The 70,017-nt window shown below is 40.5% G+C and overlaps 6 protein-coding genes and 2 pseudogenes across 12 annotated transcripts in view; 6 read left to right on the top strand and 2 right to left on the bottom strand.

Moving 5' to 3' along the window:
* LOC103720972 (uncharacterized) overlaps positions 1-3,874 on the top strand; it is a 12,926-nt gene extending 9,052 nt beyond the window's left edge. The window contains exon 6 of one of the 2 annotated variants that reach the window (XM_039128799.3): positions 3,074-3,874. In XM_039128799.3, the coding sequence (XP_038984727.3) occupies positions 3,074-3,318 (245 nt within the window). In that variant the 3' untranslated portion in view covers positions 3,319-3,874. Of the gene's footprint in view, positions 1-2,731 lie in introns of both variants that reach the window. The other variant, XM_088721994.2, reaches the window with a different exon arrangement.
* Positions 3,875-6,505: 2,631 nt separating this feature from the next.
* LOC103720955 (uncharacterized) lies at positions 6,506-15,526 on the bottom strand. The gene is made up of 3 exons (XM_008810936.6): positions 15,312-15,526; positions 15,018-15,223; positions 6,506-7,090 (listed from the first exon to the last, which is right to left on the bottom strand). Exons 1-3 carry the CDS (start codon positions 15,402-15,404, stop codon positions 6,793-6,795), a joined length of 597 nt encoding a protein of 198 aa, XP_008809158.1. The 5' UTR covers positions 15,405-15,526; the 3' UTR covers positions 6,506-6,792.
* Positions 15,527-25,675: 10,149 nt separating this feature from the next.
* Positions 25,676-26,269, top strand: LOC113463635 (non-specific lipid-transfer protein 2 pseudogene; annotated as a pseudogene).
* A 1,958-nt stretch (positions 26,270-28,227) lies between these two features.
* On the top strand, positions 28,228-28,841 carry LOC148703495 (non-specific lipid-transfer protein 2 pseudogene; annotated as a pseudogene). Its single transcript, XR_015987204.2, has one exon. The product of XR_015987204.2 is annotated as a non-specific lipid-transfer protein 2 pseudogene (transcript).
* A 6,818-nt stretch (positions 28,842-35,659) lies between these two features.
* Positions 35,660-44,072, bottom strand: CYP77A5P (cytochrome P450, family 77, subfamily A, polypeptide 5). Of its 4 annotated transcripts, none has more exons than XM_026809971.4 (9): positions 43,112-43,768; positions 42,913-43,023; positions 42,603-42,819; positions 42,007-42,340; positions 41,844-41,905; positions 41,594-41,666; positions 39,754-39,813; positions 39,563-39,608; positions 35,660-36,049 (listed from the first exon to the last, which is right to left on the bottom strand). In XM_026809971.4, the coding sequence occupies exons 1-7, from the start codon at positions 43,610-43,612 to the stop codon at positions 39,810-39,812; spliced, it is 1,302 nt and encodes a 433-aa protein (XP_026665772.3). In that variant the 5' UTR covers positions 43,613-43,768; the 3' UTR covers positions 35,660-36,049; positions 39,563-39,608; positions 39,754-39,809. The 4 variants fall into 4 exon arrangements, with proteins under 4 accessions (XP_026665772.3, XP_008809163.3, XP_017701628.3 ...); XM_017846139.5 differs by lacking the exon at positions 35,660-36,049 and adding an exon at positions 38,747-38,886; XM_008810941.6 differs by lacking the exons at positions 39,563-39,608; positions 39,754-39,813 and having other exon boundaries at positions 43,112-43,777.
* Positions 44,073-51,956: 7,884 nt separating this feature from the next.
* LOC103720960 (reticulon-like protein B4) lies at positions 51,957-54,441 on the top strand. The gene is made up of 5 exons (XM_008810942.6): positions 51,957-52,214; positions 52,940-53,120; positions 53,650-53,833; positions 53,936-54,005; positions 54,099-54,441. The coding sequence occupies exons 1-5, from the start codon at positions 52,112-52,114 to the stop codon at positions 54,266-54,268; spliced, it is 708 nt and encodes a 235-aa protein (XP_008809164.4). The 5' UTR covers positions 51,957-52,111; the 3' UTR covers positions 54,269-54,441.
* Positions 54,442-55,291: 850 nt separating this feature from the next.
* On the top strand, positions 55,292-58,676 carry LOC103720973 (transcription factor PHYTOCHROME INTERACTING FACTOR-LIKE 15-like). 2 transcript variants are annotated; one of them, XM_088721992.2, is made up of 6 exons: positions 55,292-55,949; positions 56,046-56,123; positions 56,212-56,277; positions 56,663-56,728; positions 56,824-57,258; positions 57,341-57,528. In XM_088721992.2, exons 1-6 carry the CDS (start codon positions 55,650-55,652, stop codon positions 57,389-57,391), a joined length of 996 nt encoding a protein of 331 aa, XP_088578118.2. In that variant the 5' UTR covers positions 55,292-55,649; the 3' UTR covers positions 57,392-57,528. The 2 variants fall into 2 exon arrangements, with proteins under 2 accessions (XP_088578118.2, XP_038984730.3); XM_039128802.3 differs by lacking the exon at positions 57,341-57,528 and adding an exon at positions 57,748-58,676 and having other exon boundaries at positions 55,294-55,949.
* A 6,417-nt stretch (positions 58,677-65,093) lies between these two features.
* Positions 65,094-68,017, top strand: LOC103720961 (receptor protein kinase-like protein ZAR1). The gene is made up of 2 exons (XM_008810943.6): positions 65,094-66,585; positions 67,009-68,017. The coding sequence occupies exons 1-2, from the start codon at positions 65,094-65,096 to the stop codon at positions 67,644-67,646; spliced, it is 2,130 nt and encodes a 709-aa protein (XP_008809165.4). The 3' UTR covers positions 67,647-68,017.
* Positions 68,018-70,017: the final 2,000 nt, after the last annotated feature.

Genomic DNA, 70,017 nt, shown 5'->3' with positions numbered 1-70,017 from the left:
TTTCTATCATGTGTGAATAATTTGTTGCATAGTTTGTGGATGGATTGTCTTGATTTATCTAGGTCTCAAATGAATGATTTTCTAATCGTCCTTTTGTGGAAATTTCAAATCCTATGACTTACCGATGGTCCTCGTTGGATCTTAAATGGTTAAATCCTAAACACTCTGATCCTATTTGATGTCTAAATGTAAACATAAATGCATCAATGTTGAGGAATCTTTATATCTTCTCGTCATCTCTATGGATTGCCCGTCCTGGTGCTCCAATCTTTGCAGTGTTGCTCAGATTCATTCTCTCTTATACCTCCTTTCATGCTAAAAAAGAATTCATCCACATATAGAAACAGATATCCTGAGCATCAAGGCTCGTCGAACCGATACCATAGGGGGGTACTGATTGGAGACCGATTCGACATGGTATAGTTCCATACTATGCCATTCCAGGGTGAATCGATAGGGAGAGCCAGAGAGGGAGGAGGAGAGGGAGAGGGAGGGGAGGAGGGGGAAAAGGAGAGGGAGGGAGGGTGAGGGAAATCCTAACCCGACCTCGAGAGAAAGAGAGAGAGTGCGAGAGAGAGTGAGAGAGGCATTTAGGGGGGGGGGGGGGGGGGGTGTCGTGTTGCTTGTGAGCGAGGGGCGTGGGGGGCACTCTCAAGAGAGTTCTAGGCTGAAGGAGACGCACTCGCTCAATTTTTCCGAGCCGGGAAGGGCGCTCTCTCATTTTATTTGAGCACGGAAGCCAAAACGAAATAAATGGCTGAACCATGCCGGTCCCCGACCGGTTCAGTTCAATACACCTTGAATCGGCCAATGCGGCACGGTTCGGCGAACTTTGCTGAGCATGCTCCCCTGATCAATTCGCTGGTCCACCATAGGATGGTTCAAATCTGACCCCGGATTCGGTTCAGTACACCCTGAATCGGCCAATGCAGCACAGTTCAGCGAACTTTGCTGAGCATGCTCCCCCAATCAATTTGCTGGTCCACCATAGGATGGTTCAAATCTGACCCCGGATCATATTTTTAAAAGAAGGAAAGAATATCATTTCACTAGATCAGAGAGGTTCACTCTTTCAAAAGATGGTGCATCCAAGGCATGAACATAATGTGTATATGAGAGAAAATATTAAAAAATCAGCAAATTTTTGTTATCAAATGGATTACCTTGCCTGTTTTTAAACTTCCATGGCTTTCCTTTGCTGTCCAAACTATTCTAGTCTTGGAAAAGATACTGTCATATCTAGGTTTTATGGGGCCTTTAACTTAAAATGAAAAAGGATAGTAAAGAATCTTCTCATATGGGTGGCCACTTAAAATTGATCTCTGCAGTAGAAAGCCAGTGTTACTGAAAGCTGAAAGCCATTCAATTTTCTTTTTTCTTTTCCAAACATACCTTCTTACCCAAAATTTATCCAGGAATTTTTGTCCTTTTAAGAGGAAAGAACTAGGTAAATTACAAGAACTTGATGCCATAACTAGAATCACATCTCTCAATATGGTAACTTGGGGATATACTTAATCTCTCACCTGCTGTTTAATTTTCTCTACTGTTTTTGGATGTTACACCTTTTTTATTAGTAAGACCATTTTGGTCATCACATCTTCAAAGGTTCCTTCATGGAAGACCTGAATTTTAAGGTGGTTTATGTAATTTCAATTTATGGTTCATGGAAGCACACTCTTTATGCTTTTAATATGTAGTGTTGGGAAGCACAAGTTAATCTAACTCCAAGCACTGGATTGATCTCTTGCATGGCAGTAAATTATTTTGACACCACCCTGGTTGTTAGGTCTACATAACCAGGGAACAAAGAATTCTAAAGCTGTTATTATCTGGAATCCACATTATCTTGACAACCATGTACAGAAATGTCGTTGCAAATAATAAATAGTGGTTATTAGAAATTTAAAAGTGAATGGATGAGCACAAATTTGGGTAACGTGTTGGATCTTGTATTCATTTTTTCTCATAATCTGTTAACCAGAAACAGGGTCTTAATCCAGCCTATTCAAATTTATAAGTTTCACCATGAATTTGGATCTTTTATTGTGAAAGTTAAATGCTTTACGTTCAGAATAATTTATCCGAGAATTTATTGTGGCTCCCTGTATCTGGGATTTTGAGTTTATGCTTAGGTTCAGTATAGTTCCCTGTGTTCTCTTTGCTCTTCTGACACAGACAGGTTGAGTAGATCCCTTTTTTTTGTCCATGAATCCCAAATCTTTCTGCATATTTTCTTTTTGTTCCAACATATTATATATGCAGACAGGATTCACTTCTTGCATCATAGAAAGTTTGACACATGCGTGCACACGCACGTACACAGATAGATAGATAGAGAGAGAGAGAGAGAGAGAGCTGACATGACAAGTTGATTCTCCAACACTAGAAAAGTTACAAAAGGTGTATATAGAAAATTATATAGCCATTGCATGGTCTAATGCCATTAATGCAGTAGAGCCATACATATAATTCTTTCTTGTTATTTTTAGGAAATGGGAGGTTATAAGAGAACCCTTCCAGATTTCACTTAGAGTACATGCATATCATAAAGTATCCTATATAATTTGTGGGAAATAAGATGCAGACACATCAATATCTCTATAAATGACTTCTGCAGAAGATCCTCATTTTCTTTCACTCTAAAGAATTTTCATCAAGTGGAACTTATTTCTTTGGTGGTTTATTAGTAGCTTTTTTTATCAGTTAATATGACAAGTTACTTTTTCAGGAAAAGACGTGGATAAGGGTGCCTTTGAATGTATTATCATATTTGCACCATCCTTTGAAATTTCACAAAAAAAAAATGGTGGTTGGGGGACCTGCATCATCCAGTTATTTCTAATCGTGAACTTCTGTTTCTTCCTTGAGTAGCCACACAACCACAGGCTTGGCAATAATTAAAAGGACGAAAGAAAAGAAAATTGGAAACTAACTAGCTCTTTTCAAGGGGAGGCACATTGATTAGACTTGTTAGCTGAGCTTTGGTCATCTTTCTGAGTTTAAATGCATCTTATTTTTCTGTTAATTTGTATGCTTGTATTATTTGTTCATTTGTCCTCTACCTTTGCAGGTGCTGGTAGTGCCCCTGGTCCTGTAATTACCTATCCTCGGGGGGTTGAGGGTGTTCCGAAGATCTCTCTTCCTATTTTTGGTCTAGCCTCTTACAAGTTCAAAAGTACCATATGGACTCCTAGTGGAGGTGAGAGGCAACTTGTAAACTCCCTGCTGCAAGCAGCTGATGACTGGCTGCGTCAATACCATGTTGATCACCCGGATTACCGGTTCTTTGCTTCACATGGTGTATGCCGGAGATAAAACTTACGGAGTACTTCTAATTTCCCTTTAAATTTCATTAGGAACCAGCTAATCGTGGAAGGTAGGATGGTTACTCATCTTGCAGGCCCATCATTATTTTAGTAGGCCTTTGCATTTGTGTCTCGTTCGGTCATTACAGAAGTAGAATGGAAGGACATCTGATATAAAATAGAGGGGAAAAAAAGCAAAATAAAAGGAAGGAAATGGGAATTAAGATCTCATATGATGGAAAAGTTTCCCCCAAAAAAAAGGACTTTTTACGTGAGACGGATTGAAACCTGAAGAAAAATTGGTGGAAGGAAGGTGCGTCATTTACAGAATCTGATGGGATATGATGGATGATGGCAGAAAAGGGGTGGAAGTTTGTGTGGTTCTTTTGCACAGATACCCAAATAAATGGACGCGAGTTTTTTTGTATGTCCTGATAAGTCAGCAACCTGTGCCTAAATTAGCATTGTTGGCATATCTAATGATGCCCCTCTGTTGTCCATCTCAATTTGACTTTGTTTGTAGTATGATGATAACTTTTAAATGCATTAAAAACTAGATTTAGATATCTGTTTTTGTAAACTTAAGTTGCTTTTTCTTTATCATCTGTGGCATGCCTGCCATGTGGAGTAATGATAATAGTGGTGTGAGAACGCTGCTCTCGAGCATTGTTTCTTCCAGGTTTACAGTATTGGCTGGTGTCAAATTTCGATTGGGTGTCAAATTCCCCGAGTAAACTGCATTTGGACATAAGCGTCATTGCTCGGAAGTTCTTGCATGTCCTTACCCAGCAAGAAAGTTCCAAGTCCTGTTGGGATCTGGTTCTTGAACCCGTACAGGCAAATTGTTGCGTTAACTTGTAAGTCCTTTTGCGGTCTGATCTCTAAACAGGTACAGGCAAGTTGTTACATGCATTTGCTAGTGCTGAATCGACCCCATCCCCAAATAGAGAAACGTGATTACATGAGAGTTATGTGCTGTCGTGACATTGCTTGTATTTCTTTTTACTCTTTTTTGTTTTTATTATTTATGGTTTTTGATGTCATCGTTTCACATTGTTTGCGGAAGGCCATGGAAAGTAGCGCCGTTGACAGATCTATCTGGTTATGTCGAGCGTTACCAGATAAGAAGACCTCAATATAGGTTCACATTGGTGAGCTTTACGCGTGTACCCGAAACGTGAACCCCAATTGTGTGAGAACCCATGCGCAACAAGCACCGTTGCGGCGAGTTCGCATCCTGTTTCGCCTCTAAAAAATGGGCCTATATGAGGTGCACGACGCCGTTCGTTAGAAGTGTGAGAGGAATCATGTTCAACCCTCGTGAAACTTGTTGGTGTTCCTTATGAAGGCATGAGAATGGATGCGAGTCCATGATTCCCATCGGTTATCAGATGCAGTCAAAGCCATGCGGTAAAATATTGCCCACGTTAGTCGTCAGGAGCCAAGGTCGCCCATCAGGTGAGTCAAGGGGACTCTCGCACTGATGCCATCGATTTCAACGGATAAGCTTGAAGGGGAGATGAGTTATTATTAAACGAGAAGTCAGAGTTCTTCTGGACAGCGCAGGCACTGACGGCCATCAAAATACCCCGGTGGTATTGCTGAGACTTGCTAGTAAGATACTGAACGCGCCGTTACATGTGGACCAGCAGGACCATGGGGACAAGAACAAATATATTGTTCGGAGAGCATCTCCTACCAACCTGGACTGAGGCACTAGTCTCGAAAAAAATTCAGTTTTCTTGCATTTGGAGAAGGGATGGACTGTGATTCAATTCGTAATTATCATCTTTACCATGAGATGCTTGCTCCCATTTCAGCGACTGTCAGATTCTATCGTTTTCTTATGGTACAATAGTTTCTATCATTAGCAATAGTTTCTATTGGTTTTTACCGGACTCATCATGCATGATAGTTGATTCGTTACTGCTCTACAAAAGAAACAAGTTTTCTCGCAGATAGGAGGAATTCTCAGCTTTGCCTGATTTCATCTCTCTTTTATATATATATATATATATATATATATATATATATATATATATATATATATATATATAAGAAATGCCTGATGTGGCCGTTGAATGCTGACATCTGAAGCCATCTCACTTTCCATGATATAGAGCATTTTATGAGCAGCTTATGCTTGGTTCAAATTCATCGCTCGATTAATAAACATGGAATTTATTTTGATGACATGACCCTATTGGAGGAAGATTCTTACATTTTTTTTTTTTTTTGCTAAAGCAAAAGGGGTAGGGGGGAGGAAGGGACAAGCCCAACCCCGCGTAGCAGCCCCCACTGGGCCCCTGCCCCGCCAGGAGAATGTTCGATGCGGGCAGAAATGGCCGTGTGTTGGGCACCCCGACCGGTTTTACTCATACCCTCCCCACCCATGGGCCCGGCTCAGTTACCCCTCTGGGCTCTGGCTCGAGTCCCAAGTGTGAGTACGTCACACCCGGCACCACCCCGGCTACTAGCGGTTCAAGAGCGGTCCTATACCTCAAATCCAAGCAGTGGCCAAAGTAGTGAGCTCCAGTCCACAATTTAATTGTCGCTGCAGCGATTCGAACTTGGGACCTTAAGGTTAGAATTTCTGCCCAGTACCACTAGGCTACCACCTTGGTGGCAAGATTCTTACATTCTCTTGGCGGATATTACTCAACGAAGGGAATCTGGAGATTTGGGCATTCATATGTTGATTTTAGAGCTCAGGCCTTAGCCATGATACTGATGTATTCAGTGACCCTAACTCTTTGTCGGTTTAAATGATTTGTCTGACGGTGTATGCCGGCTAGGACAGGTTCTACAGAATTGGAGGATTATTTTTAGGACATTCTGCTGAAGCTGCAAGATAGACTCAACTGGGAAGTCAAAAATAGCATGAGCACTTATATTTTTGTGGGAGGTACAAATTTCCCAAGTTCCCCCTACTTAATTAGCTAATGCCCCGTAAAGATATTTGGATCAAATGCTGTTGGCTGAAAAGGGGTTCCAACCTGGGGATTTAAACCATTTTATGATGTGGATTGCCTACAGCAGTATTGACGATGACAGACGCTCATCATCCCAATTACAATAATCTTAAAACCAGTGCCAGTATTCATGCTTGTTTCCACCCACATGTAAGAAGTGCGGATGACCTGAAGGTCGAGTCAAAAAATGACACTGAATTATGTCAAGAGTCACAAGCAGCAAACTTGATCGCATGACACAACCTTTAATTATGATGCTAATCCACTCATTAAGATGGATGGAATTCACATAAAACTGGCAAGACAGGACCCCAGATGAAATTAGTAGTGGCCAACCGCTATCGTTCTTTCATAAGAACAACATGATCCTCAGAAAGATATATTACTGTATGAGACTTTTTCCAGGGTTGTCCCCCTGGTTGATGTTTTACCAGCATTAACTTCATAATCTTAACAGCAAAAGAAACTCTCATATCGTTATAAGAAAACAGAATTATACAACCAGAACCTCTTTAAGTCTTGGGCACTCCAGCCTCACCTTTATCTGGACCATACTCTGCCATTCCCACGCCACCCTCATTTTGGTGCCTCACCCATCCTCCAGTGTCAGCCTTGGAGTAGCTCCAATAAAATAAGAGCGACGCCACCATGGAAACCAGAATCAATGCAGCTGCCGCTGCAAAGACCCCTTTCCGCAATGCTGCACATGATGACAAGTCTCGCTTCGCGTAGTAGCCCAGATACTTCGTGTGGTATGCATTCCTAGCTGACCCTGCCAACAGGCATGCTTCCGCCACCGCAAAACTCAACCTGGAGATCGGAACAAACATAATAAATTGATCTATTTTGGGTGTCACGGGTCACATCACTGAATGGAATTTTCATGTTGCAGTTCCTACTGTTTATAACAGTCATTACAGATATTTCCCCTATGCAAGGTCTCTCAGTCAGTTTTCAGCATTTGTGTTCATTTTATTTTTGATCATCGTGCATCTTTCTCGGCAACATGCCAAGGTCCCCTATAGGATTTGAATCAAAACTACCACGAGTAGGGCAGGGTGCCATCCGCCATACTAGTTTGGGATCACTGTCACACAAATGGTATTTCTAGGACAAGAACTAATTCATAAAATGCCCCTTCAGCAGTGTCTACCGAACCATCTCAAACGGGCATATCGAACCGAACCAGTTAGAAACCAGAGCCACCCAAAACGAAAAAGGGTAAGAGTTGGTTAGATCTAGTCCAAACTAAGCTAAACCGACCAATTCCACTTGGTTTCAGATGATTCTAACCGGGCTCGTCCGGGCCGAATTGGGCCTTTTTACAAAACTCCAGACTCCCCACATTCAATCTCTCTCTCTCTCTCTCTCCTCTCCTCTTCAAAAGCCTAGCTATGGCCCTCTCCCCCCTTAGCCTCACCCTCCAAATCCCCTCATCTTTTGATGACGATGCCATGGGAGACCTAGCTTATGGCGCCAACCCCGATTGATGATCTCTAGTCTCAATCGACAACCTCCGACCTTGATCCATAACCTTCGAGTCCTAATCGACAAGCTTTGAACCGATTGATGAGTTTCAACCCCCAATTAACAAGCTCTGACCCCAATTTAACAAGCTCCAACCCTAAATTAACAAGCTCCGACCTTTAATTGACGACCTCGACCTCAATTGACAACCACCAGTCCCGATCGACAACCTCCAGCACCCGATGGATGACCTCCGGCACCCAATCGACGACCTCCAACCCTTGATCGACAATCTTCAAGCCTGATAGATGATCTTTGGCCCTCAATCCACCTCCCCTTCTCTCTCCACCTTTTCTTCTCTCTCACTTGCTCGTCTCCGCTCACCGGCACCTAATTAGCACCGGCATGTATACTATGTTGGCAGGATACAATACTATATCGTACCAGCCCGGTATCTAATCGGTACAAGTCATGGTACCGGTTTTGTAAACCTTGCATTTTAGAATCTCATTACTAATTTGATATGGCATATGTATAACAAAAAAGAGAAACCTCAATCATTTGGAAAATGCTAGGCCAATTTCAGTATTCATAGATTAGCATCTGACTACCAAGGCTACCTGCTAGCACAAAAAAGAGATAATATGAGAATATACATCCTAAGAACAGATACATTACACAGTTAACTACCATACTAATAGGTATACACTCTTGTGAATGGCTTGTCAGATGAAAATATATCAAAATTCATTAATTTAATCAGAAATCAAAATGTCCTTATACTATTCTTCTGATAAATTTTTCAATACACTAATAGATATCGCAATCTTCTTTCTAAAAGTTGGTTCTGGTTAGTTAGCAAAATGATCAGAGAACAGGTTAAAAATACATATATCCCTGAAGATATGGTTAATGCATGCATTTTGTAAATTTTAATCAACGTCATCAAGTTTGTCTGATGTTGCAAGACTTATTTTGTTATTTTTACATCATAAACAGATATAGAATAGACTGAAAAAGCTAATGATGCTGCAGGCAAGCAACAATACAGCATGCATATCCCATTCAGAGTTGAAAGAGCTCTTAATCCTCAAAGTCATCAAGACCTAGTAGGCTAGTAGGCTTAACCGCTTAAGTAATAAAGATAACGTACAGCTTCAACAGCTGGGGATTTAATGTGGGAAACACTAAAATATGCTCACCACAAAATAAGCAAATTAAAACAACAGAAAGAAATAAATGTGGTTGCATCCGACCCATAAAATGAATTCTAGAAATTTTGAATAGAATATTATTTGGTAAGCCGACTAAACATATAGATGGCAAAATAAACTTAGCCAAATCTTCAAAGTGTTACTTATTGCATATCTGTCATTCAGTTTGGCGTTTTCTTTTATCTCAAGAAAACTAATTTTATTGGAAAAAGGAGACATTTACAGGGTAACCATGATCTGGAAAAGTATCGCATTAAGAAGCAAGAAGTAGAAGTTTGTACCAAAACCATAGGATCTAAGAACTTATTACTACAAAGATCAGCTCAACACAAGGTCCATGGCACGAGATGCTTCGTTGCAGGAACATTTTACTTTCAGCAATGCACCCTCAACCATCTCTTGGAATTTGTCACCAATTCAATCCCCAAAAATGGATAATTCAAGCAATCCTACTGCTTATGCCAATAGCTAGTGCTAAACAACTATAACTAAATCAATTTTTTAAAACTTCCTAAATTCACATCAACATTACCCCATAAATGGATCTATATAAAAATAAATATATTTAATGAGTATGACTAAATTATGATTTATCAAGTATACCCAGTGTGTTTTATCAAGTATACTAAAACTTTGTTCAGATGACTCTTAAAAGATCTCATTATGTGCCAGAAAAATAAGATCTCATTATCTTTTTAGGAGCTCTGCCTCCTTGATCTTTTGTGAGAATCAACATTTACTCCATCGTTAAGATAGTTTTATATGCAAGTTCAAACATAAACAAGACCAATCATGAATCTTGTATGTCTAAAGCATGACCTTGTATAAATTTCAGATCTCAGTACACTATGTAGACTTGTTTTAGTTGTATTAAATTTTAGAGAATCCATGAACTATGAGTCTTCCATTAGTTTGTCACAAACATGAAAAAGGATCACAAGGATCTCCTTATAAATAGCACCTTTGGCATGCACACCAGCAGACCAAGCTGGCCTATCATATCATGGAGGTGAACCAGCTAGAACTTGCGCACTATTAAGATGAACATATGTCCTTATGAAAGTGCAGCCAGCTAGCCTGCCTGGTACTTCTCAAGGAATCTTAAACCACTTCAACTATAAATAGATTATGTCTTTGTCTCTTTAAGCAACTGATTCATACTCAAAGACAGATGACCATAATCTCAAGTTAAAGGACAAGACTATGGAAAATCAAAATCATCAAGATGCATTACCAATCCAGTTTACTACTAGAGTGCCTCTTAGCCATGAAAAAGCCAAGACTAACATTCCGAGGCTCTTTTAGTCTTGAACATAAAAGATGTGAATACTATTCTATGCACGAGGGCTTCACAAAGGAAAGGCAAAGACAACAATAAAAGAGGAAACAAAAGAAGCAATTCAACAGAAAATGACCTTGTTATTACATATACACGTCACCATTTTATAGATTGTTGGAATAAGTGCAACCATAAGTAGGGGAAAAAACACCTTGTATCAATTCAAGTTGATGGAAAATCAACATAATGTTTTGCAAGATCTATTAGATGATTAAGCATAAAGCTCAATACCAAACAATTGTTATTGTCATATTTAGACAATGCATCATTCCAGATCAGTCATGTTGTATAAATGCAAACTTTTTGAGACTTGTCGCACTTCATGCTTCAGTGAGAGGCATTTTTGACATGCCTTTATTCTCATACATTTACATTAAGCGAGACACAAAGCAAACCAAGGTCCGGCGAACCGGTACTAGGACCCATACCAGTCGGCAAGTGGGTCAGTACAGTACCGATTCGGTATCATACCGACACAGTACACTTGGGCATGCCAATTCATTTTTTTAAGTTTTTCAAGTTTAATTAATTGATAATCAATCTTTTCAACTTTTTCAATAATTTTAAGTATAATTTAATTTTTTATATTTTTTTATGTTTCTATGATTTCGATTTAATCTAAATGATGTATCTTATTGTTTTAAAGTGATACAAAACATAAAATGATTAGTGAAATGTTGGATGCTACAAAAAGCAAAATGAAATATCCTAAAATCAACTAGTGAGATGAAAAATATAAAATAAAACAATCAATTATATATATTTAAAGTACAACGTGCATACCGATATCTAAAATTCTATCAAGTGGCGATGCCTCTCGTAAATATTCGGATCATTAACATAGTCCGGAGGCACATCTACCCACCCCTGTAACCAAACGGCTTTGTAGTCTTGTATGTTAATTACATAAAAAATGTGCTTTGGATTATAAGCACTCTCGGACCTCTCGCTGAAGCTCTGGCTCTGAGATATACTATGGCTCATAATACATCTATGAAGAGGCCTATCCGAATAAGTCGGCAACAAAATTCAACCCGTAAGATGCTCTAGGCCGCGTAAGATGGTAGCCATCGGAAGACGATGTCTTAGAGGCACCATATTCATATCTGTATCGGCATGACTCATAGGTTGTCTATGGCTACAAATAATAGGATACAATATACGACTCAAAATCTGATACATCTATGAATTCTACTCCACGTGCAAGGTCATCTACAGCTGCATTATGTCCTTTTGAATAGCCTCGAGAAGCTCGTTTTCTATATACAATCGTATCCTCGAGGTATCTACCGGATCGTGCACTGTGGTCTCTATCTTGTGTAGTATGCATAAATTGAAACTCAGGTAAATTGAAGACTACTCTGCAGCTGTCTCATAAACAGTAGTCTCATGTCCTCCACTTTCTCTCTAGTCAGCAGATCTATGACCACCAGAATTGCTGCTCCTGATCTCTAAATCTGAGTGAACTAGCTCCTCCCCCACACTCTCCATGGGGGTTGCAAGTGCCTTTTATTTTTTTTTTTGTTTACTAAATAGCTGCATGCTTATCTTTCGTGCCACTCTCTACCTGCTTACCCTTTGTGCTCCTCTCTGTCTGCTTACCCTTCATGCTCCTCTCTGCCTACTTACTCTTCGTGCCCTCTGCTTGCTGTGAATAAGAGCGAAGGAGGACCAGTGGCGCTCGCAGCCACTCGAGGAGGCCATCTAGGAGAGGATCGAATAGCTAGTCACTTAAGATTTTTCACAGACAAACCAAAATAAATCCACCATTTAACTGCACAAATATTGAAGAAAACTACATATAAGATAGTATCATATTAATAACCACTAACGCCAAGTAAATGTCCTTTTAATATGTAATATACCTAGATTCATACTTTTCTTACGACAGTTGCTGAGACTCTAAAGCCCTTAGTGCCCTCTCTAAATATTCTGGTCTATAAAAAAAAAAAGTATTGTAATATATTAATAATTGAAGATATCAATTAACTTACACATGTCACTTAAGTTAACTTACCTTTTCTAAACATAGGATCACAACTTTTGGCTCAGACTCCATGTCATAAATCACATTACACAAAACGACCAAAAGAACTGAAACCTCGAGTTCAAATAATATGTTGTAGATAGAGTTCCTTATTATCTTAGTAAAATTATACAAGTATAGGAGCAGTCTAATTTTCAATATTCTGCTTACTTTACAGATGCAAGTCCCTACCCATCGGGTAGTCCCATAGCTGCTCAATGATGTCGATGTACTCTTAGGCATCGTTGAATCTGCCTACTTGATCTGAATCTTTACCCTCTCTATCATACAATACAACAAGCCCATCTAAGGGTATCTTTCGTTGTCTATGGCTTGAAGCACTTCGTACAATGATTTGATAGCATTCACTCATCACCAAGTCCTCGACAGTGCTCTCTTTAGTGCCAACCCTCGCAAATATACATTGCTGCCACTCGGAGCTGACAAATATCAGATGTAGGGTTGCTTTCCTCTCAAGAAAGCTATCAAATACAACATAATTGGTAGCAAACCATGTCACTCCTAGTCTCTAGATCTCTCTCCCTGCATACCTCCTCATTAATGATAGGGCACATGCATGGTTATAAATATATCTGGTGATGGTTTAGGCTGTCTCAACTGTCTGTTGCATCCTATAAATATCCACTATCTGATATAATGTGCAACACATTGGGTTCAAAAAATATATAGTCGCTGCTCCATCAAGATCTCCCCAGCAGCCTTTTATTGTGGCCCATTATCAATGATGACCTGCACGAGCGATATGATTTTCGCCGTGGTGGGGGGGAGGGGGGAGAGGAGAAGTTCAAAACACAATGAACGTTGGGAAGACCTGAGAAACTTTCTGGCCTTCCCAAAACTTCTCGGGCCTTCCCAGCACCTCATTTTGACAAAAAAAAAAAGGAACATGAAGGGGGGCCGGTTTCGAACCAACCTGAATTGGTGCCAACCATCTGGTTCACACTGATTTCAATTGGAACCGGCCAGTTCCAAACGATTTTGGCCAATTCGCGACCAGTTCCGACCGGTTCCAGTCCTTTCCGACCAGTTTGAAACCGGCCCCAAATTCAATAGGCAAACCGACCCGATCCCCCCCCCCACCCGGATCGGCTTAGTACGGGCCAAACCGGACGGTTTGGTCTGGTTCAGCTAGCCTTGAAGCAAACTTAAATCAGAAACCATATTTATTCCTTTTACGGGAGCCATGCACATAAGTGGATTTCGATAAGTGAGTTAACAAAACAATTTAGCAATATCTACCTCCAAAGGTTGTCAATATTTGAGAGAGAGAGAGAGAGCATATAGGTAAGATAAGGTTCATCCATTCATGTCAGTTAACCTTTAGTGTTGCATCCCAATTTTTAATTTTCTTGAAGCCTAGTTAAGTTGTCATTCTTCCTTTCTAGAGAAGTACTAGAAAAGAATCCCACCCTCTGGAGAAAGTATGAGGATTCTTTCAGGATGTTATGCATAAATTTTGAGAAATGTATTCTTCAGATTATTAACTTTTTCATTAAATAAAAATCTTCCACCTTCATTATTTCTAGTACGATTTTCCTTTCAATTAGGTTGAGGATTCACTTCTTACACTTTGTGAAAGCTGATATTTCATAATATCTGATAATTATCTTCAGAAATGGGCTTATTTTGACACCAAATTAAAAAATCTGTCCGAAATTTCATGGAAGCTTCTCAACTCAGCTCCCATAGTTGACAAGGAAAAAGCTTGAATGATGATTGGATTTTTTCCATTTCAAAGTTCCTATGTAGTCAGAATATTTAAATAAGATGTAGACCTCAAATTTAAAAATACATGCATGAAACCAGCCAAGCCATAATTATAACTACAACCATCAGACCTTTGTCCAACTATTTGGATCAGCTTCATGAATGCTCTCTCACTAAGCATTCCTATATAGGGCTCTCTCAAATATTATATCAAGCTTTTCCATAATTATTGTTGCAACTTTGATTTATCTTACCTAAGGTCTTGAACTCCAACTCCGTAAATATGGATCTTGTATAAATTGATTTATACAAGAGAAGAAGGATCCGACTCTTAGACTGTGACTGCCGCGAGAAGCGATTAAGAGATACTGCTAAGTCCTAAAAGTCAAGTCCTTTTTCCTGTCATGTCATTGATCTTGCCATATTTTATTCATCTATGAAAGGAACAAACGTTTGTGATCTGGAATCATAATAATCAAATGCAACCAAGTCGCCTTTGTCCAGAGCATCCTAATAACGTGCTAGAACAGTTATATACCCAGCTTTCCCCAACTCATATTGTAGAGATATTCCGAGTGAAATAGTTTGTGTCAATTGATTTTGAAAATCATGCACAATTCACGAAGATAACAATCTTGAAAACTACGTTATTTCCCCTTTTTTCGTTAAAATAAATTAAACGACTACGAGGCAAAGAATCCACTGGCAAGATCTACGACGAAGACACCTTTTTGTTAAGCATTTCCAAGTGTGCTTGTGAGTAGACTCGGAGTCTTCTTCAATTAGAAAAATCAATCAAAAGTAGATTAATGGAGGAAGAGAAGGTATAGAATAATTAGCCACCGTCCGATGTCTCCAATGCTTGTCTCCATCTCCCGGTGACAGCAAGTAATCAAGAAAGGCGATGGAAAATTTAAACGGTAATGTGATCACTTAGCAATAAATCGAAGTGACCGAACTTACCAGGAGAGCGCGAAGGAAGCAACGGCGCAGGCCCTGGGCCCACCGGCAGTGAGCCCCCGGCCGAAGAAGAGGCAGCGGGTGACGGCGCTCACCACCGCCTGGCTCACCAGCAGCATCCCGAACGCCCCCATCCCGTACGCCGTCGACGCGTCCGAGTCGTACTGGCAGTACGTCCGCTCATCATACTCGTCTGGCACCACCCTCCCCTTTATAATAAGAGAATTAAGGAAGAAAAAGTTGGAAACAAAGGGCAAGGGAGATAGAAGAAGGGGAAAAGGGAGTGAGAGAACTCACCGTGCTCCTTCTCATCTCTGCTCCCACGGCGAGGACAAAGGCGAAGAGGTCGAGGAACAAGATCACGACCACCACCGGAATGGAGATCCCCATCACCACTACTGTTCCCCGCTGAGATTATGAGATCCCCTTATACCTTACTCGCTTCTTGGAAATCTTATATTCCAGTCTACCTCTCTACTCTCCAGCGAGCCCTACTTTCCCTTTGTTTCGTTCATCTAACGTCTCTGCCGCTGCTCTTGCTTTTTTTACTCTTTTCTCGTTTACTGCCACCTTTTTGACCGGCGCTGACGATTTTGACATGTATTGGGAATTTGGGAGCTAACTATTGTCCGTTTGAATGATTGAGTAATTAAAAAACAAAGCGGCCGAAACAAAAAACAATTAGGCTGACATTATAGAATATTTATATTAAATAATTTTTTTTATTTTATTATATTTTTTCTGATGCCTATTTAAAAAAATAAAAATAAAATAAGAAGAGTGCTACTTTTATTAATGGAGCCCATCAATCTAATAACTAAAAAAAAACTGCATGCGTCAAAAAAAAAAAAAATTGTATATAAAAAAAGTCCATCCATATCCTTTTTCCTCCTCATCAAATATTTTCATCTACTCTCTTTCCTATCAAACCATCTATCCTATTCCTATCATGAAATCTTTTTTTTTCCTTCCAAATTTCTTTCTCCTCCTCCAAATTTCCCTCTCTTTTCTAATATTTGTACATAAAAATTCACAAAATCTAAGAAATGGTATGTATATAATTTATTATATAAGACAAAGCTAGAAAATTCTGTACTAGTACTGATGAACACTATGTTCTAAAAACTTATATATTAATTTATCTAAAGGTATATATTAGCTTGCTAAATGACTAATTTGTTGGTGTGTATCATCTAATTATGTAGTATGTATTGATAAAAAGTATATTCTAAAAGCTGTGTATCGATTTACCTGAATGTATGTATTAAATCATTACTGAGTATATCAAATAAGCTTGTAATACGTATCAAAAAGTCGATGAATGTGTATCACCAGCCATAGAGTATGTTTTGGTGAAAATGATATTCTGCAAACTATGCATTAATTTGCTTGTAAGTGTGTATTGGGTTCCAAATGACTAATTTACTAAATATGTATCATCTAACCATATAATGTATACTGGTGGCACTATATTTTAGAAACTATATATCGATCGATCTAAATATATGTATTGACTTGTTAGATAATTAATTTGTTTGGTGTGTACTACTTAACTATGTAGAATATAGCGGTAAAAAATATATTTTAGAAATAAAAAATACCACATACAATTTTATTTTATTTTATTTTTTTTTAATCATGAAATTGAAGACTCCATTGATAGAAAGAGTTTTTGATTTTTAGTTTTTTTTTTAACTAGATATTAGTGGAAATATGGGCAAAATTAAAAGTTTTCTTTTTCTACCCATATGATACCGGAGTCTGGAGTCTGGAAGCGGAGGGGACCGAGTGGGTCGGACGGTGAAGAAGGGAAGATTTCCGTGTTTTATTGGGTTTTCTAGTATTATCATCGGGTGTATGGTAAAGCACAGCGGACAGAGGTGTACACAAATCAAAAGCCTTGCAGGGCTCCGTTTTTTATGTTTCGCCCCTTAATCGCTTCCATATCTCTTTCCATGGGTGCCACGCTGTGCTGGTAGGACAGTTTCTTTCTTTAAGTGGCTCAAGGACTATTACACCAGGATTTGAGTGCCATAGCCAAAACGAAATGAAATTAAGATCTATTCTTTTTTCAAAAGAATGATTTTAACGATTAACAACTAAAATAAATTTCTAAAAAGATAGGATTAACAAGTTGGTTGATCAGCCATGATAAGTACAAAAAGCCATGCTTGTACAAAAAAAAAAGTTGGCTTATAGTTAGCGGCAACCTATATTCCAGAAGTCATAAGACCTTGAAGTTTTAATTTTGTAGATCTTTGGATGTAACTTGTTGATGTGAGGATCTGGATTAAGATCGGTCACCATCAGAGGTGTGTTGAAGTTAGCCGAGAACGAGATACGCCAAAGTCGGTTGACACTAAGGTATGATGAGGTCGGCCGAAACTGGAAAAAAAGGCAGGAGATCAACCAGCACAAAAGTCCATTTATCGAAAGGTTTCCAGCAAGGAACCTCTGTGTGAGGACTTATGCGGACATGTATTTAGTCTCATATTAGTTATTCGCTGGATAGATTTTGGGTACTTATACAGTACCAAAAAACTCAAATAATACCTTTTGGCTAACTATTTTGGATAATATCCTGAGTTGTGACAAATGGTATCCGAGCGAATCCAGCCCATAACCTATATAGACTAAAAGATACAACAACACAGATCCATTGGGGCTGACTATGGACCGATCATAGTGTTTGTGATTAGATTTAAATGGATTTAAACCTTTAGCCTGACGAGAACGTCAAAGCTTAAACGGAGAAAATATGTGAGGACTCGTGCAGGGCGTATATTTAGTCCCACATCGGTTATTCGTTTGGTAGATTTTAGGTACTTATACCGGATCAAGGAATCCAAATAATATCTTTCGGCTAACCATTTTGGGTGAGATCCTAAATTGTGACAAAGTCTAAGCAAAATGGCTGCCACCTATGTTTTCTTTTATGTTGTTCCTATCTTGCAAGCCGACCATCGTCGTCGATTACTGTCGTGAACTCTCACCACCATGGGATGTCGTTATCCGGCTATCGCCGCTATGGGACACCACCCTTGCATCCATCTCTCCTGTTCCTATCTTGCAAGCCGACCATCGTCGTCGATTACTGTCGTGAACTCTCACCACCATGGGATGTCGTTATCCGGCTATCGCCGCTATGGGACACCACCCTTGCATCCATCTCTCCTCTCTACCCGCTCTTCTCTCTCTCTCTCTCTCTCTCTCTCTCTCTCTCTCTCTCTCTCTCTCTCTCTAACTAGCCAAGGGGACCTGGTGGATGGTCCCAAGTTTCCACTCAATGAACCCTTTGGTGACCCAGAAGAGGATACCGGGCTATCATTTTTCCATTTTAGGATTTTGATGTTTGGATTTAATTGCATAGGGGAGCAACCATCTGTGCAAGAAGGCCTTGGGCTGGGGATCATGCACTCTTGTTCTTAAATCGAGTTAAAGGTTGGTACATGCTAAGTTGAGTCTATCACCAATAAAGATAAGAATTTTCAAACATTAATCACCAATATCCATAAGCTAATTTTTTGCATTAGTCATTTTGCTTTGCGTGGTATATGATAATTGCTCATTGTACACTTATATGTTAACTATATATGGTTCTTTGTGAATTTATGTATCATTTATTACTGATTTTGGTTTGCGTCGACTATGGTACTTGCGTACATCAAATTTTGAAAAAAAAAATATGGCCTTAAATTATATTTACTTAACAAGCATGCAAATGAATTTTACATCTAAATGGTGGGTAGTGGTACTCTGAACTAGCTACATTATTGATGCCCTATCATGGGCTAGAAACCTAGTAGTTGTTGATGCCCCACCACAGATTGAAAATGTGATACTGTTGATGTCCCGCCAAAGATCGGAATCATGGTTGTGGTTGTCCAAAGTTAAGAATCTAAATGTTATCGGATCCAATATATACTAATCTAAGATATTTATTAGATGTGATTTATTGCACAAAAGATCTGTTTTTTCTATGCACGTTTTATAATTCTGGTATTTTATGGCATGCAATTTATATAAATAATAGTTATTTGATAATTTTTTATTTATTATTATACTAATAGTGTTGGTGTGTGGAAATTTTTATTGGGCTATAAAGCTCAATCGCTTTTTTTTTCCATGTCTCAAGATGCTTAGTCTCGATTGGATTGGATGCAAAGTTCGAGCAATGAAATCGTTAATTAGCTAGTTTATTTTCTAGTGCCAAAATGAACATTTGAAAGTTTTTAAATTAATTAAGTTTGATTATTTGATCATGGTGAATTTACATAGTTGGATATATTAAGACAATTATATATTAATTTAGATTTTTGGTGCTATGAATTTTGTTCATTTTATGGATCTTGCATGATCTCTAATGACCTTTAAGGCACTGCCTTAGGAGTTATGCAGCCATGTCATATGATCTACCTCTGGAGATGGGTTTGGAGTATGATAGATGATGGATTAACATGCCTTGCATGTTCTCTTGAGGCTTACTCTAGATTTCCTTCAATAATCAAAGTTTCATTTAGAAATTTTGAAATAATTCCCTTAAACTCGCTACCAGAGATTCTTGTAGTGAAAATAGATTCATTATTTGGTCATTAGAAACAATTTTTAATTTGATTTCAGCTGGTTGAGAATCCACAAAGTCCTCACTCCCTTCCTCACCGTCCTCCACGAGGCCGGCGTCCAGAGCTGCGAACTCTGCCAGGTCATCCACCGCCGTCCGGGGCTCATCATCTCATCTCCAACGTCATCGGACAAGCCGTTAAAAAGGCAGAATCGACGTGGTTCGCTTGGGCCCGGCCGCGCGCTCCCCCGCCGCCACCGTCCGCGGGCAGATCCCGCGCGAGCTCGCGCAACCCCACGATCGGCAGGGTCGCCACCATCAGTCGGAGTATCTTCCCGTCGTCCGTGAACGTCCGCCCCGTCGAGAACCTCCTCGCCGCGAAGCCCATCACGGCCGAGAGCACCAAGGGCACGGCGGCCGAGGCACGGGCGCAGTCTGAGCGGTTGGCTCCGAGCTCGTTGCCCACCTGGGAGGAGATGCCAAAGCCGAGCAAACAGGGGAACCCGTACGTAGACAAGGGAAAGAAGTTGGCCCACGTGGACCAGACAATTGGGAAACACGTCTCCTTTGCCCCGCATTCCCTTCGAATCAAATGAATCCACGGCGACCGCTTCTCACCTCGACTTCAAATCCGTCTCTAGTGGCTTCTCGCCGAAATCCTAAACCCTCCTCCCCTCCGTTCGCTCTTTCAAACGCTTTCGTCTTATTAAAACCCTAACTCCTCCGGGTGGGGGAGCTTTTAAATGTTTCTGGTAGTAATCTATCCGGCTGATGGCTTTTGAATCCTGTAGCGCCGACGATGGTTCTCCTATTTGCGTTCTGTTGTATATTAATCTGTTCGTGTCGTTGATACCATGAAAAAAAGTATCATTGTTATTGATATTTTACTCTTAAGTGCATCTTCTCTATTTTGTATTGCTTCTGTAGTCATAGATGATTAAAACTGAGTCCTGTAGAAAATATCATTGTTCTTACTAGAATTTTGTCGAAGTTATTGGTCAAGCATGCGAGATTAGACTATTATCCATGCTCTCTTCCTATTGGGACATAAGAATTGCAATTACGTCTCTTGAATGGAGAGTTTTTGGCTGTTATTATGGGACATCGAAGTTGATAGATTCCAGATGTCATCGAGGTTAGGTTTTTTGTTTCTGGAAAGCTACTTTATTTCAGATTAAAGCAAAAAAAAGACTAACATGCCTGAGTTTTAGGTGTATCAGTAAATTTAAGTTTAGAAAGATTATCATTTTGGGTCTCTTTAGATCAGTCATTTAGTTTGAGAATTCTGGACGGTAGTATTTGGAGAACGCAGAGATACGGCTTTCTTATCCTAATTAAATTTATATTAAAAATCTTGATTTTTGCTTAATTAAACTTTTTCTTTTTTTGTGAGGATCCGTGCGTATGTATATTTATTTTCACATTGGCTATGCAATGGTTAGATTTTGAATATTTAAATAAGACTAATGAACCTAAATAACATTTACTAGTTAGTTTTTTTCAATTTTAAGTGAGATTCTAAGTTGTGATAAATGGTATTAGAACGGATCCAATCTCGGTTATGTAACGGATAGATTCTAGAAATTTATATAGGACCAAGGATTCTAAGTAATATTTCGGACTAATTTTTTTGAGTGAGGTTCTGAGTTGTTATACTTTTGTTATAAATATAATAATTTGTTAGGTTTGGTTTGAGTATTTTTGGAAGGATCTTTTTGTCAGATGACCAATAACCTCATTGGGTGTAGTGGAGATGAATTTGATTATACATATTAAAACATGTGTACATTATTGACTTTAATTAATGTACTAGGTAGATTTATAGTGAATTTTCTGTTTTTCTTTTTCTTGAATTTGCACTATAAATTTCAAGAGAAAGTTATGCAAGTGTAACGAGCATCGCTAGCTAGGCCCTCACTTTCCCTTACCTTAGCAAATAGCTGACCATCATGTTGGTTTTGATTTTTGAGATGAAATATCCTCCATATATATTTCCTGAAGGTTACAGATCACAGTTTGAATGGAATATTTATCTAGCTGCTAGACCATTATCATCTGGCAATTACACTTATTCTAATGCTACTTGTTAACCTGCCATTGATGTGTTTAAGTTACTTTTGTTGGCGGAGGCCGGTGTGGGCCAAGTCAGCAAATCTCGCCCACGGCGGAGGCCGGTGTGGGCCAAGTCGCAATTGAACGCCGGAGGGGCGCTTTGGATGGTCGGTTTAAAGACCAAGGTTAAGCCTTCACTATCACCTGCGGGTTTTAGTGAGATGGCAGCGCCTACGGTCCTAACAGTGGTATCAGAGCCAGCGGCACCGGTTCGATTCTCAGGATAAGCGATTAAAAAAACAAAAAAAAAAACTTCCTTGCTGGATGGGGAAATTGTTGGCGGAGGCCGGTGTGGGCCAAGTCAGCAAGGCTCGCCCGCGGTGGAGGTCGGTGTGGGCCAAGTCGCAATCGAACGTCGGAGGGGCGCTTGGGATGGTCGGTTTAAAGACCATGGTTAAGCCTTCACTATCACCTGCAGGTTTTAGTGAGATGGCGGCGCCTACGGTCCTAACAGTGGTATCAGAACCAGCGGCACGGGTTCGATTCCCAGGATAAGCGATTAAAAAAAAAAACTCCCTTGCTGGAGAGGGGCAATTGTTGGCGGAGGCCGGTGTGGGCCAAGTCAGAGCTCGCTTACTGGGGGGAATTGTTGGCGGAGGCCGGTGTGGGCCAAGTCAGCAAGGCTCGCCCGCGACGGAGGCTGGTGTGGGCCAAGTCGCAATCGAACGCCGGAGGGGCGCTTGGGATGGTCGGTTTAAAGACAATGGTTAAGCCTTCACTATCACCTGCGGATTTTAGTGAGATGGCAGCGCCTACGGTCCTAACAACTTTGTCACTTGGAAGTTAGAACCCGTATATTTTCCCACTGCTTTTACACTTAGAATAATGCCTTAGCTTGTACAGAAGAGTTGGTCGGAAGAAAAAGGAAAGGCAAAAAAGGGCACCCAAACCGGACAGGGTAACTTCCTCACAAAAGGAAATTAAATTGGACCCTGGAAACTGATGAAAGATATAAAATTGTTTGCCCAAACTATTTTTGTTATGGGAGAACATTATTCGCAAGATTATTAGTGGCTTGGATGGAGTATAAAGTTACTACCAGAATTTTTCATGATTGGAAGTGAATCTTTTTTAGCCGACTAACATCCTTGATCGCGTTCTGCATGCTCTTAAGACCCTATTTCACAGTAAGAAAAGTAAAATAACGGAAATTATGCCCAAGGATGTGAATTAGCCTTTCTACTTTCCAGCCTCCCATCATGGAGTTTGTCGTTAACTCGCTTTTATTGAGATAGATTTACTATATAGTTTCAATTCATGCTAATCATCAACTTGTGAACTCTCCATGGTTGTTCCAATTAAACTCTGATAGGAGAATCGTATGCAATGTGCATGGTTTTCAACAGCTTTCAAAAGCCCTGTAGTTTTGAAGGAAGAAGCAACGGATTGAGCATTAAAGGTTCGAAAGAATGTGCAACGGCTTTCACTATTTTGAGGTTGAAGAAGACTAGGTACAAAAGAGTTATAATTGGACTTAAAGAGTGGTTCTGATGACCGCTCTAGTAGTCAACTCTGGTGCTTACCAACGCAAATAGAGAACTTGTGGTGATAGTCTAATCTTATGGGCAGCTGAGAAACATCGATATGAACATTCAAAGTTCATTTCACATTTTCGAGTGGACTGATCTACCGTTCATCTTTTTTGAAATCTCTTTTCTGTGTAAAGATTACTTCAAAGAAGAGTGTTGTTGGCTAGTTTTAATAAAGCAACAAAAAAAGTGAGAATTAATAAATGCATCATTACATTTTTCTGCTACATACAATTGATTAGTTCTTGCATTTCCCCTCGTAACAAGGAGAGTTCTGAATCGATGTGGATGAAAAGCCATAAACTCTCAACTCCAAGCCTTCATGAAGTTCTAGTAACGCCCAGAATAATTAAAGGTATGCATCAATTCTTGAGGAAAATAAGGGGGAACCAATCTGTTTCACCCATTTTTCATCTAAAGGATCATGTAGATTTAGCATTTCGGTAATTAAAAGGAGCAATAGATAAACGAACCAATAATCTACCGTATCTGTTTCAAAACGTTCTGCCTAATTTCAGCTTATACAAGTCATATCAAAGTTGATTTTTTTTTTTTAAAAAAAATATCTCATTTCTATTAACGTGAGTTTCATAATGATCCCCAGTAGTATTTTGCATCACCCAGTTAATGTGTTATCCAAGAAGCTGAAATTATGTCATGCAAACAATAGGAACATTTAGTAAACAAATTTGGGCAATGTTTGAGCTACACCAGAAAATATATTATGTAAACAGTAGGATTCTTATGGTAATTTACCCAGGGAATATCAGAACTAATCCTGGCACTTGGTGTGCGTTTGGATTGCTGAGACTAGTTCAAATGAAACTTAAAGAAAACTATGTTACATAAGGCTTGAAAATGTGTTATGCAAATAATAGGAACTTCTCTGTTTAATTTACGTACCCCAGCAATATTTGAAACATTGCAGCACTTGGAGTGCTGGACTAGCTCAAGTGCAACATAAGAATAGGTGACAAGGAAATCCAAGTGTTTATCAAACTTATATCCTTGAGCTAACTTTTTAGCATGACTGGCCCTTTGACGAATTCATTTGACGAAATAGGCGGAAGGTTAATGAGGAAGGTGGAGATTACCAAACGACCACTTGGATCATGGGATGGATTAGGTGACGATGCCATGCCATCATTGGTAGCCCACCATAACCATCGTGGTGTATCTCACCATCCATCATTGCTCTGGAAGATGAGTGCGCTTGCAAGTGGTGTCGCTGACTCTGAGGTAGTAGCCGACACGATTTGGTTGGTGCGCCCGTTTAATAAGCAAGGTGGCCACTCTACGAGCCTACATTAATGGATACACGAAGCAAAGTGTCACACATTCACAAATTTAGCCATCCCATCTTTCCCTCTTTCCCTGGAGTAGCGTGTGTCACTTTATCGAGCCTTCAGCACCAAATGGCACGCACTAGGGCCACCAAGCCATGTTAGCAAGGCTCCATAAAGATGGATAAAAGTAATGTAGAAAGATCATTTTATATGCTTATTGTTTGATCATAATCATCTTCCTAAATTATATTATTTTCAAAGTAAGACTTTCCCGAGCTCTAGAATATTGAGGAGCTAATTCACTTACCCAGCACAGTCAAAAAAATTAGGTTTCACAAATTCAATTATTTGTTTAAGCCTGGTCTCTTCTAAATAACGCAAAATACATGGGTGCATCTCCGCCTCTCTCAAGTTCGAGCCCATTCTTTCTGTTTGGGATTCAAGTAGAGTGATAATATCTGTTTCCTTCCGCTTGCATGCATTCCAAGATTTAGAGCGACGATTATATTTTTTTAATAAAATTTTAAATTAATTTTTAAAATTTTATAGTTTTTGTGTCTAAATTCAGCTCATGATCAGTTGTAAATTTAACATACTATTATAGTTTTAGTAGGCTTGTGCCACTTTTAGCATTGCTTTCGTACTTCTGCATTTTGGTGGGAACGGGTAACTAGTAAAACCAACGGCTGATAACCGCGTTCTAATATGAAATTGTGAAGTTTTGTAATGAGAGCTCTCCATATGAGATTTTTTTTTTCCCCCTTGGTAGCTTTGCTCGCCAGCCGAAAGTTCGCATGCCATCATCAAGCAGCATTGATTTAGATGGCAGGACATGACCCGAACCACGCCTCAATCGATTCAAGATTTCAAGCCCAAGACCCCGCCATGCACACAGCACTCCCCGATGTTTCCCGGCGATCATTATTATTATTGCACCCGTCCCACTAGGAAACCCCGGTCGTGGGATCAGAACCAAGCCAAGAAACATCCAACCAACTTCTCAGCAGATAACTATCCTCGATTTAAACTGAGCCCGGCTTCTCTTGACAGATGTCCATCTCGCGACCGAATTTGATATCCTTCGGTCAATTCACCCTCCACAGGGACCTCTCTATTATTCATGTTTTGTTGCACATTACCTCGCACCTATGGCTTTTCCAAATGGTATAAATGGAGGCTTCACTCCTCCTCCCTTCTTCCATCCTCCACTAGCCATCTCTTTCCGCTGCTAAGAAAGATGAAGGCATCCTTCCTCTTCATGTGTGTTTTGCTCTCCGGCCTCCTTCTCAACCAGGCTCCAACCACCACGGCGGCGACGTGTGATCCCTCCGAGCTGAGCCCATGCGCCGGTGCAATCCTGTTCTCGTCTCCGCCGTCCTCTGCTTGCTGTGCTGAGCTCAAGGCGCAGCAGCCCTGCTTCTGCCAGTATGCGAAGAATCCAAACTTGAGCGGCTACATCAACTCCCCCAACAGCCGGAAAGCGGTTGCTGCCTGCGGCGTGTCGATTCCTCGCTGTTGATCTGGCCAATAATGCTCGCTCTCTCAAGAGAGTTCCCTGAGAGAGTGAGAGAACCTTAGCTATGGATGCAAACTATATGGTGATGGAGTGTTTGTAGTGTTAATGACTGCCATGTGTTGGTGAATGCTGGGTGTCTGTTCCAGGTGTATCTAATGAAGTATGGACTATCTTAAATAATCGCGAGTACTGGAGTTGTTCGCGAGAACTGGCTTTTTTTAAAAAAAAAAGAAAAAAAGATTCAGTTTCAACTTCTTCCTTTTGGGAATGTGGAGTTAAGCTACCTTCCGGGTTGGACCAGATCGAACAGCGTATGCTGTTCTAAGATCTTATTTAACCTTATATACGATTAAAAGGACTTGGACAATATGGATCTCTCTTTTCCGGCCCCCAGAGTTCTTGGCTGCATTATGGCTGATCATATTCTTAGACAACATGAAAAATAGATTAATCATAATAGTATCATGAAACATGCATTCCTCACATTATGATGCAAACTCCCATGCCCTCCCGTCACCTTCATCCATTTCTTTTTGATGGATAGAGGTTGGCATCATTCCCTCATGCATTAAGCAGCAGTTGGCACAAAAAGCGGGGCCACCAAGAATCATCAATTGTCATCATCTTCTCTGGCTCTAGATGATTGAAGAGCTCAGCCATCCACTGACCATGGTCAAAACACGTAGGTTTGCCGGATACAATTATTTGCTTAATAGCTCACTATTGAGTAACAAGACCCATTTATCTATCTAAGAAGGTCGGGACACAGAAGTGCCGGTGGTTGAGGTAGCTAGGTGGGATAATCTTGGTTTCACTTAGAACATTCAAGTTAGAATTGTCAATTTTGGAGGGATATTGCATTTGTTAAATCTTCTAAATTTATCCAGGACAGATAGAGCTATCTGGAGATGGTCTCGCTTTGTAATCCTTCCAGTCAGCGGTTTTGTAGTTTTTTTAAGAAAAACTCTGAAAGGAGCTACCATACATTTCTGTCATTTCATTAGAAATGAAACGACTACAAAAATTGAGAGTTCTCAAGCATATTTGGAAGATGCATAATTTTTGGCTTGCTTGGTAATTGACAGCAAGCTCCTCCATAATTTGATAAAATAGAACTGCCCATATATCTTGTGTTTTGTACTCATCAATCCAAATTAATTTCACTTCTCATTATACAATATTTAATTAGGTTAGGTAAGCCACACTTCAAAAATACAGCAATTGTAATATTATAATGCAGGCCTTGCTTCGGTATCCTGCCTATATTTTTTTATTTCCTCGTTGACGTGCTAAGATCGGAAAAGCCCGTCAATATTTCGTGCAACCAAAGATACCAATGAACAAATGGTACCTCAACTTTTCAGGCACATCTTTTGCCTATTGCTGCAAGATCGTAATCATTCCCTTCTATCTCCAATATTCATATATCACCATGACAACATCCAAAACCTAAGCATTCCGCATCCCTCGCACGCTCGCACTACCCCCCTGTCCTCATCTCCGTGCATTGTTCTCCTCGCTCTCTCTATCCCTATCTCTCTCACGCACACATGTAATAATCCATCATAACACATGCAATTAATGGTTGTTATTAGGTATTTGCACTATATCATTAATATTTTTTTTTCAAAATTTATTTTTTATTTTTCTTTGAAAATTTTATGTCACATAAAAATTTATATAATGACTGTTATAATAATTATTACGTGAAATTAAATAGCTCAAATCTTGTTGGATAGGATAAATAACAGTTACTATGATCGATTATAAATTTGGTGAATAGTACGTACATTATAAAGGAATAAGAGCACCGTGGACACCTTGACTGATGGAACGCATAATCAAAGTGGAGACACGAGGAAACAAAAGGCCAATTCAAGCATCGAACTCCCACCATGCAACCGGTATCTGCCCTGCCTAATATATTGACTGCCATTATTGGGAAACCTTCCAAAGAACCAAAGTCGTGAGATCAACAACTCTAAGGAAGAATGTCCAACTCACTCTTCAGCTGACAACTGTCCCAAAAGTAAACTGGCCCGGGCTTCTCTTGACAGATGTCCATCTAGTGAACTCATTTGAAATTTTCCCCTACAACTCAAGCCTCCACAGGAACCTCTCCATCGTCCGCTTCAAAATCTAACAATTAAGGCTTCCCCTTAGCCTAGACCGGACTAGTTCGATCAAATGGTCCTCTACAAATAGAGGGGGGGTCGTCCCTTCCCCTATAACCCGTACTCCTCTTGTGCCTCTCTCTCTCGCTCTCTCCAGTGTCTAAAGATGAAGGCGTCCTTCCTCTTCCTGTCCCTTGTGCTCTTTGGCCTCCTGCTGAGCCAGGCTCCGACCGCCGTGTCGGTGACATGCAATCCCAGCGCGCTGAGCGCATGCTCGGCGTCGATCCTGAACGGGACTCCACCGAACTCCGCTTGCTGTGCTAAGCTCAAGTCGCAGCAGCCCTGCTTCTGCCAGTACAAGAAGAATCCGAGCTTTAGCGGCTACGTCAACTCTAGCAACGCTCGGAAGATTATCAGCGCCTGCGGCGTGTCAGTCCCACGCTGTTGATTTGATCGAGCCTCTCCTGCTCTCTCGAGACTTGGTTGAGAGAGAGAGAGAGAGATGGAGGCTTGGTCATCGATGCAGACTAATATAGTAACGGAGTGTTTGTGGTGCTAGTAGCTGCCATGTCTTAGTGGTTGCTGTATGGATAGGTCTCGCCTCCTAATTGTCCTTTCCAGGGGTTGGTGAGGAGGGCTTGTTCCGTGTATGCTTAGTATGGATTGTCTTAAATAATCACCAGTGCTGGTGTTGTTATTGAGAACTAAATTTCTTAATTTCTTTGACCAACTCTGTTATAAGATCTTAACTAGCCTCATATTTGATAAAAAAGACTGAGATCTCGGGGGGGTGGTGGAGAAACGATCCTAGCTGCTCTTGAGGCACATTTGAGCTCGGCTCAGTTAGAAAATGAGCTCGAATAAGATGGCCAATAATTCTTAAATATGGAGTGTGAATCAAAACTATATTATTATTGAAACTAAGATATTGGTACAAATTCTTTCCTTCTAATATCAAGATTCATATATGAAAGAGAATGATAACAGGCTCTTTCAAAACCGAAGCTCCTCTCAAAACTTCACCTAATCAAGTTTGAGCAATTTATGTTAGTCTCAGCATGAGCTCCAGCCAAACCTGTGCCACCTGATATTCGGCTTTAGCATGGCTGGTTTGCATTCCCTAACTTAAATAATATGTATTTTTCTTTAAGATCTTGACTGCATAGAATTGATCATATTTTTTCTTAAAGAAAGGTTGTTTAATCACTTGTTCAAATATATTACAAGAATTCCTGACCGTTTTACAGAAAGATAGTAGTACAGATGCTTATTCCATCAAGTAGTAATGCGTTCGTTCGTGCCATTCATTTACTTTCACTCATCCCTTTCACAAGTGGCCAATTTCATCCTTCCATCCTATAACTTTTTTTTAATCCAAGAAAAAACTCCAAATCCTTGCTAAGAGATTTTCTTATGCATGTAAGTAAAAGCATGGCTGCAATATGTTTAAGAAGGCAGCAACTAATGCAGTTACTAATGAATTGATGGGTCTTTGACCAATCTTTTTCTAAAAAAAAGTTTTTTCTCATGTATACCCTCCAAAATATACAAAATTATATAAATACCTTTGTAAAATTGCTATTTGTATCTATATACCCTCATTCTTCATAAAATACTTATTTTGCATGTATACTCTTCTTATATATATATATATATATATATATATATATATATGTACTCGTATCATCTAACGCCGTTAAAAAAATAAATAATTTAAATTTGAAATGACCAAAATATCCTTATAAGTAGACGTACAAAAAGAAAACTTTATAGGATACATAATTACACTTGCAAACAAAAACTTTGCAGGAGTATTCATATAATTACACATATTTAGAATGATATACACTTAAAAAATAATAAAAAATGATCAAAATTCAGTAAAGATAATTCAATTATCTTAATAAAAAAGAATGGCAAAAAAGGATTAATATTATCATGTTATATGATATCATGTTAATATCAACTCTTATAAAATAAATCATGTTACTTTTACGAAATTCTCGCTTCAAAAATAAACGACAACTCAACATTTATAAATCATTGCAAAATAGTTTACTAGTCTAAGCATCTATATTTAATTTTAATTTGATATGATTTAATCTTTTAAAAATAATAAAGAATATATAGATATCATAAATTCAATAATTATGATTATATCAAAATCAAATAAAGAATAGCATTACCAAAATGATCATCTAATATTCCAACTTGACCGAGTCATGATCTTAAAAAAAAAAAATTGATAATGTGGCTTAATCTTGTTTGACTTGGCGATCCAACTAAATCATAAAAGACTAAGCAAGTTTTAATCGAGTTTTGATTTTTTTAATAAACTTTTTGAACATATTCCCTTCTAAATATGAAAAATTATATAAATATTTTTTTTTGCATATCCATCCATAAGGATATTCAGTCATTGTAGTATTAAGCTGTTTATTTTTTTTTTGACAAAGTTGGATGGTACGGGCATATATGAGTATATATATATATATAGTAATTTTATGAAAGTATTCATACAATTATATATATTTAAGAAGGTATACATAAAAAAATTTAAAAAATAGTCCAATCAATGAAGTAACTGTTGGTTGGTATCATTGACTTAGATTTGAACCTTCCTGGATTCTTCCTGACTTGATATTCGAAAGAAAAAAAAGAGGTTACGAGACATATCCAGTCTCAAACAGACTTCCCTAGGTTCATGATCAAAAATGAAAATGTTGCTAACCTTGTTCTTTTATGAATGCATTAGATTTTCAGAGTCAGTACTCTTATGATATATCTCAAATCCCTCAGAGTCCACTCAGAATATTCCGGTGCATTAAATATCGTTCTGGACCTTTCTTAAATACTATTTATTGCTTTTTCTATATTACCAAGGTATCGAATATCTATTAAATCTTTCTCGTTCTTGGAAGCGATTCCAATGGAAACACTTCCCTCTTTTTGATTGTATTAGAGCTATAAAAATGGTAATTCAGTCATAAAAATGCACAGATGCAAATTAGCAATAAAGTTATAAAGGGAGAAATCGATCATGCAGGACTCTGCCATCAAAATAGTACAGATAGATAGGCAAGATGATATTTTAGAGTAAAACTGTAATTATCAATTTATACAAACAAGAATGAAAAGGATGGATAATGGACCTTTTCTTTTTCCCTTTCCCCTTTCCATAGCGAAGTGGTTTTCTCAGAATAAAAAACTTTTTCTCTTTTCCATTGTCCACATCCCATTTAATTATAAATCTTTTCTAAGTCTCTAGAAATGTGGCATTAATTTTTTTTTCTTTTCTTTTCATTTCGACTCTTCTTAGTTGGACTCTTAACTATAAAATTTACAAGGTTATCCGGCCTATCTATTTTGTTAACTTTTTGTAATTAGAAATTCCAAATCTATAAAAACGTGTCTCATTAGATAGTTCAAAAGAGAGGCACGCATTCACAAGCAAACAGAATCTACATATAAGGGTAGCAATCGAGTAGAGTTGTGTCATATATGGGTCAGGTTAGATATGGGTCGAGATCAAAAATTTATCAACCCAAACTTGACCTATTTATTAAATAGGTCAAAATTTCAAATCTACATCCGACCTAGTTATTAAATTAGTAATCTGACCCAACCCACATAACTCATTTATTAAACAGGTCAAGTCAGGCTAAATGAGTTAGGCAGATTTTTAACAGGTTAGACAGATTTAAATAGGTTAATCTGACCTATCCATTTTGTTTATTTTTTGTAATTAGAATCTAAATCTATAAAAACTTGTTCGTTAGCAAGTTTAGAAAGGAGGCACGCATCCAAAAGCAAATAGGATCTAAATATAAAGGTGGCAATCGAGTCGAGTCGGATCAAATATAGGTCAGGTTGGATGTGATTGGGGTCAAAAATTTGTCAATCCAAACTTGACCTATTTATTAAACAAGTCAAAATTTCAAATCTACATCCGACCTAGTTATTAAATAAGTAATCTGACCCAACCCACATAACTCATTTATTAAACAGTTCAAGTAAGGCTAAACAAGTCTGACAGATTTTTAACGGGTTAGACAGATTTAAACAAGTTAAATAGGTTAAGTGAGTCAGGTTAAATAAATCAGAAACAAGTTAAACAGATTTCAAACAAGTTGAAATAAGTTTTAAACAGATTAAACAAGTTAGGTTATAACCCTATCCAATTATTAAACAGGTTAAAACAGATTAAACGGATCAACGGTTTAAACATAGACTCAATCCATTTAGTAAATAGGTTTAGACAAGTTTAACCATTTACGACCCAAATCTATTTATGTCAAACTTAAATCTGGTTAAAACAAATGGTTCGCAAGTCAAGTTGATGCGTTGGATCATAAATTGCAGTCTCTATCTAAAAATCTAGACTCCAAGATTCTTTCATTAACTATATTAGATAATAAATAAAAAATTAGGTAGGTTCACATATATGCATATTGTTCGCATGCGCTCTACTTGGTGTCCCCCTAGATATGGTCCATCTGAAACAGGCAGTTTGCGATTCAATGGATGAACCATCATCATAACGATGCATCAACCGAACGCATTTACTGATCCGTGTGTGATGCTTCATCTACCACCCGACTGGATTCCGGCCTCTTTGGCGCCATGCAATAAATATCCACCGAACCAGATCCCTAGCATTTATAGATGGGTAACGGCTGCATGATGAATTACCACGTTTGGTGCTATATATAATCCCATATTATTATATAATAATAATATTATTTTACATTACAGTAATATTATATTATATATATATTATGTATTAATATATGTTATATTTTATTATATTTTATTATATAATACTATGCAATATTTTTTATGATAATTTTATTACACAAAATTATTTTCTCATTTTATTTACCAAACATATGTTAAAGTACCGTAATACTTTAGAAATGTAGTTACCAAACAGTAAATAGTTTTTTATAAAAACTCTACTTTCAACAGCTGTACTTCCAATAGTTCTACTTCCAATAATTCTACTACCAACAGATCCTTAGAATTAATCCTCCGCGGTTAAATATATACATCCAACCCGGAGCCATCTCTATTGAAGAAATAAATACTAGACCTAATGAATCCTCGCTTGTCCGATTAAGGTCAGAATACACACTGCCAACCATCTTAGATTAAAGCCGCAAGTTTTGAAACTTATGTCTTGTATTATTACTTGAGCATTTCCATAGACAAACAGATGCAACTTTTACCGTCAATTAGATTTATTTGCAAGGAAGAAAAAGACAAAAGAACAATGAGAAGCCTTTTGCAAAAGACAGTGGTATATAAGTTGACCCATCAAACCAACAATAATGTGAGCTGCCACCTTCTGAGAGAAATCAATATCTTCCGAAGTACAGTACCCATGATGTGACTTATTCCAAAGTTTGGAATGAGGATCTATCAGGTTGGATGAACCCACATGCTCCCGGCTGAAAAAAAAATAATACGATTTTTTGCAAGAGAACTTATTTTTTTAAAAATAAACATTTTATTTTTATATTTTTCAATAGATAGTGGCAATTTATTGATCTGTAGCTCTTTTTTTTTTATTGATTGCTGAATTTTTTCTTTTTCATTTGATCCACAGATCACTAAAACTAAGGCCAACCGCTATCGATTAGTTGATTGGCAACTTTAAGCCTTCCATCCTTCAAGAAGTCCAAGTTTCTCCATGACGCATGAGATGTTTACATCGTTCCAAATGAACACAAATACATATAAACCTAGTTAAAGATATCGTAGCTGGAAAACCAAATTATTGGGTACCTGGTACCCAGTAATTTCACAGGGAGAAGAAAAGCTCGAAAAAAAACCACTTTTAAGCTCCAAAAAAAAGGATTAACGGAACCCAAAACATCTAACTTTGCTCTCATAGATTTTCTAGAGAGCAAGCAAGGATTATCCTCCACGTGGAGATTAGGCTGACCATTTGAAATGGCCATATAAGCTTTGCATCAAATAACCACTGTACCTTGGTTCGGATCGCGGGGGCAAAAGCACAAAAAAAAAGCCTACTCTCCGCTGGGCACCGTTATATATAAAATCCCGCTTCTGCGAGTAATAATAGCTCAGCCTGCTCGAAGGCTTAGGCTTTGCTTAGATGAGCTGGGGTTAAGTACAGGGTGGGGAATAGCCCTACCAGTTCCTTAGAGAGAGGGGGGAAAATGGGTTTGCAACTTTGCATCAAATACAAGCCTCGAACGTATATAAGCCAGATAAGAGAGCCAGGAAACTGGACTGAAAGAAATCCTGAAATAGGTGCGGGATCAGATATGGCTGCATTTGGTTCAGGAATAAAGTAGAAGCAAGGTCTGGAACAAGCCCTGCTAGTTTCAAAAATTTGGAATAAGAGGGGAATAGTTATTATAGTGAAACCTGCTTATCTATAGAAATAATATTCCAAAGGAGAGCTGGAATAAGGCCCTCTTTATTGCTGTCCTGCTAATTTTCAACTAAAAAAAAAAACCTTTATCCTAGAGTTATTCCAACCAAAACATAAAAGAAAAAAGAGCTAAACAGAAAAAGAAACTATTGGAATAACTTTTCCAAATAAAATGACCGTCTGTATTCCACCTTTTCTTATCTCGAATCAGACAGCCATTACGTTGCCGTAACCATCTTTCCCTACTATTGGAACAAGAGCTTACCACTCATACCAACATCTGTCTACTTGGAAACTGGATGAATGTCACTGTTTTGGAGCTGAGAAACAGAAATGACATAACAGAGATGAGCAAGAAAAGAGTTATATAGTTGGATGTCATGGAGTCGAAAAAACAAGCAGAGTTGGAAAGTTGCAGACAGTTCATGCATTAATCAAGCCCAAGTAACAAATTCTTCGCTACATAATTATAAAAATAGCTGATCAGGAACCATAAACCTAACAAAAAGCTGCAGCAAACTACTTTCAGACTCACCGGATAGCCATCATGTGAGCCTATGATCTAGCAGCAACAGCATCCACCAGCGACATTCCTGCTGTAAAAAGTTTGCTTTTCCCCTAAGTGGATGTTTGGTTACAAGGAAAATTACCTGAAAAAACTTTTCCTTAGAAAAAGTATTACCGTGCTTCAGGATTTTTTTTATGAAAATAATTTTTTTTTTTTCCTTTTTCCTTTTCTGCATATTCCCTTGCAACCAAAGATACCCTAAACATTAAAAAGATTACAGAAATGTTACTTCACTGCAAAAAGTAGAAGACACCATAACAATTTCAAAACAAATCTCAGTTTCTGCCCAAGACTGCACCCGAAATATCTCCTGTCACTTGAAAGTTATGCATGTAGCATGCCAGTGTTACCGATTAAACATGTTAATTTCCTGACTTCCACAATGCTAACGAGACTCAACTAGTCTCATTTGAAGAAGGGTACCCTTCAAAAATAATTCTAAAGAGATTCGTGTAACCTACTGATCAATTTCAAACTTTCAACACCCAACTCATCTCTGTAGAATAAAATTGAGACATAAGAATGCATTTGTTCTCAGGTCAGGAAGATTTTCGTCAGACACAAGTATGTGATTTTATTACTATCAGTTATCTCATACAAGTCAGCTGGTGCATTAAAGATTCTCAGAATTTATTGAATCTTGTAGCTGAGACGCAAGATGAACAACAAGAGAGCCCACTACATGCTAATAAACTAATTTTCTACATTGCATCCCAGTTTGGGCTCATTAAACATTTTGGAACAAGGATATGTCCATGAGATTACATTTATAAAAGAGCAGATACAAGTGCTTCCGATCCTCCAATATTTGCTTCCTCACCTTTTCTTTGATTGTTGAAGAAATAATTTAGATGAGACCAATGACCACCTCACTCGATGACACAAACAGAAGAATTTTGGAGGCTATAACTGGCACCCGCATTCATGAGGTAATCAACGACAACTTCTGTTCAGATAAAAGCAAAGAGTTAAAGAGAAGAAATTGCTATCCAGGTGTTGCTTATCATCAATTAAATCTACTGCAACTATAGCAGAGTCAATATAGTCTTTCTCAAAAATTGTTCTAAAATCTACAATCATTAAATGCAAGGTCCTTGAGCCAATTTTCTCACATAATGGACTTAAAGCCATGTCATGTTGAGATGCAAATATGTTAATGGTAATTAAATGTGATCAGATGTTGCGAAAAATGGATTTGACACCACTGGGACATTGTCATGGACCATCACTTAAATAAGGATCAAGAAAAGTTCGGATAAAAAGTAGACATAAAACCCTTTTTACTTTCATTAAATATACCAACAGTTGCTAGATCAGCTGGTCGGTACCGTCCTATCCAAGTAAGAGTTCTCAGGTACAAATCTGAGTGATGGTGAACAACCACTGTATTTAAAACACAAGAAAAGAAAAAAGCACTAGGTAGCGCCAAAAGGCTTGATGTAATATCTACATCAATGCTGTCATAAGTGATGTCATGAACAATGGCCCTCACAACCTTCAAGGAACTCAATTGTGGCTCAAATAAGACCACGGCAGCCCAACCAACCAGGCAGGCATCTACAAAGTTGGATAGCTAGGAAAATTATCTATATCTTAAAGAACTGCATCTACATAAATTTCTCTAGGAAAAATGGATCAAACATAGGCATGTCTCTGTCTTCGGTTTCAAACATGAAGGTCTATTTATTCATTTTTCATCATGGTCCATCACTTGTCCAGAAACTAAATTCACGAGCTGTCAAGTTTCTTCCTCTTTTGTGAATTTCTTCCTTTTGGAAAAAATAGGTCATTCAACTTTGGGATGATCCAATATGTTACCATGCTGAAGGATAAAGAGCCTTTTCTATTAATACAGTACATACTTCTCAGGAAGGCTCTTCATCTTGTAATAATAGGCATTAGGAGGACAGTCTCAACAATCTCAGTGATTTTCTCCAGTTATCCACTGTAAGTGAACTTGGTCTTTAGGCTTTTTTTCAGTCAAGCAGAATCCATCTGATCAAGCATGTCATGAAATTTTATGGCATAGTGATCCAATCTAGGAATTTATGTAGATCAACTGTCCCAGTGAAATGTCCATCAAGGATATGCTCACTATGAAATCTTTGATTATTGGATCAGACAGGCCACTACAACAGAACATGGTGGCAAACTGGAAACTTTGATAATAAAGTGACAGGAGGCATGGGAATAATGATATTGGAGGCTTGATGATGTGTAAGGTCACAAGAAGTCGAAATTCAGTTCTCTGTGAAATACGATAGCAAACTTGGGTTAAGTGAAACGGAAAAGTGGATTTTTGTTGGGACTTTTATGCCATATTAGTTATAACGCACGTGACTGCTAAAAATTTTAGATTTGGAATAATTTAACAAAAATTTAAACTTTATGAAGATCTGAGAATAATTAAACCATCTTTAACTTTTTTTCTAATGCATTATATCTCACTTTCACCTTTTGGTTTTGAAGTATCTCCTGAATACTTTGTTTCTTACTAAATCAGATTTTCTCTCATGTTTCCAAAGTCAGCATGAGCAGATTTGTTGCTATGTACCATTAGAACACCACCTATAAAAGTCCAGCATGTTTTAGGAATAATTTAAATCTTTAGCAGAGTAATCTGAACAGATTGCTTTGAGAATTGAAGAGTTGGGAAATTAAGCTGTTTTTACATAGTTTAGGGATGTCTTGGGCTAAGAGTAGGGAATAGTAAACTAGGGTTTGATTCTGTTGCAATGGACTCTTGAAATCAGAAAAAAAGATCAAAGAATTTGAGTAACTGGCCAGATTTAAAACTGGACACATGATGGTATGCTAGGACAGAAAAATCATGCTCATGTCATAGCTTCTCTGAAGTAAATATTGCAGTTGTTTCTTCTTTCCCATAAATAAGCAACTCTAGATTGGACATGAAATCCATTCTATGCAGGCCAACCATAAGCAACACATGAGACGGCTGCATTCTTGCCTCGTTTCTGCCTGCCCTTCTTCTCTCAACCATTATCTTTGCTGAGCCTTGTGTGTAACACCGACTAAGGCACACCTTTGAATGAGCAAAACAATCCACACCACTGATGGACCATATTATAGGACCTAAGTTCTATACTATTCCTTCGACGAGAAAATGATAATAACATATTCCAGTTAACCTTAAAGATTAGACCAACTATTAAAAAATCACCTTTATGTGGATTAGGACATTGACAATTGAAAACTCAATTTAGAGACTCAGATCAACATGTTTTACATGATTTCTGAGCTGAATTAAACAACTGAAGTAAGTTATGAATAGTTTGTGGTTCAACAGTATCGCAAGTTCGCTAGTGATTTATTCTCAATCACCACAGGATTTTTCTTAGTAAACCTTGCCCCTTTTCTTGTTGTGTCTAACAGATAAGATTAATCTATGTCTGAGACAATACCACTGTTTGGCTATGAGCAGAACCTCCCTTAACCACATCATGAAAATATAGGATGAAGTCATGTTATCTTAGATAGAGACAGTATCCAAGAAATGACTTATAGTGTCATGGCCCAAACACCTATCACGTAGGGTCGGCCATGTGACACAGCCGATGCTTCCTAAAGCAAGGACCAGGAGAATATGCTAGGCCTGCTGGCATTTTTCGCAACATAAATCTCATTCTAGAATAGAACCATTGAACTCAATAATAATAAAGATTCCGACTACATATTGATCCAGTGGCATCAGATACATTTATTTCTTCATTTATCTCTCTCTAGCAGATCCAACTTCAATCGAGAGATAAGAGTCTTGAGGCTCTGAAAAGAAAAAGAATCAAGAGACTTGATATGAGCTCACTAGCTCAATAAGAAATCCCATATGCAGGTACACCAATATGTATAATGCAATGATATATGTAAAATATTTAACATAGCTATGGAAATTATCAAGCATAAAGTCATGATATGTATATATCGTCAAATGAGCAATAATCAAACTATGGTTGCCATTTGATAAACCAAATATGCATTAAAATATACTCACAGAAGTAATTAACTAAGCTGCATTTTCAGTTAAGTGTTTTTTTATCAATTATTCCAAGTGAGACAATGATCCCAGGATATCTAATCATCTTTTTGGTATTGGACTAGGCACGCCATGCCCTTGCTTATGACCAGTGAATCACGTCATGTTCCTGCCCATGACTGACTACTCACGTACCATGTTCCTGCCTATGGCTGGCTATCCACATGTCATGTTCTTGCACATGGCTGGCTATTAACTTACCACGTTCCTGCCTGTGGCTAGTTGTCGACAACCAACATGGCTAGTCCGATACCCTTTTTAATTAATCTCTATCTCATGCTACATTTTAATCCATTTAATCAAATTATGCTATTAAATGTGATCGTCATAATGCATGCCATAAAATACTTTATACAAAACATACTTATAATTTTACCCAACAGAAGAACATGCAAGAGGAATTCTTACCTAACCCGACCGCCAAGCCAAAGATGCCTACCAAAGCAGATATAACCTAAAATTTCCAATAAGCCCCGATGTTAATAATTATCATAATTTATGGTGTCTAATCTGAAAATGACCCTAAATCCTAAGTATCCAAATTCTCACTAATTTAGATCAATTTAACCAAAATCAAATGAGAAGCCTTTGGAATTTACCAAAATCAAAGATCCTAGCAGCCCCACACTAGATCGTTTCCTGCCCAAACACTTGATCACCTACAAGATTACTATCGCCAAAATTAGAGATAAAAGCCAGCGAAAACAAGACTAGCCAGGTAACAGTATTCGACACCTATAAAATGGTCAGATCTAAGTGCAAGCCCATAGGTTGATGCAACGGTCTGATCTAAGTGGAGAGATCCATTGGATCTAGATCAAGGTTGATCATTGGAAATCTAATGAAAGGGACAGCATCAAGAGAAGGGAGAGAAGGAATGGTAAGAAGAATGAGACAAAGTGATCAAAGGCCCTTCTTCTTTGCGACACTTGGCACTGCCACAGGGTAGGCAAAGGCCTACCTCATCGGCCTCCAGTGCTTGAGAGAGAAGAAGCCGCTGATAGTGATCAAAACCGTGGCGGAGGGCCGGATCGAGTGGTCCCAAAGGAGAAAATACAAAGGCAAGGAGGTGCTGAGGACGTCCAATGCTCATAGACAGAGGTCTCAACCATGCAAAAGCAGCTATGAGAAGGGGTTTGCTCAACCATGCGGTGGATGGGGAGGCCGGCATCAAAAGTGGTGGTCAGGTGGAAGAAAACCAACGAAACGAGGTCGCCCAAAGCTCGATCTCTAGCAATAGGGGTGCCCTGGTCGAAGCCATGGTGGCAAGGGCCGGGGGACTTGGTCTCAAGCCGATCACCAATGGACTGTGGATCCATCGAGCACGGCCACTTCACAAGCCCCTAACGAGGGGGCGGTCTAAAGGGCAGAAAAAGAAGGAAAAAGGGAGGATCTCTTACCTCTGAAATTGGGAAAGAAGACCTTATTGGCTTGGATTCTAGAGGAGAAAAAAGGGATGTTGCCGGTCGCCCTACTAAGCGCCACAAGGAAGGTTTCTACTGCACAAAAGGAACAGGGAGATGGTGAAAATCTAGGGGAGAGAGAGAAATAGAGGAGAAAGGAGGAGATCGGGATGTTGGCCATGGAAACAAGGAAGAGGGAAAGAAATAGAAAGAAGGCCGACGATTTTTCACGATCTTCTCGTGCTCGCCTTCCCTATTTGGCAGTGGAAAACCACTAGACAGCAGTGGTACCTGAAAGAGATGAAAGGAGGCGAGGGTTCTGGCAGATTCGTGTGGCCCTATCGGTCGCTCATGGTCAAGCTATCACAGCCCAACCAAGCTAGGTCGACTCGACTCGACTGGGTTGAGTCAATTGGGCCAAGCCTCATATCTAGCTATATGATAACCAATAAAATTCACACCATCTGCCTATCATCACACTATGTCATTATACAATTGGGCCAAGCCTTTTCATTGTATAATAACCCATAAATCAATTTCTTCATGATTGTAAATAGCTAAAGTTTAAGCTCCCAACAATCTCTTATTTAGTATATATAAGTATGTTTATTCCCTATCTCTGGAGTCCTCAATAAATAGGTTATCCAATCCACAGAGACTTCAGATTGCAAACATACTATCTTTTCCTCACCATATAGTCCTTTTTTATTTTGTTACGTAAGGTATATAATAAACCCAACAATGAATTCTTTCCAACAAAAAGCAACACAGATTACAATTTATTATTTCCTAGATATTACCTCAATTTGGTTCCATTTGTGCAATTAGCTGCACAGTACATTTCTTCGGTTTAAACATTTGAAACTATAATTTATTGACTGTACTAAGATAAGCAAGCAAGAAAAAAGCAGCACCTTTACGTCCTCAAACATAAACGAGATTTATGATATGGAAGCTGCAGCACGAAGTAAATTATCTCAATGACCTTCCCTAACATGAAATCAGTTTATCATTCGAAAGTAGAAATATGACTCACCAAGCAATATTGTCCCAATGAAGAAAACCACCATGGCCCCTGGCATTGGTGAACTTGTAGACAGCACCAGAAACTAATCATATGAAAAAGGCAATGCATAATCAATGTTTAATTGTATCATAAGACTCAAAGATCACAGAGTTTTCCCAGTGCATCAACAGAAAGAAATATAAGGCTCATAGGATCAAAACCCACATGAGCTGTTAGGCTGTGTAAAATTTTAGGATGACTCAAGGCTGAAAGAATATACCTTCATATCCGCCAATTACTGGATCCTCAGACAAAAGAAGAGGTGTGTCAAGATCAACAAAACTGCATTATACATACAATCAAGGTACAATTAAATGGATGACATGATATCAAAACATCATGATATCTCCGAGAAAAGAAGATAGACAATACATTAGGTTTACCTGAAACAACCAAGACCAGCAGCCAGATGACCAGCAAAGCCCATGGCAAGTCTCGTTTCAACCATACCACCAATCATAAGTGCAAGACCTGCTTTTCTTGCAACATCAATTATCTCAAGAGCCCCAAGAACCCCTAGTTTGGCCAGCTTAATATTGATGACATGAGCAAGATTTCCTTGTATGATTCTCTGTGTATCATGTAAACCCCTACAACTTTCATCTGCAGCAACAGATACGCCGTATTTGTCCTTTGCAACATGACTAACATGATGGAGACCCTCCCAGTCATCTCTGTGAACAGGTTGCTCAAATAGAATAGGAACAACCCCCATTTCTGGAATTAAAACAGACATGAAGGTAACTTTTGGTTCGATCGGTCGGTACTCAAAGAATAAAAAATATGACAGCAGTATAATACATTGTATCAACATATTGTAACTCGAACAAGAAAGAGAACTTTATGAAAAAACAAATATTTTTCAGGGGCAAGTCTACAACAACCACATTTATCTAAGCACGCGGCAGCATCGAGAATCACATCGACACATGCATACAAACGCACATGCTTATCCATTTATTTTGTAAGTACTACCTACCATGGAGTTTATCAAGAACTTCAATTGCTTGTTGAGCTGTATAGCCTTCATTTGCATCCAAAATAAAAGAGCAATCAGGATGAACTGATCTTATGGCCTTTAGAACTTCGATGTCCGAACTCAAATCTTTCCCCACCTTCAGCTTCAATGTGCTAAACCCTTGTTTACAGTATTTCGCAGCCAACTCAGCAGCTTCATTTGGGGATACAATCGGAATCTACCATGTTCGATCAAAATGCTTGAGACATAATAACATCAAGATGAAAAATAGTTGAAAAAAGGGATCAGAAGGGTAAGGAGCAAACTGAACTGTTATATCTGTAGTTAAGGAATTTGATACTCCGCCAAACAATCTCCAAAGAGGTATGCGAATGCTATTAGCAACCGCATCGATCAGTGCCATCTCGACTCCAGCTCTAACCTTTAATCAAGAGACATACAACTGTATACGGATCAATAACAAAAAAATCACATCGAATATCCTAGATAGCAGAGAACTCATGTTTTACCGAAGCGAATTCATGGCCGGGCAGGACGCGGGCGACCTCGAAGAGCAGGGCACCAAGCGTCATCGCCGGGCTGCGGACGAGGAGGCCGCAGGCGTCGCCAGCTGCGGCGAGGGCGGCGGGCTGGTCCTCGGCGGTGACGGAGGGCAGCACGGGGGCCTCTCCCCAGCCGACGGAGCCGTTGCGGAGCTCCACCCGGACGGCGACGTTCCCGACGGCGTCGAGCCGCGAAGAGGCGATGGTGAAGGGGGCGATGAGGGGGACGTCGAGGGGCCGCCCCTCGGCGCGGCTGACGTCGACGGAGAAGGTCTCCTTGAGGGTGTCGAAGCCGAAGGTCATGGGGACGGAGGGGGACGACCGGCGGGTGGAGGTGCCGGCGAAGACGAAAACGGAATTACGGCGGAAGGGTTTGGGGAATCGGGAGAGGAGTCTTTCATAAGGAGTGCTCAGAAAGGGATGGGAAGGGGCGAAGGAGCCGAGAGTGGAAGAGCGGAATGGATCCATGATTGGCAGGGAGTGGGAGGGCGAAAAGGACAGGCGGTGGGTTTCACAAAGGGATTGGAGATGGGATCCTCGTCCAGGGATGAATCATGCTCCAAAGAAATTATTTGAAAAGTAACTGAGGGGAAGGAGAGGAGGGTGGTGGGGTGGGGACACCATCGATGCATGCTGGCTTGTTTCATCGTCGCTGCGTGCTTGTTTTTGTTTCGGATGTTTCTGCAGGTTCGCCCACCTTGGCAGCTGCCTGCCCAAATGGGACAAAGGGGTGAAAGGACGTGATGCGGTGGGAGGCGACCCGGGTGCTACCTTTCTGATTACGAGTTCAGACAAATGACAGTGGGAGAACAATGCATCTTCGAGCATCAATTTATTTTTTTTTTTTATTTTTTTTTGACCCAAGGCTCCTAACACTAGATGTGAGTACGCTCTAAGAGACCAAAAGACAAAATACGATCGAGGCCATGTAGGATAGAGCCACTGCCATCCCATATAAGGGCCCTGGAATGATGAGCTGTAGAGGAGGCGATCCAATCCTCTGCATTGTTCGCCTTCCGAAAAACATGTGCGACCCAAAAGGAATCAAGACTGTTTAGAAGATGGCAGACATCCTTGACTAATGGGTGTAGATCTTGCCTGGCACGCCCGCACCTGATCCACTCAATCATTGTGGCAGAGTCACTCTCTAAGAATATCCGTTAGCCCCCTAAGTGTACACTAGAATATACGTGACTCTCACATGCCGCGCGCAGCTCGGTTATTAGGATGGACTCATTGAAAATGCGTCGTCCCCCTACCGCAATCAACCTGAGCTCCTAGTCTCTGATCAAAAAGCCCACACCATATCTACTATCGTCCTCTGAAATACTATCATCAAAGTTCACCTTGAGAAAACCAAGAGATGGGGGGCTCTCAGGATACCATAGGTACCATAGCATATCTGGGCGCTACAAGAGCCAAAGGGGGGCCCAGATGTCCCTGTCCTCTTCGAGCATCAATTTTGAAGGCAGAATTTAGAGCTATCTCAAAGGGTCTCTTCCATGTGAGACGAATTCTAGGGGCTCGTTGCATCATTTTGGAAAAAAACTCGGTAGAGATAATAGAGTGAATTCTACAGAAGAAGCCGAAGGTGTTCAACCATCCTCTTATAAAGAATATAAGACGGCTACTGCAGGAGTGCGACGTCTTTCAAATTGTCCATGTATTTCAGAAGACAAGCAGAGATGCTGACTATATCACTTTCTTTATTGCTCATCATTTTGGAGAATTTTTTTGAACTCGCTTTATATATGTTCCTCTACCTTCATGGAGTATTTTGTTTCTTGACTCTGTAGGTAGTGTCCACGCGAGACTAGTATGAACTGCGGATATGCCCAAAAAAAAAAAAAAAACATGATGAGCATCCCTTCCCATTTGCGTTTGCCCCAGCAGTCTAAAGGATGTTTTTATCCTTTCACCGTTGGTCTTATGTCCGTCCGAGTCAAGATGGACGGCAGTGATTTACCCAAGGGCAACCGATTTTGACCAGCAGAGCGGTAAATAAGTGGAACCATGTGGATGATTTGAAATCGAAACGGATGGCAGGTTAGGTAAATAATTTAATGGTTAGGGGGTGGTTCTATATACACCCCCCCTATTGCTAAGGACACCCCCAAAAACCAAAAAGAAAATACCCAAACTAACCTTTAGTGTAATTACCATATTGCCCTTGAAATTTTCTCAGTACACCCCCAAGAAAAAAAAAAACACCCCTCAAACCCCCCTTAAACCCTTCGATCCATTTACATCGTTTAGGCGATCTTTGAAGGAGATTTAATCCCCATTCGAAGCATGGACAAGCAACTAGTGATTTGGGACGAAGAATCGGCCGCAAAGGTACGTGTTCCACCTTGTTTCGAAATTTTTTTTTTCACGGTTCGTGCTCCGTTCGGCACTGGATCGCCGAACAAAAGGCTTCTGTTCGGCTGAACAGTGCCGAACAGAAGCCTTCTGTTCGGCAACCCTCAGCCGAACAGAAGGCTTCTGTTCGGCACTGTTCAGCCGAACAGAAGCCTTTTGTTCGGCGATCCAGTGCCGAACGATTTGGGGAGGCGGGGGGGGGGGAGCTACCTCGAGGTGGTCGTGGAGGCGCCGGCGAGGTGCTCGTTGCTCGGGAGATGGCCGGGGAGGTGGTTCCGGGAGAAGCCGGCGAGGTGGTCGGAGATCGGGAGAATGCCGGCGACGAGAGGGAGAAGGGGGAACGGGGGGGTTTTGGGCGTTGGCGAGGTGCACTGCACCGACCGGCGACGAGAGGGAGAAGGGGGAGACGGAGGGGGTTTGACCGCCGGCGAGGTGCCTGAGGCGAGGTTTTTTGGGCGGAAGGGAGAAGCCGGCGGGTGTTTTGGAGGGGAAGAGCGGGGTGGGGGGGGGGGTTTGGGGGGTGTAGAGAGCAATTTAGGTGAGGGGGTGGGGAGGGTGGGGGGTAATTTAGGAATTTTTAATTTTTTAGGGGTGTCCTTAGCAAATGGGGGGGTGTAGAGAGTATTTATTTTTTTTTTAATTTTTGGGGGGTGTCCTGAGCAATAGGGGGGGTGTATATAGAACCACCCATGGTTAGGCGGCGCTCGCTCGTTGACCCAAATAAGATATTAGATCACTGATTTAATAGCCCTATAAATTATTAATCCTATAAAATATATTAATTATTATTCAAAATTAATATTTTTATTTGTACTTATAATATATTTTAAAATATTAATAATTATTTTGATTAAAAAGTAAGACAAATAGATATAAGATATTAAATACTTCTACTATAATTAAAAATTATTATTAAATACTAATATAATTAATAATATATTATATATTGTATTGTATTGTATTATATATATAATATTGATATAATGTATTAATAGTATATTATTATTATTTTTTATTGGATTAAGAGATTTTTGTCCTAAGAACGAGCATGTAATTTGAGATGTGAAGGTGATATAGAATCACTACCATACGATCACAACGGTGCAATCAAATACAGTGATCTGATTGCTTCCACCCGCAGCATCTTTGATCCTGAGGTGATCACCAACGTCAAACGCCCTTTCGGGGTTTTTCTCGGAACCGGCTTCTCTCCCTTCAGCCAGTGAAAGCTGCCGACGAAGCTGGCACCTTCTCCCTCACCTCGCTCGTCTCAAAGAACTCCGGCGACCATTGATCGGATGGTCATCATCATCTTCTCCTTCTCACTCATTTTCTTCTTTCTCCTGTCCGTTCATCACGGCGTCCTTGCCGTCGGCGGAGCTACTACTCCCTTTCCCCTCCACTCCCCTTGCTGACAAGCTGCTGGCCACCTTCCACTCTGCTCCGGCGCCGGGAGCGCAATTCTGGCACCGATCCGCCGCCCCGGCCAAGCTGCCTAGAGCCGCTCCACGATCCCATCTCGGGGTGTCCGGAGCAAGGAAAAGATAAGGCCGATCGGCGTGGAGATGGATGGAGATCAAGGGGAGGCAGATGGAGAACGGAGGGAGGCATGTGAATAGGGTGGGGTCAGGATGGACGGCAGAGGGTGGAGCGATGGAAAACATATTAAAATATTTTTGTTTTAAACAAAATTAAAAAAAGGGAAGCTGGCCCGAGCCAGCTTTCCTTCTGACTTGATTCAGCCAAGTCAGAGAACAAATTATTAAAATATCTTTTTTCAGAGAAATTTAAAAATACGAGGAAGTTCGTAACAGGGTGGTTTTAACTGGCTGCTGGCAAATTTTCCTAAATACCTTCATTTATTGCAGGAACAAGATGTCTCCCACCGTTTTATAAAACAATATAAAAGAGTATTATAGCAAACCCCTTTTCCATTTTAAATAAGAACATCACTGCCCCCGCGAGGGGGGTGGGAATTAAAAAGTTTCGAGATTGCAAATTATTTAACAGAATAATTATATTTTTTTATAATTTATATAAAATTATTAAATAAAAAATAAATATATATATTAATTAGTAAGATAGATATATCTATAGTAAAAATATAAATATTATCAATAAATATGTAATAAAAATAAAAAGTATAAATATATCAATAAATAAAAAATCGATGGACTGGGAAACAAAGATAAGAGAAAAACTGCGATATATTACTATTATTAGTACTATATGGTAAGTTCACGGAATGGTTTCAAGGTCTCGCTATTACCGCAATGGATCATGGTTGACGGCTTCCATCAAGGGTTATGGATAAAGTTTCAATACCACAATGATAACTTAGCTCCACTAACATTTCGATGAGACAATAGAGGTTGAATCCTCATATAGATTGGATGACTGCATCCTCCTGTTTGATACTTATGCCACCTCCACTGCTCTTAATCAAGATAGACACATTTATTTATTATGCACTAATATTAATTTAGTTCATTATTAATGTTGTTATGTAGAAATTATAGTGTTTGGTTGGAGGGTGGTGTCTAATTAGTTAACTTTTTTTTCTTTTCATGAAAAGTAACTATTGTATAGTGAAAATAGTTAAGTATCGCATCCCTTGAAGACATTGGTTCTTCCAACTGTGTGGGTGAACATATTTTTCTAAACAAAAGAGGCCTCTTTATTTTAATATCAATTGAGTTGATATAGATGAAGTAATGTAGGAGTCAAGTAACATCAAAATCTAACCCCATCTATTACATCCCTCCCCTTATTGATGATATTAGATTATAATAATTAGGAACAACTTAGGGTTCAGAAACTTAGGTCATCATCGAACTATAATACAATTATCCCACAATGGATCCTAAAGCCATGCCAAGCATGCCCCTCTATTAACCTCAAAGTCATGCAAGGTCACATCCATGCCACATTGTATACATGCTCCCGATGTAAGCTCTACCATTACTCTGACAAGATCAATAGCTATACCAAGAACTCTAGTTGCTTTCTAAACTCGTGACCCGCTCATAATCTAGTTGGGATATTGAAATAAACTAATAGAAACCATACTCTAATCAATAAACAATTGATTATAATAATTTTAGTTCAAAACAAGGAAGGTGACATCTTGCAGGTTGAGTGCCATTTAAAGCATCAATTTGGACCATGATTAACTAGATTGCATGTATGTTGAATACACCTCTCTTTAAGAAGTTCTTAACGGATGCATATGATTATGTACATACATACACGCCCACACATACATAGATACATATATACATATACGTGGTTAAAATTATTTAAAAATACGCTTCTCATTTTAGAAGTGGATGCCGGAATTATTATTTTTAGAAATAGATGTAGGATACTTGGATAGGTGTTCTAGTGTAGAATGGTACACTATCCAGAGTAGATTGACTATATTGACCCAAGATCCAAAATAAACACCAAACACCAAACAAAAATATTTGCACAGAATTGCAAGAAGAAAATAATAGTGGAGAAAAATTTTGAAACAAAAATAAATTTATTCAAAAAGGAAAAAAAAAAGCCAAAACAGAGGGTTTGACTTTTTCTTACAAAGAAGCCTTATGTCTCTCCAAGATGCTTCACCTTACCAAAAGGAATTCTCTCCAAGTCTTTACGTAACTCTCTCTCTCTATTCATAAAACCACAATCTCTCTCCCTCTACAAGATAAAAAATATTATTATCCACTTTAACTAAATAAAGAAACTCAAATATATTAAGCCTAAGGCTCAACCTAACTTAACATGGATCTGAATCCTAAAGTCGTTAAAATTAATGGCCAACTGAATAGAAATTCTAATAAGATTAGGACTTAGCAATGAAACTCAACACTCGTCCTTATTGCAAAATATTTGCCGACGGCATTGAACCTATCGAATTGTGCAACGGCATAAGAGCTATTGCCAATATTGCTATAGTAACAACAATATACAATAAATTATCAAATTAATTAAATAATAAATCTTCTTTATTGGCTCGAACAATTACTCTTTCATCATATCGTACTATGTACCAAGATTCTATAAAATGTCTAACTTACGCCAATGAACGTCAAGTTGCCAATTGCAATCACTATGAGCATCGGCTATAATCTCCACTTGAGCGGCTTCAAGTATCTGCATACAGTTAATTTCTATATATGAAATCAAATTCTCATGCATAGAATCTTCTAACAGGTCGAACTTTTTATGAAGCACCAAAAACATTGTCAAATATCAAGACACAACATGAATCATCTCCACCAAGCATATCTTCTTGCTGCTTGAACTCTAAAACTATTTCAAAATTAGTCATCTCTTCATCCTCATAGATTGCTGAATCTCCACAAAAAATATCCATATCTTGGATAGCTTCGATAAAAGACTCTTCTACATGAATTGGTTTCTCAATATGAATTTCTACAACTAGATCAATTGTAACATCCTTTGACTCTTTAACTGATTCTTCAGTCATGATCTCATCTAAACTTGATACAGCATCCATGCTCCTCTTGCTTCAAATCTTCCTCTTTAAACTATTTTTGTTCTTGTTCCAGATTTTCAGAGAAGCCTAGAATCAAAATCTACTCTTTAGAAAATTTTGTTTGTAATGTCTTACCTCACTAGAACTTGAGTGGATAACCGCAAGAATATTCAATGCTTTCTTCAGCTTTTGTGCATGTTGGATATAGAGATAAGTTTTTCTATCAACTAAAACTTGAATAATCTATGCCACCTTTCTAGATTCCAAATTCCTCCTTGCAACCTTATCGTTGAGAGTATCTGTTGGTATCATTTTTGACTCATCTAAGATATCCCATGAATCTCATCCTATCAAATAAGACTTAACAATAGCTTTCCAAACTAGATTACAAGTGTTGTTCAATTTACGAAGAAAAGTCGTAGTAGCAGAAGCAGCAATATTGATGTTGCTGATGTCAAGCATATTGAACCCATTAAGAGAGAAGGTAGTAGCATCAGTTATGATGATTCATCTCTTGAATCACCAAAATAAGAATCCATATGCTTGCACCACCGCATAACGAATTATTTGAAGCACTTCAACCACGTTAAGCTACGAATACAAAAACCACCAACAATCAAGTCGTCACTCTAAAAACCGTGCTCCAAATAAATCTAATCAAAGCCGCAAACTGCTCAACCACTCTCCAAGCTCGCTTTAATACCATGTAGAATGATATGCTACCTAGAGTAGATCGACCGTGTCGGCTAAAGATCCAAAACAAATAGCAAACACAAAAAAAAAATATTTGCAGAAAATTGCAAGAAGAAAATAATAGTGAAGGAAAAAAAATGGAAGCAAAAATAAATTTATTTTAAAAGAAATAAAAGCCGAAATAAAGAGTTTAGCTTTCTCTTATAAAGAAACTTTATGTCTCTCCAAGATACTTTACCTCATCCAAAAAAAATGCTCTCCAACTATTCACGAAACTCTCTTCCTATTTATAAAATCATAATCTTTCTCCACCACACAACAAAAAAATATCACTATCCCACTCTAACTAAAAAACAAACTCAAATATATTAAGCCTAATTCTCAACCTAACTTAATATGAATACGAATCCTAAAGCCATTAAAACTAATGACCAATTGAACAAAAATCCAAAATTCCTAATTGGATTAGGACCTGGCAATGAATCTCAACATCTAGTTCCCAATCTAATTAGGTACAGCAAATAGTGCAAAACCTAGTATGGTCATCTAATAATAAATCAGAACATCAATTGGCAAATGATAAAAAGACAAAAAAAACTGAAGATTTTTTCTTAATTCAGAAAGTGTTAATGCTAATATTGCACTCGAGAACTGTATATCCTTTTATCCATTTAAAAAATAACAAGGAGTTGCAGGAGATGTCAATATTTACATACAGAACTATGCAATTCATAGATTTTCCATTTTTTATTGCAACGTTGGCGTCACCTTCGCTGTTGTACGGTCTGTGAAAAAGCCTGTACATGGCATAATCCCATTTCCTGACGGATTGAATGGGATAGAAGACTCAGTCTCAAAGTAGTAGCAGACTCGGCCAAAGCAAAAATTTTGTATAGTGCTCAAGCTGATGACAAGTTTAAATCATTTGCAACCTTGGTGCAGAATATTTACCGAAGCCAGTAGATACTAGCATTTTTACTGGTAGGTGGAGCCGCCTCCATTTTAACGAAGCTTGTGTGCAGGGGGATTGACGGGGACCTCAGGACAGCGTTGTCCAAGAATCAGAGAGAGAGTTGGCATCAAAATCAAGTCTAGCCTTCGTATTAAACCTCCCATGAAGTAGAACATTATACCTCAGATCACGTCCAGGGAATGACCAAAGCCAAGCTATCCTTTCCTTCCATCTCTGTCTTCTAAGGAGAATCAGAGAAAAAGTTGGCATCAAACTCAAGTCTAGCCTAAGTATTAAACCCCCCATGAAGTAAAACATTATACTCAGGACACGTCCAGGGACCGATCAAAGTCGAGCTATCCTTTCCTTCCATCTGTCTTCCTTGCGTACCAAGCATAGGATCCAATGCAAGTCTTTATAACAACCCACTTTCCCCCCAAGGCTAGCAAAAACCGTCCCAGATCTCACAACCATGTCAAGTTCTTCATCATCCACGTCTGATGGCCGACCATCGACCTCCAAAAAACTCTTTGGTCGGGAGAAGCCTCTTCATGATCTTCTAGGTGGAGGAAAAGGTATCATCTTTTCGCGTCATTCAAGACTTCTAAAATAATATGCTTAGAAGCATGAAATCATGGTTCCTCGGAGCACTGAGAATCCCCTGATAAGAGAATCCCTCTGTAAACATTGCCATTATTATTGAGCCAATGGACGCTATTCGCCGAGTCAAGCACTTGACTGAATTTTTCGAAACAAAACAACGACAAAAAAGATCTAAGAATATATAGTGGTAACAGGGCATTTAGTTCATTATGTTACTGTTACTTGAGTACCATAATCGACTAACATTGCTATTTTACTGTGTCTCCGTGAATTGAAGCTGTTACCATTGCACCCATCCTTTTGGTCTAGAAAATCTATGCTACTCCATAGAATAAAATACTATTTCTAAACTGATATGGACACTTGAATCAGTCCTGGGCACGTATGATGCACACGCACGTCAAGGTAAAGCACTAACAGAAGTAGACTTGTAATCTCCTATCTGATAAATGCTCCTCATTGATGGAAACTTAAGGACTCATAGGTGATGGCTCAGAATAATTAATTTGCACTATAGTATTAGACAGTATAGTTAATCATGACATTGCTATATAAATATCAATCATGTATGTGTCTACCATAACGAGATCTTCGAAACCATTAATTATAATGGTTGTTAGAATGTTTAAACTTCTAACTGCAATTATTTTGAAACATGAAATAATAGCAATGACTACTCAAATCCTTGGCTGCACAGGTGCTGACATTGTTCTATGGAGAAACAAGCCGTTATCAGCAGGGATACTTGCTGCGGTTACTGTGATATGGCTACTCTTCGAGGTGGTGGGATACCATCTTCTCGCACTCCTTTGCCACATGACTATTGTAGCTATGCTAGCGGTCTTCATTTGGGATAATGGAGCAGATCTGGTTAAACTGTAATCTCCTTGGCCCTGTTCTTCTTCTTTTTCTTCCCCCTTTTTTTGATGGAATTCATTTCTGAATGTCCACTGCAAGCAAGGTAATATAAGAGTTATATATCTATCAAAATAAAATTTTTCAGCTATCAATATATTCTTAATTTGCTGCATCTGAGCTTAAAACTACTCTCGTTTCTCCAGCAATACTTTTAATGCTTAATTTAAACTAGAGCAGTGCACGGCGAGTTGAACTTCAAATATCTCGAAGTAGGCACTCAAAAGCTAGTGCTAACAAACTAGTGCCCGCTCGAGCATTTCCTCTGCTGATTTTGCCATTTAAAGCTATGTAATTTAGCTAGACACTGTCAATCTAAACTCAAGATTTTGTGAGGCATGCATAAAAGATAGTAGGCATCTTCTTTTTATTTCGTTTCCTCAAGAAGTAAAGAGGAAGCCGTCCTGTCTTACGTGAGTATATATCTAGCATGATACACCGTTGCATAGGATCATGAGAACCAAATTAACTGCAAGACTTAATGTGTTCCAGGCCTTCTCCCTCGATCCCTGGAGATTACTTACCAGTAGCAGCCTTCAGAGAAGTTGTGCTGACCTTCAAAGAAGTTGTGCTGACCTTCAAAGAAGCTGTGCCGACCTTCCAATCCATGTTTTATGGCTTTATGTTCTTGCTCCGTAACATTGCATATGGAAAAGATCTCAAGTCGCTCCTCTTGGTAAATGATTCTATTCCCTCCTGGTGTCTCTTTCCTATGCAATTCTTGAAGTGTCCTTTACAAACATAGCGACATTTAACCCTACTTCTAATTTTCCTACAGGCAGTTGGTTCTCTCTGGTTACTATCAGTGATAGGAAGCTGTTGGAGCTTCCTTGGTCTCCTATATTTTGGTAAGCTGTGCAGAGTACCTCTATACCCAAAGCTTTGTATGCACCAACTAATTTCAAAATGGAGATCTCATTGAGGGCCTTGGCTTTTTGTAGTCTGTCTCTGCATTCAGACGCTGCCTGCTTTATACGAGACATATGAGGACCAAGTGGACGATCTAGCGAGCAAGGGAATCCATCATCTAAAAGAACTTCTGAATAAATTTCGTGAGGATTACCTCCCCATAATTCCAAGAGGCTTGGCGGAGGAAAAGAAAGTCCAGTGAACATCTCAGCTTTCCACTGGGTCGACAAGATTCGTCAACAACTAGTAATAAATATATATTCTTTTCCTTACAGAAGATCTCAGATGTGTCGACGTGCCTTATTTAAATTGTGAAGTGACTTCTCACAAAATGTTACATATATATAAGAAAATGCATGGAAAAATTGACTGCTTTCTCCTTCCCTCAAACCTTCCATCGATGTTGGAAACCCTCTGATTTGATCAACATGGAACTGTGGCATCTATTAGTTTGATATGGACAATGTGAAACCCCTTTTATCTCAAACTTCATCAACATATCTGATAGAATTAAAGGGAACTAAAGGGAATCAATAGCTCTTGATCAAAGAAAGATTTGGTAGGTGAAAAATGTAGAAAACCTAGCCAGAATACCCAGTTAAATAGCAAATGATCGGTGCTCTAATGCATTTTGAGACCCGAGCTTATTGGAATCAGGTAAATCCCACATTATAACTAGCACCAGGTGCGTGTGATCCACATAAAGAGATGCATGGATGTGAAACAATTCCTATGCTTCCTTATAAGAAAATATAAAATATATAAATAAATCTACTTCATCCTATTAGCGCAAAGATATTAAAGCAAGGATCCTAAGTTCGAATCCTGTCTCTGCATTCTTTAACTCCATTATTAAAAAATTTTACATGATAATTTCAACATTCCTTGGTGCATCCACACTTTTAGCAGCTGCGCTTATCTTATTGCTCTGTTTCGAGCAGAAGCTGAACTGCCCATAGGGAAAGAGTGGGTATACGATTGGCACAATAGGAAAAAGAATGATGCTTTGGAGTATGGTAACAGAGACAATAATACACTACGAGAGAGAACTTCTATGAGGTTCCTTTTAGATTGATGATAAAAGAGAAGGATTCACAGAAACTTGGTTTCAGCTACAGTGGCGAGAATGATGAGGGCCATGCCATGAGCCGCCGAGTAAAACGGGCATATAAAACGCGGTTGAAAACGAGCCGTCGAGTAACCTCCTTCGTGTCAGCTCCACAAAAGAAGGGGGAGCTGCCATTTCCCCACCCCAAAATCCAACAGTCGTCGCCCGGTTGGCTGCCCGCGAGCCATGACGTTTTCCCGACTCTCCTTCGCGACACATAAGCAAAACACCGACCCCCCCGCCGCCATCGCCCAAGTCCCCACCCGTCGCCCGTTACGTTACACCGCGCCGCCTCTCTATCTCCTCCTCCACCATGCGCGAGTCCACGCGTGGCGTGCCGGAAATGGCATACCACCATAACCTTACATTACTACTCCGAGCACCACACGGGCTACCAGTACTTGCTGTACCCCTCTGTTTCAACTCCCAAAGGCTTTAGCCTTAGCCTCTTCTTGTTCTACTGTAGAGAAGCGATATGACGAACCGGAGCTCGTCGCCGTGGGGCTTTCAGGAGGCCGGAGAGGACGACGATGACGCGATTCCCCGGCAACCGTCGGCTCTGATCGTGTCCTCCGATATGGACTACTTCGCGGAAATCCTCGGCCCCCTGTCTCCCGTCGGCGACGCCCACCTCTCTCTGCACGCCACCGCCACCTCCGGGGCGGTCGGCGTGGGGGAGGAGGGGGAGAGCTCGGGAGAGTTCGAGAAGGGGAGTTCGAGCGGGACCAAGAGCGACGCCATGGGCTTGGAGGACCCTCGCAGCGGCCCGAGTCAAGTAAAAAAAAGAAAAAACGCTTCTTTTTTTTTTTTAACAAAGAAAATAGCTTCTTTGATGAAAAGTGGGAGAATATAAAATGTTTTCGAAATTTAGGAGGTTGAAAGGAAGCGGGAGATTTCGAGGAAAAGGAAACGGAATCGGACGTCGCAGATGCACAACCAAACAGAGAGGGTAGGAAGTGATTATGATTCTATTTTGTTTGTCCGTGGTTTTAGAATTTTCTTGTTTGGGTGGTTCTATGACTTCGTTCGTGGAGCAGAGGCGGAGGGATAAAATAACAGCAAAATTGAAGGCATTGCAGGAGCTCATACCCAGTTCCCACAAGGTAAGATGTTGTGGTTTTAGGTTTGTTTCTCTGGAGGTAGATGCTTAAAGTACAGGCAAGTCTTCCTCCCTTTCTCTCAAAAAAGTTTTAAGCCTACTAGAGCAAAAGGGGTGGGGTTTAAGCTCAATTTATTATTACGAAGGAAGCTCCAAGCAAATTTTTCAGTTTTAGTAGGTCAACTATGTATATTCATGCTAAAAATGATGTTGTTTCTGAGATATTCTTCAATTTTGAGAACTCAAGAACTGGTATATGTGGCTAAGATTTTCATTCATGATTTTTTTACCCTGCTTCGATGTGCAGTTCTTTGATTTTCATTTCAAGAAGCTTCTTTTTTTTTTTTTTGAGGACAATTCATGCAGCTAAAGTTGTTCCTAAATTGCAGTTGGACACAGCATCTATGCTGGATGAGGCAATTGCATACATGAAATCCCTTCAGCAACAAATTCAGGCAAAAAGAACTTACTTTATTTTCATTGTCATGGTATAATATAATGTCTAATTTATCATCCCAACTGTTGCTCTTATTGATGATTTTGGATCCAGATCATGTCAGGAGCCGCTCTGTATCAAGCTCCATTTCTGTCACCTGCTGCAGTGCAGTGCCTGGGCGCACCTCAATTCCCTCCATTCTCATCTTCTGGACCATATAATGCCATGAGCCTGGGATTCGGAATGGGAATGAGTAGCATCGCTTGTTCAATTCGGCCCCCTCTTTTGTCCTCCCTTTCTCCATTGCCAGCCACAAGTTTGCTTCCCATGCCCACCTTAAACTCCATTCCGCACTACCGTTCACCATTGCGTGGGCATTACATGCCTTTCGCTTCATCACCAGAATTTCCAGCATCTGTGGTCACGCAAGCCGCTCGTAACCAAAGTTCGCAGGCGGAGTCCTTCAGTTCAATAAATCAAGCAGAAACTGGTCGTCAAGAGATGCAGTCAGTCATTGCAGATGACCTACAAATCCCAGCGATCACCCAGGTCTAAGTTCACATGTTCTCCCTCAGTCTTTCCAATTGCTTACTGACTCTAGCTTTTCACTATTTTTCTCTTCTTTCTCAAGTTAATTGACGTGGGACAATTGCAAGAGGGCAATGAACCTGACGCTCTGTAGGAGGCTATTCTCTCGCTTTTTCTTGTATGCTTTCTTAAAGACCATTTGAGCTCATGTGTTTGTTGGTGACAGCCGACTGTTAAAATCGCCGCTGCCCTAAAAGCTTAATCTGATAGAGTGAGATTGATTTATTTATATTTTTTTACACTCTCTCTCACATGTGGGCCGAACTTTTCTTTAATGGGTGAGTCCAATATGTGAAATTTTTAATAATGGAGTTCAAAAGTGCAGAGACAAAGTTCGAACTCAAAACCTCTGCTCTGATACTATGTTGAAATTACCATTTATTTTGAAAGCTTAAACTTATAGAATGAGGTAGATTTATTTATATATTTTATATTTTCTTACATCGACAGGCCAAGTAGATGAGCTTTGGTTGAAGATGAACGTATGTACAGATGTTGCTGTCATAACCAGACATTATTTCCTTATGTATATGCTGCTGAGGTTTACCGAATGTTAGGGTAATCTGAGATAAATTTTGTCATGTGAAGACTCTGATCTATTAGCCTACTCTTTCTGTGAAATGCTCTATATGATACTTGTTCTTTATTTATCAAGCATGTCGTTCGCATAAAGTCAACAAACATACTCTGTGTGAGAAATAGCTCGTTTCAGAGGGGGGAGAAAGGGATGTGCTTCATACATCGGTTTAGAACTTAAATGATATCATCAAAGCAAAATATCAATAATTTTAAGTATTTTTTGAGAGGAAGGGAGGCAATAGCCACCCAGCTATGGGTGAAGGAAAACACTTTTTACAACTAGGTGAGCAGCCTTTCTTAAGAGCTGTTCAGCATCAGATCAGATCAAACACAACATACAACCACGAACAGAGAAAAGAAATGAAAGCAGAGAAAGCCACGGCCCAGCAGATCAAGATCCGCTTTTCTGACAATTAAGAAAAATAGACTCCTTGAATTTCCTTTTCAGCATTATTATGGTTATCAATGTCGTAGTTAGTAACTAATCTGCATATAGTTAGCTTGATTTTATGTAACGTTCTTAGAGCTCGCCTAAAAAGGCTAGGCAAAAGATGTTATTTGAATTTTTCGACCTTGTATAAATATCTATGATTTTTTTTTTCAATGCAAAACTGATGTAAGACTAAACTTATGCCTACATGGATTCTTATACAGTTGCTTGCTACTGACTTATGTCAGCTCCACTAGCTAACATCCCTCTTCAGGAGGGATATTGAAAAAGATCCTAGACTTCTAAGTTCGAATATGGAAGGTTTGTATATATTCTGATCATCATCATCAACAGCATCAACAATAATCAAAGAATAGAGTAATGTTGTTGGATTTTAGTCTAATGCTTGCATCCATACAACATTTAAAAAGTGATCAAGTCAAAGTGCATAAATGTAATATTGGTTAGTTCAAGTTTCCTCTATCAGAAGTTCAGTCTCCTAATCAATCCTATCAACATGAAGTACAACAATTGTGATTGGGAGAGCTCCACACAATATCATTTTAATCAGCTAAACTTTGTTATAGAGCAATTTGAAGGGAGGAACCAATAATTGTACTCTAGTGATGCTTCATGCATGCATGCAGATGGGACTAGAAGAATATGATTACCAACCAATTAAATATACCTTTGAACTGTTGAAGCTGAAAAATATATCAGAACCTGTCTTATGTTGAAATTAATCAGAATTACTATGATTTGGAACTTTAAACTACTCTGACCCACCCAGGCACTTTTTTAAGGAGAAGCCCCCTAGACTTGAAGACTCCATACTCCTATTAGTTCCTCTCCTGTGTTAGATCAAAATGCTTCCATGCAATCATTTCTATTATTCTATATCCAACCACCAAACAGGGGCCAAATTCTTTAGAAGCATTCCAATTCGAGCAGAAAAGTCTTGCTGGATTCCCCAACAACAATCTCTATTGTCTTGGACAGTTCATGAATTGTCCTGCTGCCACAATGAATTGATGGAGGTGGGGCTGCGGTCTTCAAAGAACTCGGTTATTCAAATCTAACCCCAACAAGAAGTTTAATGCCGGGTAGGCCGGTCCACCAGCCTTTGACAATATCAGGCGCACTGGATGTCTTAAAAAAACTTTGGTAGGTTGGGAAAAAAGACTTTCCAAGTGAGGCTTTCATATGGAAGCAAGATGCTAATTTTAGGCCTGAATGCACTAGGCTCAGGCCAAGGATGACATCAATTAGTTCCATTGGACGCGAGGCTCTAATGATGATGACTGGATAAGGAGGGTTGTCTTTTCTTCTTCTTCTTTTTTTTTTTTTTATTTGCCCCTTGATGATGGTGTGGAGTGCTGTCAAAAAATTATTCTGGTCAAATCTTTGCGTAAGCACTTACCAAATTTCAAACCTAGAACATCCTCCAAATGGAAGAGGGGTTCAACCATTAGATTCTATTGCAGTTTGCCACATCATAACTCTCACATTCATGTGAAATCATCCTTTTCTGGTTGCGACCAGAAGTCTGAATCAGCTTATTTTGGCAGCTAAAGGTAGAGGTTCTTTCTCAATCGATCGACTTCTGCAAGATTACTGTGGGTTTGACAGAAGCATTTGGAGAGAAAAATATCATGTAAAGGAACTTCTTTATGTGGTCTAAATAACAATGGAAGGCAAATGAAGCTTCTGTAGAACAAGTGAATTGATCTTGCTTAGTTGGTAATTGCCTCAATTTCAAACTCGAGTGATGACCACATACCCAAAAAAAAATGAAGGGAAAAACAAAAACTCTTGCTACGAGAAAGTGAGTAAAGGCTCTACCATATAGCAAATTAATTATGGTGTTGCTGGAAATTAGACCCGGGGGCGGCCGCGAACCGAGGAGGAGGAGGAGCTCCGGCGAACACTGGCGGACGGCGATCCGTCGGCGAGCAGTGTCCTCCGGGGGACCTGCAAGAAGCCGGTGGCCGGGCTTTTCCGGCGCCGGCCCTTCGATGCCTAAGTCAGAGGGGGGCTTAATTTTGGAGAAGAGAGAGGGACTGTATGTGAAGTCCGAAAAATCCCCTTGGGAGGAAGAAGCCCCCCTCTGACTTAGGCATCGGAGGGCCGGCGCCGGAAAAGCCCGGCCACCGGCTTCTTGCAGGTCCCCCGGAGGACGCCGCTCGCCGACGGATCGCCGTCCGCCAGTGTTCGCCGGAGCTCCTCCTCCTCCTCGGTTCGCGGCCGCCCCCGTGTCCAATTTCCAGTAACAGTTGGCGCTAGAGGAAGGGCCCGAGTTGCGGCCATGAAACTAAGGAGCAGAGGAGTCTTTAACGCCTCTCAGCATCATGCTCCAAGCCCCGGGCGCTCAGTCCAGAATCCACCACCAAGACCTCCGGCAGATCAAACTCCACAAGTCCAACCCGAGCACTTCGACGCGCTAGTGCAGCAAGTCCAAGCGCTAGCCATTGCAGCCCAAAGCCTGCAACAAGTGGAGGCTCCTCCTGTGCCGCCTCCACGGGTTCATGTTAAGCAGAGGAAGAAACTTTCTCCCGAGCCATCTCGAATCAGGCATGGCTCCCGCTACAACGACGTACGTGGGGGCAACTAGTGAGAAGTAGTAGCCCAAGTCTCACATCAACGAGTTGGAGGGAAAGAGAAATAAAAGCTGAGGTCTGGAGAAGGAGAGTTATGTACTCCCTCCTCATGGGTGTAAGTCCTTACGACGGCGCTCGTGACGTTGCTCTCCTTCAGAGCGTCGCCATCACCGAAGCCCCGGCCGTGCACAGAGGGCTGCCGAGCTCATCCAGGCCAAGCTCATGCAGGCCGAGCCGAGCTCAGAAGGCCGAGCTCGTCATCCACATGCTGCAGCCACGACCTGTAGCAGTCTCATCCAGGCCGAGCTCATGCAGGCCGAGCTCGTCATCCACATGCTGCAGCCACGACCTGCAGCAGTCTCATCCAGGCCGGGCTCATGCAGGCCGAGCCGAGCTCAGAAGGCCGAGCTTGTCATCCACATGCTGTAGCCACGACCTGCAGCAGTCTCATCCAGGCCGAGCTCATGCAGGCCGAGCCGAGCTCAGAAGGCCGAGCTCGTCATCCACATGCTGCAGCCACGACCTGCAGCAGTCTCATCCAGGCCGAGCTCATGCAGGCCGAGCTCAGAAGGCTGAGACCAGAAGGCTGCTGAGCTCATAAGCCCGAGCTCAGAAGCCCGAGCGCAGAACACCCCTCCCAGAAAATCGAGCCAAAGAAGGCCGGTGCTGAGCCAAGTCCTGAGGGACTTCAAAGCTCAGGAGCCATCAAAATATCTCCAAAAGGTACAGGACGCCACTTTGGCTTCAAATAATTTCAATATTTTATCTATTTTCAGGTCGGAGAATCCAAAAAACGACCTACGGGTATCTCTATCTCCAACGTCGCCCCGCTTCGAATAAGGGCGCACGATCGCCAACGAATGAAGTCCATCTCCTGTATGTCTCCAAGATCGGATTCCCGACCAAGCTCGGATCCCCCAGTTAAAGGATTAACGTCATGCTACATCGACTAATCGAGCTCGGCTCGATCTCCATCGACTAATCGAGCTCGGCTCGATCTCCATCGACTAATCGAGCTCGGCTCGATCTCCATCGACTAATCGAGCTCGGCTCGATCTCCATCGACTAATCGAGCTCGGCTCGATCTCCATCGACAATCGAGCTCGGCTCGATCTCCATCGACTAATCGAGCTCGGCTCGATCTCCATCGACTAATCGAGCTCGGCTCGATCTCCATCGACTAATCGAGCTCGGCTCGATTTCGGCTGGATCGTCAACAGACAAGGCCAAAGAAGGCCGCTGAGTCAACCTGGAGCACTTAACTCCAACTGCATGAGAGGTACACCCTACTTGGCACGCACATCTCCATATATATTTGGCTATGTTACAGGATGATCGACGACTAGACTACTTCCTTCGCCCGAGCCAAAAAGTTGCTCGAACTCGGAAGTCGGGGGTAGTGTTGGGGAAAAAAATAGACCACCCCACACGTACAATTAAAGCACCCAAATCTGACAACAAACCTGAGCTCATCATGCAGGCCGAGCTCATCATGCAGGCCGAGCTCAGAAAGCCGAGCCGAGCTCATGCAAGCCGAGCTCAGAAGGCTGCCGAGCTCATCCATGCTGCCGAGCACAGAAGGCCGAGCTCCGAAGACCGAGCTCATGCAGGCCGAGCCGAGCTCATGCAAGCCGAGCTCAGAAGGCTGCCGAGCTCATCCATGCTGCCGAGCACAGAAGGCCGAGCTCTGAAGACCGAGACCAGAAGGCTGCCGAGCTCAGAAGGCCGAGCTCAGCAGGCCGAGACTAGAAAGCTGAGCACAGAAGGCCGAGCTGACCTCAGAAGGCCGACCTCGTCGTCTATATGCTGCGGCCATGCCCTGCAGCAGCCTTACCGCACCATGCTTTACTTGCCAGCCACGCCACGACATATCAATCAGGGACCATACCCTGCTACGACTGTCAACACCTCACCATTCCCAAGAATGTACTGCGCTGCACGCCACAAGCAAGCTCTTGCTGCACGCAACCTCCTCCCATGATGGGAACGGGCCATCCACGGCAACTCATTACTTCACACGCCCACGTCCAATCGTGACGGTAACCCATTAATTCGCCCGGTCACATCACAGGTAACCCTGCTGCTCTTCCTATAAAAGAGGAGGCTTCTTCCTTCCAAGGGAGGCTTCGGACTTGGAAATACAGTCCCTCTCTCTTCTCCAAAATTATGCCCCCCTCTGACTTAGGCATCGGAGGGCCGGCGCCGGAAAAGCCCGGCCACCGGCTTCTTGCAGGCCCCCCACGGAGGACGCCGCCCGCCGACGGATCGCCGCCCGCCAGTGTTCGCCGGAGCTCCTCCTCCTCCTCGGTTCGCGGCCGCCCCCGGGTCCAATTTCCAGCAACATATGGCAGTCCAACTACTTGGAGATGCACCTACTCGATATATTCTGCAATGACTTGTAGCATCTTACGTGACCCTTAAAGTGTGATTCCCTGCAACAACATGCATGAGCAATTCTAACAGGGGGCCATCATTTCATTTTGCTTCTGTTCCAAGTATCTCATGATACATACCTTCATAGATCAAGTAGGCCTTTAGTTAAGTGCCTTTGAGGAAAGCTAGGGAATGTTCAACTTTCCAATACTTACAACCGATGCCAGCAAGGTATATAGTGGAAAGGCTGGTTTCTAAGTCTTGAAACTAGATACATGACAACTTCCAGGGCATCTTCCACACTGTCCTGCTACAAAGAGAACAAAGGTGGACATCTCTGTGCAATTGTACATCATATTAGAGAGCAAAGTTCCACATAAGACTTGCTTTTTTCATGCAATTATTCAGTTGGCAAAGAGTTCCCTTTCTTTTTTTTTTCAAATTATTCTCGAGATTTCCACCAATTTGTACTTAAAATATGGACCTCTCATCCATTCTACCGGAAGACAGTAGTATTAACCATTAAGAACTATTTATGCACCAAAACGGCAACCGAAGCAATGTATGCCATTCTGCCTCCACATTCAGGCTAACCCATCGAGGATGATGAACTGAAAGAAGAGAAGTTAGGGGAAAAGAATCCCGTTCACCAAGTCGTACGAAATTACGAATTGCTCAAATCGTCAATTCAGTTCAGCTTTGGGATGATAAATCGACGCCAGTAGTTCCACAAGCTTTGATGGTTATTGATAAGGATGGTGTGCTGCAGGAAAGTATCACTCCGCGGTGATTGGAAGTCGAAGAGTATTGAAGGGTGGAATGGAAGTCATATTTGTTTGTTTGCGTACCAGTTTGAACACTGGAGAGCGTGTGGAATGCGGCCATTTGGACCCCCCTTTCAAACTTGGATCAATTCAGCCAGCCAAGTTGCTCCATTCTTCTACAATTTGATGATGCCAACGATTAGGCCGACAGGCATTCACAGTTCTATTTTTCCGGTTTTAAAGGTACAGACCTTATAGATGGAACTCGAATTCAGAACACTGATAATGATTCTAAATATAACTCAATTAGCTTTAATTGAGAAAGCTATTATATACCGATAGCTTCATTAATTAAACCAGCAGACACTCATTATGTAGCAATTCATCAACCATCTATCAAGGTACGATGAAAAGAAAGCTCAATTCTGTAACTTTTTCTTTTTTTTTTAACTGAGAGGTCAATTGCCTGATCGGAGCCCTTGGTGTTGTCACAACGTCACTCAAAAAGCAAGTGGACCACGACCACCGTATACGGATGAAACTTGCAGGGGGAAAAGAAAAAGGAGGTGGGTCTGCAAGGAGGAAGGAATTGTCTGAAAAGAGAGCGGAAAAGATTTCCTTGGATGCGTGCCATGGGAGCTTGTCATTTCCAACGGTCCGGGCTACAGGGATTAGGCCCACAGCCCCACACCCTCCGGTTCGGACGACCCATCATCACATGCAAACATTGCGCTCAATTTGTCCCAAATATTCCCCCCGACCCCCAACTCCTTGCCACTCTGGAAAATCTCGACCCATATAGAGAGACACTTCCAAGGTGATTACTTTAGTACGGTGGGAGTCTGCCCAACTACTGTCCTTCTTCCTCTTCCATCTCCTCCTTTTTTTTTTCTCCCCAGCCCTTCTTTCCTCTTCTCGCAGAGCTCTCAGCACAACAGTGGTAAGCTCAAGAGCTAGCCCTTCTTTCGTCTTCTTCTTCGTATTCATTTCTAGGCTTTGTAGAGATTGGAGAAGTGGTTTGTTTTCCAACTTTCCCAACACCTGTCGCCATTCATGGGGGTTCCATACATAGTGACTACCCTCTGGGTCTTCTCTTTGCTGTCCAATACCTATTTTTTTTCCCCTGTGGGTGCCTTAAATGAAGAGGGTGCTGCCCTTCTCTCATTCAAGGCGTCCATAAGGGAGGACCCAGAAGGATCCCTGGCCAACTGGAACTCTTCTGATCTGGACCCATGCTCTTGGAATGGGATCACTTGTAGGGAAGGAGAGGTGGTCTCCATAAGTCTCCCAAAGAGCAAACTTTTGGGTTCCCTTCCCTCTTCTTTCGGTTCCCTCCCTTCCCTTAGGCACATCAACCTCAGGAACAGCAGGCTCCACGGGGGCCTGCCCCCGGGTGTCTTCGCCGCCCGGGGGCTCCAAAGCTTGGTGCTTTCGGGGAATTCCTTGTCTGGGCCTCTCCCTCCCGAGATTGGCAAGCTTTCTTACCTCCAAAACTTGGACCTTTCCGACAACTCGCTCAACGATTCGATACCAATTGCTCTCTTCCAGTGCAAGAGGCTGAAAAGCCTTGACATAAGCCACAATAACTTCACAAATTCTCTCCCAATCGGTCTTGGAAGCAACTTGGCTGGGTTGCAAAAGCTCGATCTTTCCTATAATAGATTGAATGGTTCGATTCCTAGTGACATCGGCAGCCTCTCCAGCCTTCAGGGCACAGTAGACCTTTCGCACAATCTCTTCTCCGGTGCTATTCCGGCGAGCCTCGGGAATTTGCCGGAGAAGGTCTATATTGATCTCACATACAACAATCTCAGCGGTCCAATACCTCAGAATGGGGCTTTGGTGAACAGAGGACCGACAGCATTCATTGGAAACCCCGGCCTGTGCGGCACGCCATTGAAGAATCCCTGTTCTTCCGGCACACCTGCGAGCTCTCCCTCAACCTTACCATCTTTGCCAAAAAATCACCCACCTCCGGCGTCGGAAGCAAACAATAGCCAGAAAAGCAACCACAGAGGCTTGAGTAGAAGTGCTGTGATTGCGATTGTCGTGAGCGATGTTGTCGCAATTGGTCTTATGGCGGTGGCGTTCTTTTGCTGCTACCGGATGGCAGTTTCTTCTAGTGGTGAGGAAGAAGGTGGGAAGTCTGATACGGGTTCGAATGGTGGCAAGAAATGTGCATGTTTTAGAAAAGATGAGTCAGAGAAGCAGTCAGAGAACGTTGAGCAATTTGATCTCATACCATTAGATCATCGGGTGCATTATAACCTGGATGAGCTTCTAAAGGCTTCTGCTTTTGTTTTGGGAAAGAGCGAGATCGGCTTCATGTACAAGGTTGTGCTGGAGGATGGGCTTATCTTGGCTGTGAGAAGGTTGGGCGAAGGAGGGTCTCAAAGGTTCAAAGAATTCCAAACAGAGGCGGAAGCTATAGCAAAAGTCAGGCATCCCAATATTGTTGCTCTAAGAGCATACTATTGGTCGATCGAAGAGAAACTCCTTATATATGATTACATACCGAATGGCACCCTCTCTGCTGCAATTCATGGTGAGGACGCAGACTATATTGACCTCTAATTTGCTCTAAATTCACATGCTTTGCTTGGTGTAGGAAGGCTAGGATTTTATAGCCTTAAGTCTATGATTGAGTTGCGGAAAATATACATGATTAATGTTAGGGAAGATTTATTTATGTAGTAAACTCGATTGTATTTGAGTTCTTGATTATCGAACATAGATAGGTAAATAAATAAATTAGTTTTGGAAGCTAAGGCTGTAAACATGTTTTGCTATAAGAAATTGAAATTTGTTCTTTGGTTACATGGGTTTAGAACTATAATTGATCTTGTTTCAGTCATCTGGTTAGCGCATCACCACCACAAACACTAGGTGTGTTATGTCTTCTTTATATACCATTTATGCGGATTGAGTGATTGTACCGATCATTGTCCTCTTATGCATCTGATTTCAGGAAAGAGTGGAAATGCTCATTTTTCACCATTGTCATGGGATGCCAGGCTGAAAATCATGAAGGGGATAGCCAAGGGCTTGGCCTTTTTGCATGAATTCAGCCCCAAGAAGTATGTCCATGGAGATCTCAAACCCAACAATGTACTCCTGGATATGAAAATGGAAGCATGCATATCTGATTTTGGACTCGGGCGCCTTGCAAACATAGCAGGAGAATCCCCAGCAATGCAGTCAACAGAAAAGCCACAGAATCAAATCTCTGATGTCGCAGTTAGTCCTATCATGAGCAGTGCACTGAGTTATCAAGCTCCTGAAGCCTTTAGTACTCTAAAACCATCCCAAAAATGGGATGTTTACTCATATGGAGTGATTCTGCTGGAATTGATATCTGGGAGGTCTCCTGTGGTCTTAATGGATAATTCAGAAATGGACTTGGTTCGATGGGTCCAGTTCTGTATTGACGAGAGGAAACCCCTACTCGATGTATTAGACCCCTTCTTAGCCAAGGAACCAGAGAAAGAAGATCAGATTATTACAGTGCTCAAGATAGCTCTGGCTTGCGTTCAATTCAACCCTGAAAAGAGACCACCAATGAGGCATGTCAGTGATACTTTAGAAAGGTCAACTACCAGAAGCTGAGAAAATCTGGGAAATCAGGTGGATGTATGAGCACCATTCACCCTCTCTTCAGCTCACATGGAAATTGGTCCTCGTAGAGGTTCAAATGCCAAGCTGATGGTTCTTAGTTTAGACATGCTCCATCATGGAAATATACCACCAAAGTCGAACAGCATACCAGCTCAGTTTCAGCTTACATGGATATTTTCCTTCCGCTTGCCCCCAAAGGTTCTCTCTCCTTATCGTTGTCGATATGTTATAGTTTCTGCAGCTAGTGTGGAATCCTTGTCCTTTGTGAAAACTTGTCGAACACCAAATGTGCCTGAATGATTGGTCCTTGCAAATGGGTTGCTTAAAAGCATCAGCGTTCAAAATAGATTTCAGTTTCTGTATTAGCATCTTTGGAGCTTTTATTCTTGTTGATTGTTTCTGTGTTCTAGTGGTAAAATTCTGAGGCCTGGAGACTTGAAACTATTTTCTAATCTTCAGAGATCAGGTGGCTGGTTAGCCATGGTTTTGTCATCATTAAACTAGTGGCTAGTGAGAACATACTTCCGTGTTTTGTGACCTGGAGTATAGGAAGCAAGATTGAATAATTAGGTATGTGAGAGAATCTTTGTTTTTAACTAAGGTCATGTCTGCCTTTCTAAAACAGACTTTTGAAATTGTTCTAACAAGCCGGCATAGGCTTCTGGTGTAGCTTGGTGGTTGGTAGCCCGGTGTGCTTCTTGTTTTATTGGGAAATTATGAATTGTTTTTTTGAGGTTCCTTTGCAATTCGGAAAAGCCAATCTATGCGTAGTCGCTGTTGGATATAAAAATGGACCCAGAAAAATTTAAATACTAGCATATTGAAATGGCCAGTGTGATTATTAGTTTTTTACCATATTGATATAATATGCAGAGAATTCACTGACAGTTCAGAAATGAAGAGTTTGGATAATTTCTAATAAAAATTTAAGAAATATAACTGTGGCAAACTTATTAATACATTTATTATTTATTCCGGCAAAAGCAAGCTTGAGACGGGAAACAGCATTTGCAGCGTTACCATAGCCACCAGTAGCTCACAGCATCATAGATTTGTCATCCATGAGGACTTACATAAGGAAATAGCAAACTTCATAAATCACTAAATCCATCTATCATTGAATGATTCTCGTGTCAGAGAAACTTTGAAGAATTATTTAGCTAATGAAAATTTAAAAGAAAAGGTGAAAAATCGAGATATTTTGTCCCGTCCAATAAAATTCCTACTGTAATTAGGAGGATAACCCAGTGACGATTGGGATGTATCTCTACCATCCGTGAAACCTTTAATCCCGGCATTCAATCCGTGACGGTGAAAGAGATAGCGAGGCCAAGATATAACAGGAGTGAGCTGATGAGATGATCTCAGCTCTCAAACGGAGGTCTATAGATTCCAAAAAGGCATGTCTTAGTGGGGCTTCCGTAGGGTTGGTGGGTGGGTCCTCGTAGCATCTTGTCTCGTTCTGCTACTACAGTGCAGTACCAGAGGCCCAGCCGTCAAAGATTCCATATGCTGTAGAAAGATGGAATCCGATGTTTCCTCGTGTCCTTATCAGTATGGGCAAGGTAAAATGGATACTTAATTAGTGGAAGTTTAGAAATGATGGTTATTTCTTGCTGGTTATATAGTTATATTCCTCTGGTTTTAAAAGCATGCAGTGGATCAAAGCAATGCACTGACTGGCCCGTCTCCTAGAGCAATTGAAAAGGAATGGCCGCTGCTGCTGGAGCCGTGCAACATATCAAATTGGAGGCACTGAGCTAAGGCTGCCTCCTTGAGCTCCTCCGTTTTCACTTTTCAGCAACGTGCCAACGACTCTAATCATGCTTGCTTCAGTGCAGTAGTTGGCATGTCATGTATGTCCGACTGACGTGGCTGGACAAGTTTTATTTCTTCTCGTCAGTCCGCAATCTCCGCCACAGCCAAAAGGTCAGCTATTTTCAAACATCTTGGTCTTAGCTCAATGGTTCGCTCAAGATTGTCCGATTAGAAAATGAGCCGAGTACAGAGCAGCATCTTACGGATTCTCTGCCGGACGAGCCAGTTTCAAACAGTTGTCAGCCTGCCAAAAAAATGATAATAATAAGGTTCGAGTTCTGGCTCGGCACGAGAATCAAGTAGCTAAGGTGGCTCAAAAGCCAAGGTTGAAACACCAAATCTGAACTGGATTGAGTGGAGCTTGAGCAACCCATCAACGTGACACAACCATGACGGAACAAATAGCATGACTCGACCAAACCCATCAACATGACAGCTCCAACAGCCCAAAGCTCGGCCTAGGCATACAGGTCTAGCGCCCCGACCAACCATATCCAATCTAACTGTTAAACATTATTCATATGTCACAGCAATGCACATCTAA

Source organism: Phoenix dactylifera, chromosome 5, assembly GCF_051530095.1.
Source record: "Phoenix dactylifera cultivar Ajwa chromosome 5, Ajwa_hap1_PhDact_Kaust_v1.1, whole genome shotgun sequence".
Lineage (NCBI taxonomy): Eukaryota > Viridiplantae > Streptophyta > Magnoliopsida > Arecales > Arecaceae > Phoenix > Phoenix dactylifera.
This window is presented reverse-complemented; position numbering and strand designations above follow the sequence as displayed.

What these genes read in the sequence shown, in the direction of transcription:
- LOC103720955 (XM_008810936.6), bottom strand. Translation starts at nt 15,404, where the DNA reads ATGGGGATCTCCATTCCGGTGGTGGTCGTGATCTTGTTCCTCGACCTC. An exon ending in CAGAGATGAGAAGGAGCACG is followed by an intron (nt 15,224 to 15,311) that starts GTGAGTTCTCTC and finishes CTTATTATAAAG; the next exon opens with GGGAGGGTGGTGCCAGACGA. An exon ending in GCTTCCTTCGCGCTCTCCTG is followed by an intron (nt 7,091 to 15,017) that starts GTAAGTTCGGTC and finishes TCCGATCTCCAG; the next exon opens with GTTGAGTTTTGCGGTGGCGG.
- CYP77A5P (XM_026809971.4), bottom strand. Translation starts at nt 43,612, where the DNA reads ATGGATCCATTCCGCTCTTCCACTCTCGGCTCCTTCGCCCCTTCCCAT. An exon ending in CCTTAACTACAGATATAACA is followed by an intron (nt 42,820 to 42,912) that starts GTTCAGTTTGCT and finishes CGAACATGGTAG; the next exon opens with ATTCCGATTGTATCCCCAAA. An exon ending in AGTTCTTGATAAACTCCATG is followed by an intron (nt 42,341 to 42,602) that starts GTAGGTAGTACT and finishes TTTTAATTCCAG; the next exon opens with AAATGGGGGTTGTTCCTATT.
- LOC103720960 (XM_008810942.6), top strand. Translation starts at nt 52,112, where the DNA reads ATGTCAAGTTCTTCATCATCCACGTCTGATGGCCGACCATCGACCTCC. An exon ending in TCTTCTAGGTGGAGGAAAAG is followed by an intron (nt 52,215 to 52,939) that starts GTATCATCTTTT and finishes TTGGCTGCACAG; the next exon opens with GTGCTGACATTGTTCTATGG. An exon ending in ATCTCAAGTCGCTCCTCTTG is followed by an intron (nt 53,834 to 53,935) that starts GTAAATGATTCT and finishes ATTTTCCTACAG; the next exon opens with GCAGTTGGTTCTCTCTGGTT.
- LOC103720973 (XM_088721992.2), top strand. Translation starts at nt 55,650, where the DNA reads ATGACGAACCGGAGCTCGTCGCCGTGGGGCTTTCAGGAGGCCGGAGAG. An exon ending in CCCTTCAGCAACAAATTCAG is followed by an intron (nt 56,729 to 56,823) that starts GCAAAAAGAACT and finishes TTTTGGATCCAG; the next exon opens with ATCATGTCAGGAGCCGCTCT. An exon ending in AAATCCCAGCGATCACCCAG is followed by an intron (nt 57,259 to 57,340) that starts GTCTAAGTTCAC and finishes TTCTTTCTCAAG; the next exon opens with TTAATTGACGTGGGACAATT.
- LOC103720961 (XM_008810943.6), top strand. Translation starts at nt 65,094, where the DNA reads ATGGGGGTTCCATACATAGTGACTACCCTCTGGGTCTTCTCTTTGCTG. An exon ending in CCTCTCTGCTGCAATTCATG is followed by an intron (nt 66,586 to 67,008) that starts GTGAGGACGCAG and finishes ATCTGATTTCAG; the next exon opens with GAAAGAGTGGAAATGCTCAT.